Source organism: Strongylocentrotus purpuratus, unplaced genomic scaffold (assembly GCF_000002235.5).
Source record: "Strongylocentrotus purpuratus isolate Spur 01 unplaced genomic scaffold, Spur_5.0 spur5_scaffold_13, whole genome shotgun sequence".
Lineage (NCBI taxonomy): Eukaryota > Metazoa > Echinodermata > Echinoidea > Camarodonta > Strongylocentrotidae > Strongylocentrotus > Strongylocentrotus purpuratus.
Genome location: NW_022145598.1, coordinates 20,525,944 through 20,598,032, shown reverse-complemented (window position 1 = coordinate 20,598,032; position 72,089 = coordinate 20,525,944). Strand labels below are relative to the sequence as shown.

At 38.0% G+C, this 72,089-nt stretch overlaps 1 protein-coding gene across 1 annotated transcript; it reads left to right on the top strand.

Moving 5' to 3' along the window:
* The first annotated feature begins 49,905 nt into the window (after positions 1-49,905).
* Positions 49,906-69,073, top strand: LOC581339 (steroid 17-alpha-hydroxylase/17,20 lyase). Its single transcript, XM_781345.5, has 5 exons — positions 49,906-51,008; positions 64,174-64,461; positions 65,074-65,240; positions 65,738-65,841; positions 66,408-69,073. The coding sequence occupies exons 1-5, from the start codon at positions 50,328-50,330 to the stop codon at positions 66,647-66,649; spliced, it is 1,482 nt and encodes a 493-aa protein (XP_786438.2). The 5' UTR covers positions 49,906-50,327; the 3' UTR covers positions 66,650-69,073.
* The last annotated feature ends 3,016 nt before the right edge of the window (positions 69,074-72,089 follow it).

Genomic DNA, 72,089 nt, shown 5'->3' with positions numbered 1-72,089 from the left:
AATCAATTTGAATTCCTTTCTATTCAATTCAGTTTTAAAAAAACCATTACGCACATAAATCAAATATATTACATGTTTGGAGTTGAATTACCGCTCCCGATTAAAACGATGAGACATTTTTAAAAACAAAACGTAACAAAACAAAACAAAATAAAATTGCTGCCGAAACCCGGGACAGTTCAGAACTCATGCGAGTTCTCCGGGTGGTTTCGAACCAGGGACCTTTAGATCTTCAGTCTAACGCTCTCCCAACTGAGCTATTTCGGCTGCTTATGCAACATGTAACCAATATACTAATAACCGACGTACCTATGAACTATTTGTTTGTTTTTAAGCTTTTAATCCGAATCTTCTGAAGATATCATAGAAGAATATTCACTGCTAACTGTTGTTCCCTAGAGTGAGGGTCTTTTAACAACAAAGTCAATAGTGGTAATATGAAAAGGGATTCATTAAAGTTTTCTTTCAAAGGCAGGGTATTCCCATTTAGAGCCCCGGGAGTGTCCGCTTTACTAGCTATGTATAGGCTCTTTACTAGGCAATATAAAGTACAGAGTTAGAGGCGGATCCAAGACTGGTCTAGCTGGCAGGAGGTGGGAGTGCGAGGGGCGAAGTCCGAAAATCCGTAGTGTATTTGGTCTAAAGTGCTAAATTTAAACTCCGATATCATAATGCCTTATAGGAATTTGCCTGGGAGGGGGCGTGTCCCCCCCCCCCTCCCCCCCCCCCCCCCCCCCCCGTCAGATCCACCCCAAGAAGCCAATAACCCTTGCAAGGCCAATCGATATATGAATTTTGAGAGGAAAAGGGACAAATATAAGAAAACATTTCGTTAACGATTTTACAATTACATTTCTAATTATGGAATAGCTGAGGCGAAAGTACGGAAATCGTATCAAAAGAAAGTAATGAAAGACTAAAGGAAAATCTATATTTTGGGTTCAGGTATGTTGTTGTTTTGGGAATGAAATATTGTATTATTATTATTACGTCAACTTACGTAGTATAAAGGCTCAAGAAAGTACCTCTTCTAACGTAAGGTTTTGTTTTTGTTTTAAATGCCCATGTTTGGAAGGCGCGACCTTTCGACTACCTGCACACGGGTAAGGTTCACGCCGTAACTGGGTGAAATTAAGCGTTCGCAAAACAGAAAAAAACACTGCTCATCTTTGTCATTTTCCATGTCGTGCGAGTTAATTAAGCATAGATTATTGCGCCAGATGATATTAACAATCGCACTCTAGATTGATCGCGGCACGTCCTTTGAGTGCCGTGTGTACTAAACACGCATTGACGCCGTGTTCACACACACTGAGACCGTGTTCACACGAGATGATTGATGATCGTAACTGTGGATTTCATTTTAAGAGCTAAGAAAGTATCAAATATTAAACCTCTTAAACACAAATATTAGTATATTTAAATTTTATCAAATCAGCCTTTCCCACAAGCAGCCGAAATAGCTCAGTTGGGAGAGCGTTAGACTGAAGATCTAAAGGTCCCTGGTTCGAAACCACCCGGAGGACTTGCATGAGTTCTGAACTGTCCCGGGTTTCGGCAGCTATGTTTTTCTTTTGTTTATACTCTCTCCTCCTTCTTCTTCTTCATCTTTCTTGCTTTTGTTATCCTTTTCCCTGGCTATTACCTACTCTTTTCTTCTACCTTACTTAGTCTATCTATACATCCGTTAGTCTATTCTCTACTCGTATATTTTCCTAGCGATTTAGTTTTAAAACTCTCTCTCCCTTTCTCTCTCTCTCTCTCTCCTTCTCTCATTCATTATCAGCGACGACCATGTTAAATCAAAACTCCGTATGTACTTTCAAAATCCCGATTGTTCATCCTCCCGCTATAATCTCCAGACTTATAACTCCAGGTGGAAACACAGTATCCAAATTAGCGATGTCGTGCATTTCAAAGTCAATTTCCCTTTTCACCATTGATTTAAATCTTGCCCCCATTTTCGGTATAAACGACATAATAGTAATAATTACACAACAAATTTCTTAGTTCCTAATAAAATCTACTTTCCCTCCGTACACGAATGCTTTTTTCTTTTCTTTAAAAATATCATAAATCCACTGGCTGAAACATCATCCCCATTCATCTAATGATGATACAGTATTTGTATGGACTTCATGGGCAATACATTAACACTTTCCTTCCGTCTAACTAATAGAAATGAAACTTTGAACTTCAAAGATTGACCTTAAACACCTTTTAAGACATAGAAACTAGTGAATATTGGTTTTAAAAACAATTAAACCATTTTCTTCCTGTTCGTTCCAAATAACATGGTGAAATATTCAATGTTGGCAGAAATGACCAATATACATGTATGAAGTTTTTCTGGTTTGATTAGAATGACAGTGCTATCACAAAAATGTACTCATTTATTTATTAATTCATTTGTCATATATTTCTTTATTCAGTTAAGTAATCGATTATGATTGTACACTATTAAGCTGTAGCAGAAATCATTAATACATTGACAACGGCTTATTATGTTATATCATAATCTTCTTGGAAAGTAATGGATAGTCAAACTTATGCCCACAACCACCCTCGCACCCCTCCCCCTTCCCCTTCCCCATTCCCCCTTCCCCCATGATCTGTCTCTGTAGAGATAGATCTCTATCGTTAGAAGTTATCAATTCATAAAATCTAATTTGTATTGATATTTCTTTTCAAAGCAAAATGAGAACATCCCCTTCTGTAAGCAACCCTTACCTTAACTCATTTTCCTATTCATAATCAGGAACGATCTAGATCTCTTGACTTTCGCAAAAGTGTCCATTGGGAATCACATATCAAAATTACTCATACGAAAACCGGCGCTCCCCGGGGAAATAAACAAAATTAACAACGATCAGAAACTGCGTCAGACGAATACTCTTTCCGAAAACATTTGCCTTATCCAGCAGAAGGAAATTGGGAATTTTTCGGAGCCCTTCTCTTTAATTTCCGAAATTAATATCTTTGGAGCAGTTGTGAGGTTAAAATTAAGCGCGAAACGTGAGCGATTGTAAGAGTGCGTGTTTGATCGGTTGAGAGCGGGAGGTGGAATTGTGGAGGCTGTTTCAGAGAAGGAAGTTTGAAAGGTATTTGATATTTGTGAAAGTCGCTCGTTCAACATACTTCTCTATTTACGGGAATAGTCGCTAGATTGCAAGGTATGATTATAAACATGTATGTATTCCAGGAATAAAATAAACCAACCTACAGCTATTTTTAACCATTGTCAGCAAACATTGCAATATGATGTTCTTGGCAGTGTTTTTTTTTTCTTCTCTCTTTATAAATCTTGGGATAAAATTATATTCAGTGCTTTTGAATGTCGGCGAATTTGTCAGCAAAAAGTGTGTGAACCCCCCCCCCCCCCACCCCCGATTAATTATGTTCTTGCAATACCCACGAGTATACAACATGTTTGTCGGCAAATATTTCATATGACTTAGTAATGTACTTTAAATTACTTTAATTACTTACAACCATGTGCCTGATATCTTATAGGTGTATTCTGACCTTATATATGTATTGTGTACCAATGTAGGCCTATGTATTTTGTCCTAATGTATTGTTGTTCGTGTCTGATGATAATCTGACTTTGTGCATTTGTATCAACCAACTTGAAATTTGAAACTTAAAACTGATATGGTCTCTCCCCCCCCCCCCCCCCCCCTCTCTAAATTGTGTTATCGCGATCCCACATATTGTAAAATAGGCATATCTATAATGGAAAATGCAAACGTAATAATCAAATGAAATGAAGGTGTATGGAGAGACACGTTAAACATGTTAATTTGTTTTTCCCCTAAAGATAGATTGTACAGTGTAACAAAATAAAATATAGCCTAGGCCTAATCCTCAGAATCATTAATTTCCTCCGAAATTACGAATTTATTGTAATAATTTTATTATGGGCAAAGTGTATTTGTAAAGTTTCCAGAAAAATGAATTATGTATGAAGAAATAAAAAGTAATATCTTGGTTTACCTTTCTGTTGTATATGAAATCAATATGAATTGATTTGAATTGGACACAAAACATTTTGACAAACCAAGTTCATGGATGATCGTAATGACGTCATTCGCTGGGTAGGCCTAATGGGCATGTGGGGACAATGTTCGGATATATTGTCATGGGTAAGGGAAGGTTAGAAAACAAAACTGCCTCGGGTGCTGACGGGATGTCCGGTCTGATGTGCCCCAGTTATAAACGCCTTTCATCGCCATGTTTTAATCTCTGTATCACGATGAGTAATAAACGTCTTCTACCCGTTATGTTTCCTATTTGTTTACCCACTCATCATAGTTTTACCTTCTCTCTCTCTCTCTCTCTCTCTCTCTCTCTCTCTCTCCCCCCTCTCTCTCTCTCTCTCTGTCTCTCTCTCTCTCTCTCTCTGTGTGTGTGTGTCTCTCTCTCTTCCTCTTCTATTCATTCTCTCTCGGTCTCTTTGTCTCTGTCTCTGTTTGTCTCTCTCTCTCTCTCTCTCTCTTTCTTTAACACTCTCCCTCTCTCCCTTTCTCTCCTTTTTTCTTCATTTCTCTCCCTTTCTCTCTCCCTTTCTCTCTCCCTTTCTCTCTCTCTCTCTCTTTTTATCTTCGTCCCGCTCTATCTCATTCTTCCATTCTCTCTCTCTCTCTCTCTCTGTGCCTGTCTCTCTTTCTCTCTGTCTGTATCTCTCTCTCTCTCTCTCTCTCTCTCTCTCTCTCTGTCTCTCTCTTTCTTCATTCTCCATTCTCCCTCTCTCCCTCTATATATATTATTTGTCTAAAGTAATAGACGCCGATTTCCGATTCCTGCCAATCTTGGAATATAGCTTTTTATACCTTTATTGATCATTAAACCAATACAAATAATCAGTGATATCAGGGGCACCCTTAATTGTAATCAACAACTTCATTTGAATCAACAACCAAACAAAACTTTGATAATATTTGCTTTTAGTGCATATTCCATGTGAAGAAAATGGAGCAGGAATCAAAATGGTACGGGAAGGAAAGGTAGTGAGGAAAATGAATGAATTAGAGAGAGAGAGAGAGAGAGAGAGAGAGAGAGGATCAAACAAGATGTCAACGGGTGAGCAGGATCAGGAGAAGGGTAAAGAGCGAGAGAGGTAGAGAGTGGGATAGAGAGGGAGAGAGAGAGAGAGAGGGAGAGAGAGGGGGAGAGAGAGGAAGATAGATAACGGAAAGAGAGAAAAGGTATTAACATGATTACGTTTTTCGAAAGAAAGGAGAGAGAGGGAGACAGAATGAAAGAGTAGAGAGAGAGAGAGAAAGGAGAAGATGGACAAGAGATTGAGAGATATTGACATGATTATGTTGTTCAAAAGAAGGAAGAGAGAGAGAGGGAGAAAGAAAGAAAGAAAGAGTAGAGAGAGAGGGGGCGAGAGAAGATAGATGACGGAAAGAGAGAAAGGGATAAGTTGGTCAATGACCTTTTCGACTGAGTCCTGTAACCCGATGCGAGAGTGATATTGCCTGTGTACACAGTGTAATGCCCACCCGCGGGCCCTGGCACACGACTCAACCACAAACGGGTGCGGAGAGATGAAATATGGCTAGCCAACATGGCCATAATTATTATTCAACTTGGGATGTGGATTTTCCGAAAATAGTTCATGTTTTCTTTCGCAAGATGTATTTATACACTCTTCTTTTTCTACCCCTTACACGACAGTCTATCTCTCTCTTTATCTCTCTCTGCCTGTCTGTCTCTCTCTCTCTCTCTCTCTCTCCCTCTCTCTTTCTCTCTCTCCCTCCCACCGCCCCCCTCTCTCTATATTATGTTTCTCTGACATTCTTTGGACATCTGTCGATTCCTATTTCTTTCTACTCTGTCTCTCTCATTCTCTCCCAATATCGCTCTCTTCTTCTCTTCCTTTCTTCCTTTCTTTTTCTAATGATAGGCCTAATAGTTTTCTACATATATAAAGGTAATGAGATAATAATGGTTGCACAGCTTAAATCAAAGATTCCCATTAATGTCCTCCCTTTTGGGGGAATGTTTGCAAAGGTTAAACAAAAATGGGGGGGGGGTATAATTATGTACGTATATATCTGTCTCTTTATGTCTCTATCTAAAATTGCCTCCCACAATGTATGTATTCCAACACTTCATCGTGATCATTTCCATCATCATCAGCAGCAAGCAGTATTATTGCTACCGTGGTCTTCGCCCCCCCCCTTTTTTTTTTTGATGATCATACCGATGGCCACATGCCTCTGAAATAATCATACACGTATCATTGCCAAGAATCTGTTTTGATAGTAAGCCGAGATAAATGGATTTATCTCTATATAATTACGTATTTCATGCCTCTTTAATATCTAACTTTCCCACAAGCTTTTGGTTTGGCCATCTTCGAAGGAAGACATATACAAGAATAATCATGGCCCGTCTGGCTGTCCATAGTATGTTATTGACGTCCCCGTCAAGAAGTGCAGCCGTCCATCGAACCGACGCGGCTCCATGCTCGCTGATCTCTCGGCGTAGCGAAGGCCTAAGGGACCGCTCCAGTTTTCTGGACGATTGACAGATGGGAAGGTCAACAGCCGCATTTATCAACGACATTCGACAGTCGAAATTATTTCTAGAGCTTGGCCACGTTTGGACGACTATTTTCCTGTATGTGTAAGAAGAGATGAAGAAAACTAATGGGAAGTAGTAGGCTAATTGGGGACCTTGTTCCCTACCCGCGCATCCCGAATGAAAATAGATTTGGTTTGTTTGTTTGTTTGTTTTACCTGACTGCTAAAAAAAGCATGTGTATACTTGCGAGGTTTGTTTTGAAAGTCTTGATCATAAATTACATGTAGGCCTATGTATATTTATTTTAACGAAATCGAAGTTTTTAGAAGTCTGTTTGTCTGTTTTTTGCTTGTTTCTCCTAACAGGCAGCCGGCAGCATCCTGAAGCCTCGTATATAGACTGTAAGTGCTATTCTAACAACGTATATTCTTTCTTTGCCATATTGCAACCGATCACTTTAGTTTTTTTATCCTGATTATTGCAATGTATTAAAGAGAAGGTTGAGTTATCGGAAGAGGTGAACTCCACATTGGGACACTACATGTACCTGACCATATACCTTGTATTTGCTCAAAGCCTGCTTTATTTCCGAGGGTTTTTTGTTTAAAGATAAACTTGAGTTCTGGTAAAAAAAAATAATTAATTCTCACAGAATCAAACGAAACTTACACTGAATGTTCAAGATTACCAAAAAATGACATGTGCCAAACAATTTTGGAAGAAAATGTATACTGGCTGAGTAATGAGCATAGAAAGACAAGGAATTCAAGGTAGTACTAGCCCCGACACCATGTGTGTTGTCCCATATAAAGCTTTCTGTGTACAGTGCTTGTTACTTTACCAAGACTCGGTCAAATTTATTATGATTTTGATGACTCCAGAACCTTGCAGTGCACACCAATACTTACATGCTACATGATCAACTATTTCTGATCCTTTCCACACCTTTTCTTTCACAATGCAATCGCATTACCAGTACTAAAGTTTATCTTTAAATACGATTGACAGCAAACACGGCATTGCAGAAGTTTACGAAAGGTCAGACGAGGACTCCCAAAATAGTTTTGCCATTTTGTTTCCAAGTTTTGGTTGCAATACGGGAGTATGGCATTTCCCCTCCAGAGAATATCCTCAATATTTCTTGCGGGCTGTTTGTTATTTGTATTCTTTTTTTTTTTTGGTTAAATATAACTCGCGCCAATAATGATATTATTACGTTTTCCCAGATTAAAACAACGGCGCTATACAGGGGATACAGCCTCCAAGTCGTTTAAATTGCCTAATTTCTGGGCGTAGGCTGTTTTCAGCTAATAGTTCGTCTCGCCAAATTCATTCTCCATCTTGAAAAGAGAGCATGTCTTCAAACGATTGAAGACATGCTCTCGTTTTCAAGAGGGTCATGTGAAAGTTACCCGACAATAATAATATTGTATCATAATTTTAAGCGGCAACTATCCTATATTTCTAAGCCTTGGTGCTGAGGCTTCCCCCTCTCCCAAAATTTCAAAACGTAACAAATATTAGGCTTATAGATGCAATAGTTATTGGCACTTTTTGAGCACCTCATAGTAGGATTGTGAAGCGGCCTGTTTCTAGTTTTCATGATGGCAAAATTACATTTCCACTGTTACAAAGTGTCAAACGAATTGGTTCGCTCTCTTCGCTCTCTTTCAAACTTTAGAAACTGGTAGTTTTAGCTTGGGGCAAGCAGCCCCCCCCCCTCCCCCCTTCCCCAACACACACCCACACACACACCCTCACACAAACGCACCTTTCCCTACAAGTTATAATGACAATGCCCGTATGCAATTGCACACGTTTGAAGAACCGGTTCCATCTCTCTATTGGCCTTGCACTTTTCGTTGCTGTAGAATCTGAGTCCTACAAAGGAGTTACCAGCACTCCGTGGTCCTACACTACAGGGTCATAATGGAGAATGCATGATATGATATGAGATGATTGTTTTCATATGGGTTCAAGTTTGTTTGGAGTACCTGGGTGGCCGTGCACTTCACCTCCAAACCTTGGATATGATGACCATGGCGTGTTGGAGAGCGCGGTCAAATCGAATGCAGATTGACGTCTTAATGACCATAGCATGCGGCATCTGTCATTTTTGGCTTTGGGTGACAACGACATTTACATTTTCTAATGCACCTCACATCGGTAATATTGTTAAGGAAAGAAAAGGTAGAACGTATGATTACAAAGATAATAATCAGTAACCAAAGTAGACTATTAACGTTCTCACCTTGTGAAGATTTACATTGGCCATCTATTATTCTATTTATATCCTACAATTTTTATTGTTAAAGGGACTTAATTGGTAACACTACTTTGGACAAAAAGACTCACCCACAAGCAGCCGAAATAGCTCAGTTGGGAGAGCGTTAGACTGAAGATCTAAAGGTCCCTGGTTCGAAACCACCCGGAGAACTCGCATGAGTTCTGAACTGTCCCGGGTTTCGGCAGCTATATTTTTGTCATTATGTTTGTAGACTTTGTAATCACATTACAAAAAGCCCTTTCTTTCTTACTCATCCCCAACTATTTCTATTTTTTTAAATCATGCCATTTCTTTCAGCCACTTCATCATGTCATATCTTTAAATCTCATTATTTATTAATTGTATGTCATACATACATACATGTACGCTGATTCGGTTGCTTCGTTTTATTTAGGTAATTTCGATATATTAGTTTTCATCTTTAGAATATGAAATGTTCCTTACATGTTTTGCGCATTACGAGAGCTTTTGCATGTTAGAGGGTTAGTACAGTAGAAGGAATATAATAAGTAACAATTCATACAAAAATTACGGCATTTTTCATCAACCTTCAAAAATGTTACCGAGTCACTTTAAGTTATAAGACAGTTATGTTTAATATTTTCAGAAATTAGTTATCTAAAATTACGTATTTGTCATCTGTATTTGTGTTATTAGTTACCACCGCAGATCTAGGCTATCGTTTTGCAGAAAATGCCAAATACAAATGAGAGTGTATGCCTAGATCGCCGTTCGACCCCCCCCCCCTCTCCCCCCCCCCCCCTCCGAACACACACACACACACACACATTAAACACACCTTTGGAACAACAAAACTTTTTTACCTTTACCTCAAAATTACAAACAAACGCCGGAATACATGCGTTATTGAACATTAAGATTAATCTGTAAGTGGAACATTATCATTATTTGCAAATGGTGATAACACTGAACCGAAAATCTAGCGGCTTGCACATTTATTGTACATGGATGACCGGATTTTCCCTTCTATCACTGTACCATACTCATTTTGCGCTTTTATCTTGTTGATAGAAGTCGATTGATGAGAGGAAACAAAAGTTTCAAAACGTCGTTAGCTCGCTTACCGCACCAATAAGAATAATTTCCACCATATTACGATTTTTTTTTTTTTTCTTGATTTTGCACCGTTAATGTTAACCAAAATCTGGCAATGACGTGAATCGCGTGTAACAGGTAATCCAACCACATAACATGAACACGTATCTAGGGATATTTAGAGAAGGGGAAATTCCTATTTGACAAAAGTATTAGTTGAACAACTGTGAAGTACCTCGGAAAATATGTGATGTAGATCTGTTTATGACACCCCTCCCCCACCCCCCCCCCTCTCTCTCTCTCTCTCTCTCTCTCTCTCTCTCTCTCTCTCTCTCTCTCTCTCTCTCATGCTCACAGACAGCGTTGAACATTATGTGGAAATATACCTACTAAGTACTGTCACTTCATCTTGCTCTGTTTGTAACCAAGCTGTTTGTTTTGTATGTGTTTAAAATGTTAGCAGTTCATTGTTGAACCAGGGATGTGACAGTTACTCCCTGGTTGAACAACTTTCAAACAACTCTGAGAAGGAGCGTCGCTAGATATTAAGGGGGCGGGATAGGGGGAGGGGCTCCATATTTGCCGAATCTCGTCCAACAACAAAAAATGAAAATAATTGTTTAGGTCGAAAGAAAGAGGAGAGGAGAGCCCTCTATATAACAACTTTATGTATGTAATCATATTGTGTATGTTCTTAGCTTTAGGCATGCGAACAAACTCCGTAATAATCATGCACATACGTATTCTATTTGCAGTACATTCATGCTATTCTAACTCTACGTGTTGGTCAATTAGACACGGAATGACCTTTGAAAGCGAGGTCAAAATGGTTCATCGGCTGAATGTGGCGGAAATAAATGTCAAACTGTATATTAAAGTTAGCGAACGTGTGACGTGATTTTTGATGTTGTTTAATGTATTTTCATCTTTCCTTGACTTACTTCGAATGAACTCTTCTGACTTCGTCAAAAGTCGATCTTGATCTACACTCTGCTACGTTATTTTTGAAGAAGGCAAGGAGGGGATTGGTCCCGGCCCCCCCCCCCCCCCCCACTCAGTGTTATTTAGGGTACGCATATGCTCGTACCCTCTTTTTGAAAGCACCCCCTATCTGAGGACTGCCAACATTTCCGAACCCCCCTTTCGCGGGCTTTTCGCGGGCTTTTCGCGGGCTTTTCCTGCCTTGGAGACCCCCCTAAATCAGGAAAATGCTCGATGTACCCCCTAAATTCGGAATAATTTCTCAGGAGTCCAAAGAGATGAGAGAAAAAAAGAAAAACACCCCCTTTTTAAAGAAATCTCCGGGTGTAAAGTCAAATACACCCCTTTTTTTACAATTCTCGGACCGGACTTTGTCGCACGAAAAGTACCCCTTTACCGGACATTTTGGCAACACGCATGCGGTCATTCCGACCTCTGAGTGGGGGGGCCGGGGATTGGTTTACCCCAACCTGACAAATTTCCAGGTACTAAAAATAAGACAAATATAGTGTAATAGTAAAGTAAATAATCGTCGCATCGTTCCTTGACCACGTAAACCAATAAATGTAAATTTGATGGTTACAACTCTATCTCTTTCTCTCTCTCTCTCTCTCTCTCTCTCTTTATCTAGCTTTCTCTCTCTTTCTCTCTCTCGCTTTCTCTAACTTTCTCGATATCTCTCTCTCTCTCTCTCCCCCCTCCCTCTCCCTCTCTCTCTCTCTCACTCTCACTCTCCCTCTCTCTCTCTCCCTCTGTCTTTCCTTTCTTTCATACTTCACTTTATTTCTAACAAATATTGTCATATCACACACTTTCTTTTTCTGCAATAGTTTTTTTTATATTGATTCCAAACAATGCAAATCAATCTTAGAAATAAAATACAGTTGTTTTTCATCTTGACATGAAATTTTTACTTCTGAATGAGAAACGCCTATAAACTAAAACAACAACAACAACAACCCCAGACACACACCCGCCCACAGACACACGCACAATCACCTACCACACCACTCCAAACGTTTCTCTTCCCCGAATTCTGGTCCCTTATCTCCCTCTCCCGCGTCTCTTTACCCTCCTTTTAATCCAAAATCTCAGCCTCCCGTTGATTAAACCACCCCTCCATCTCTTCCCAAAATAATTAAAGCTCATCTGCCATACTTTACAGGAGGGATTAGACCGCTCTGCAAGGTCACTGGACAGGTGGTTATCTCATCAACTCAGCTCTCAGTTAACATAAGAAAAAGAGGATCATGGGGGACCAATGGTCACCGATTATGCTTTGTTTGTTATATAGAGGGCGCAAGTAGCTACCAGTAGTGCAGTGGGCCTTTAAGTGACCTAAATCTGTACTGCTTTCTCTTCTCACCCCATCCACAAACCATTAGTGCCTCTGTAGTCAAACTTCTGACAGTATAGTGACCTTACGCGGTCACCTGTTTTTAATGACATATTCCTCTTCCGTCGATGTCCCTGCTAATTTGGCGGGAAACCCGTGAAGGCTCATTTCGACTTGAGTCGTCTGCCCACGGTCCGCGCCCAGTAATTTGTGATAGGGGGGTCGAGACACCCTCGTTTCCCTTTCGGTTAAAGATAAACTCCAGTACTGGTAAAAAAAATGAAATTAATTATCACAGAATCAAACGAAACTTACACTGAATGTTCAAGATTACAAATAAATGACATGTGCCAAACAATTTTGGAAGAAAATGTATACTGGCTGAGTAATGAGCATAGAAAGACAAGGAAACCAAGGTAGTACCATCCCCGACACCAAGTGTGTTGTCCCATATATAGCTTTCTATGTGAGTGTTTGTTACTTTACCAAGACTCGGTCAAATTTATTATGATTTTGATGACTCCAGAACCTTGCAGTGCACACCAATACTTACATGCTCCATGATCAACTGTTTCTGATCCTTTCACACCTTTTCTTTCACAATGCAATCGCATTACCAGTACTAAAGTTTATCTTTAATTGCGAGTGATAAGGAGTTGTACAACTGGGATGTGTTAGAGGACGACCCCGTCCATCCTGAAGACCTGGGAGGCGTTTCACAAAGCCTTTTTCAAAGAAAAATCAGTGGCAAGTCTGCTGATAACCAATCAGAAGCAAGGATTACTCTAGCTTATAACAAAAACTGTAATTTGTCACTGATGACAAGTTTTGTGAAACACCCCCCCCCCCTTACAATCTTTGCAAATGCTTTGATTTTCCACCAACCATACCGCTATTGTTTAAAGCGCTTATTTTTAACTTATCGATCTTACATATACAAAGACCTGTTTCTTAATTATGGTACAATATGAAACTTACTTTCTTCTCGAATCGACTAAAATAATAATATTCATGATCTCAAAGTATTATCAAACGTCTCTTTAGTACGTCCAACATCTCAACTTTCTTCATCTTCGACATTGTCCTTTTTATTAATACCCAATACTTTTCTCTCTTTTTTTTTCTTTCTTTTTCTTTATTAGGTTTTTGTCTTTCTTATTTTATTTCATTTCTATCCTGAAGTCTTGATGTCGGTTGTTGTTGTTTCTTGTTTGGTGAGTATCCCAGTCAACGCAAATGTTAATCTATTGTACTGTGATTGATTTTGTCTTTTTTTGCTATAGGCCTATATGTTTTGGTTTCGTGTAAATTGATGTGTTGTGTGTGTTGTTTGTGTTGTGTGTGTTGTGTTTTTGTATGTTTGTTTGTTTCTTTGAATGATGGTTGTTATTATTCATTTGTTATTACTACAAAAACGCTTTATTGAAATGCTTTCATATAAATTAAAATCCGCCTAAGCTTTCTCTGAAAATCCTGCCAAATTTTCACACCTCGACTCCCTTTAAATAAAATAGGATATCAGTTTATATAAACAAGCTTTAGCAAAGTACACACACCCTCTGAATATTTCCGTATTTTTTTTAAATCCCCTTTTTGTCTAGTTTCCTTTGTTTTTCTATCTAATAATTGAATAATGATACCGAGGAAGAAGTGCCTTGTGTTATGAGCTCATCCGCTTTCGCTTCATTCGATCCTTTTCTTCCTAAACGAATTATTTTCACCAAAAAAAGAAGACAAAAATATGTTGCAGCCCCGTCAAATACGAATATGTAAATTGTCTTTGAGTTAGGGAGTGTACGTTGTTGTGTCTTTTTCATGAAAGAGTATATTCATGATCTTTTTGTCATTATTAGTTTTAACATGTCTTCTTTAAAATGACAGTGTGGAGAGGCGGAACCAGAATTTGCCAAAAGTATGGGGCACGTTCACGAAAGAAAAAGTATCACGGGGGAAAAGTCATCAACTTTTATGGACCTTTTGGGGTCTAAAAACTATGGTGGCCCTGAAGGGACATCGCGAATAGACTAAATCGTGAAAAATATGCGATAAAATTCACGATATCGTCAATTTTATCGCATATTTTTCACGAAGAAATTCACGAAATTGACGATATCGTGAACTTTATCGTGAACTTTTCACGATGAAATTGACGATATCGTGAATTTTATCGTGAAAAGTTCACGATATAAAGTTCACGATATCGTCAATTTTATCGTGTACTCTATCGTGTACTCTATCGTGTACTCTCCTGACGGGCGCTTCGTAAACAAAACCAGCCCTAGCTGGGGGAGACAGAGAGAAGGAAAAAAGGGAAAGGGAAAGAGAAGATAAAAGGAAAGAAAGAATAATAAGAAGAAAAGAGGGAAACGGGGGGGGGGGGAGCGAAGGGCTCTTGCCTCCTCCTCACTCCCCCCCCCCCCCCCTCCCCGCCAAAAAATAAATCAGAGAGAGAGAGAGAAGGGAAAGGGAAAGGGAAAGAGAAGATAAAAGGAAAGAAAGAAGAGGAAGAAGAAGAAAAGAGGAAAACGGGGGAAGGGCGAAGGACTCTTGCCCCCCTTCCCCCCCCCCCCCCGCCAAAAAATAAATCAGAGAGAGAGAGAGAAGGGAAAGGGAAAGGGAAAGAGAAGATAAAAGGAAAGAAAGAAGAGGAAGAAGAAAAAAGAGGGAAACGGGGGCAAAGGGCTTTTGCCTCGTCCCCCGCCCCTCGCCAAAAAATAAATAAGAGAGAGAGAGAGAAGGAAAGGGAAAGAGAAGAAAGAAAGAGAAAAACGAAAAAGAGGGAGAATAGGAAAGAAAGGAAAAGAAAGAAAAGAAAGGAGGCAAGAGCCCTTCGCCCCTGTTTCCCTCTTTTCTTATTCTTTTTCCTCTTCTTTCTTTCCTTTTATATTTTCTTTCCCTTTCCCTTTCCCTTCTCTCTATCTCTCTCTCTCTCTCCTATTTATTTGTTGGCGCGGGAGGGGGGAGGAGGCAAGAGCCCCTCTTTTCTTCTTATTCTTCTTCCTTTCCTTTTTTATTCTCTTTCCCTTTCCCTTCTCTCTCTCTCTCTCTTATTTATTTTTTGGACGGGGGGATGCAAGAGCCCTTCGCCCCCGTTTCCCTCTTTTCTTCTTCTTCTTCCTCTTCTTTCTTTTCTGTTATCTTCTCTTTCCCTTTCCCTTTCCCTTCTCTCTCTATCTCTTATTTATTTTTTTGGCGGGGGGTGGGGAGGGAGGAGGCAAGAGCCCTTCGCCCTTCCCCCGTTTCCCTCTTTCCTTCTTATTCCTCTTCTTTCTTTCCTTTTATATTTTCTTCCCTTTCCCTTCTCTCTCTTATTTATTTTTGGCGGGGGGGGGGAAGGGGAGGCAAGAGCCCTTCGCCCTTCCCCTGTTTCCCTCTTATTCCTCTTCTTTCTTTCCCTTTCCCTTCTCTCTCTCTCTCTCTCTCTCTTATTTATTTTTTTGGCGGGGGGGGGGGAGGGGGGAGGTAAGAGCCTTTCGCCCTTCCCCCGTTTCCCTCTTTCCTTCTTCCTCTTCTTTCTTTCCTTTTATATTTTCTTTCCCTTTCCCTTTCCCTTCTCTCTCCTTATTTATTTTTTGGCGGGGGGGGGGAGTGAGGAGGAGGCAATAGCCCTTCGCCCCCCCCCCCGTTTCCCTCTTTTCTTCTTATTATTCTTTCTTTCCTTTTATCTTCTCTTTCCCTTTCCCTTTTTTCCTTCTCTCTGTCTCCCCCAGCTAGGGCTGGTTTTGTTTACGAAGCGCCCGTCAGGAGAGTACACGATAGAGTACACGATAGAGTACACGATAAAATTGACGATATCGTGAACTTTATATCGTGAACTTTTCACGATAAAATTCACGATATCGTCAATTTCATCGTGAAAAGTTCACGATAAAGTTCACGATATCGTCAATTTCGTGAATTTCTTCGTGAAAAATATGCGATAAAATTGACGATATCGTGAATTTTATCGCATATTTTTCACGATTTAGTCTATTCGCGATGTCCCTTCAGGGCCACCATAAAAAACAGGAAAAATACGAAAACATATTCTCACAGAAACAAGGACTGACTACACGTAAATAATCTCAGTCAAACTATTTTGGGAGAAGCTTGATGATAAGTTTGAGCAAGTAAAGAGAAAAAGGATAAAAATTGAGCTATAATAGGTTGTTTATTATTTTTGTTGGTCCAAATTATTTATCTGCTGCAAATGATAAGTCATTGAAAACACATGTAATAATAATAATAATAATAATAAAGACATTTATAACGTGTGACATATCTACCCAGAGGGTGCTCAATGCGATTACAATGAGCTACATAATATACTTAGATACAATTATACTTACATTACATTATACATGGTAAAAAAAGATGATATTAGTTTAAGTTGGCCATTAGATAAGTTTTCAGACTGGCCTTGAAATGATCTAGGAGATTTATGTATAGGAGTGCAGTTTATCGAATAATTATGTATTGTCACAGCTCATAAGATATATAATTTATTGTCCAAAATCGGAAAATGTCGACTTCCACTGATCAAGACAGATGATACTTTATAAACATACTCATTTAGTTTTAGTTTCAGTTTCAGTTTAATTTATTGGTCATGTGCACAAACAAAAGTAGGCCTATACTCCTACAATTGGCATACGAACAAATATCTGGCTGCTTTCATAAAAAAGTAAATATCTATACTTTTTTTTGTTTTTATAATTTTGTTTTATTCCTCCAAATGTAATACAAACAAAAACAACATACAATTGAATATTTAAAAAATAAATATATATATATATATATATTATATATATATATTTTTTTTTTTTTTTTTTTTTTTTTTTTATTTAAAAAAATTAAAAATTAAAAAACTATGATTTTTTTTTTTTTTTTTTAAATAAATCGTTTTCAATATTAATTGCTTATACATGAACATAATTACACACAAAAACTAATTTGCAGTATATATATAACTGAGCAAGAAAGTAAACTTAAAGTACATGAACATAATTTATAAGTCAATTGTGTATGTAATTCACTCTATATATACAAAACTTTGACAAATCTGGAGGTTATTTACACACCAACAACGCACACACACACGCACACATGTGTGTATACATATATTTATATAACACATAAATAATTCTGTCGTGTTTATACTCTATTATAATTAACCATTAAGAATTACAAGAACCCAATTTCCCTTCTAGTGAAATACACTTCTATCGCCCTTACTCAAGGATTATTTCGCATAATTTCCTATTCTTGGAAAGAAAACCCCATCCTTATTCCTCACCCACGGTTACCCTTACCATTGCGCGTTTTCACGTTCACCCGCGCACGTAAGCAATTGGCATGGATGATCATTTAAATCCAATTACTATTATTTTGAAACGTGCGCCAATATATATATTTGTGGAGCTCTTTTAATCGGAATGGCGCAATAGATTTGCGGCGGTGATTTAAAGATGAACTGACCGAAAACACCACTCGATTTATATCTCATTGGATCCGTGAATGAGAGATAGGAAAAAGGGAGAGAGAGAGAGAGAGAGAGAGAAGGAAGGATACAGGAAGAGGGAGAACCAAAAAGAAAGAGAGAGAGGGAGAGAGAGAGATAGAGAGAGAACGAAAGCAAAATAACAAAATAGTGCAGTCCACTTTCTGATCAAAATCATCCAAATTTATAATGGAAATTCATTATCAAAAAGTAATTTTCACTTCAGTCTGTGCCAAGATTCAACTACACCACTTTTTGATAATCGTCTTGTGTATTGCAGTGAAATTGAACATGACATGTTACTCAAATAATAATGCAATACGTGTTATTTGTACGCCTGCCAATTCATTTACATGATATAGGGGGTTGAGCACAACTTGCCCAATGTTCCTTCTCTGTTAACGTGCTGCATAATTTAAATACAGCTGCCTCCAACAACTTGTATGTGTTAAGAATTCTTGGGAAAGATATTCCCAGGAGATTTTAGAAAATGGGGGGAAATATTACGTAACGGCGGCGTCGACTTTAAGTGGTGGGGAAGGTCGGGACAAAAATATTTACCGCTTTATTTTCAGGGAATTTCCTTTTCTAATAAAATGAAAAAAGTGTAATGCACTGGGGAGTTATTGATAGAAGGTTATCACGCGGTGTTAGTAAAGTTCTCGTAAACATACTATCAAAATTTAATCACAACAAAAATTGTTTCGCCCCACAGATTTTACCCTCTTTTAAGCGGGACTGCACTACTTGTAGCTACTTGCGCACTCTCTACAGTTAATGCCTTAGCGGTACCCGTTGATCCCCATGGTCCCCTTTTTCTTATGTTAATTGAGAGCTGATTTGATGCCAGTGACCACGCAGAGAGGTCTTATCCCTCCTGGCCAAACTAGTGCAGATAGGCTTTGAAGCCTTAGTTTTACCCATAGGTTTTTAAGTTACTCTTGCCGTCCCTGTGATACGAAGCCCTGTTGTTTACCCCTAGACGGAGTCGGGGTTTGTGTCCGTATGAATATAGGCTACGGACGAATCCATTTAACTATTTTAACACCTCCCCTAGATGATGGGGCATGCATAATAGATAGGCCATTGTCTTAGCACTGGTATTATTACTGGGCAATTCTTATATGTGTGTATGCATTGTATCTCCCCCCCCCCCCCCCCCTTCCCCAGTCTCTTTCCCCTTATCTCTCTCTCTCTCTCTCTTTCTTCTCTTTCTCTCTCTCTCTCTCTCTCTTCCTCTCTCTCTCTCTCTTTCTCTCCATTTCTTTCTTTTCTCTCTCTTATTCTCTCTCTCTCCCTCCTTCCTTCTCCCTCGCTCTCTCTCTCTCTCTCTCTTTCTATCTCTCTCTCTCTCTCTCTGTCTCTCTCACTCTATCTCTCGCTCTCTTATACTCTCTGTATCCCTTTCTCTTTCGCTCTCTCGCTGATACCCCAATATCATTAATGTCCCACCTATTTAAGTGACTCCTTGCTTCGTCTTCCTCTCTTGCTGTCTCTTCCGCTTTATCAATTAACCCTTTCATCTTATCTATTTTTTGTTCGTCTCCTCACCCCCCCCCCCCCTCCTGCATGAAATAACACACTAATTTACACTCATTCACAGTGTGAAACACAGTGTAAATCACACTGTGTTTCTTATTGTGAATTACAGTGTGCTCCACCATGTTAAATTGGGGCGTTTTCACAGCGTGGTTGCGACGTTCCACAGCGTGGTTCACAGTGTGGATAACCGGAGATTCACGATGTGAAGCACATTGTGGAACAATGTGACCACACTGTGAGAAAGCCTCGATTTAACGCTGTGAAGCACACTGTGGTTCATTGTTCCACAGCGTGGTTCACAGTGTGGATAACCACAGATTCACAGTGTGGATAACCGGATATTCACACTGTGAAACATACACCACATTGCAAAACGCCCACCACACTGTAAAAATTGTCACTGTGTGGACTTTCACATTGTGACACGCCCCACCCCCCCCCCACTCCCCTCTCTCTCTCTCTCTCTCTCTCTCTCTCTCCCTCTCTCTATCTCTCTCTCTTCAGCTCGATGGACTTCTTCTCGACCTGTCTATGACGATGGCACGTGACACAAGGTTGATAGCTGCTACATATCCTTGTCCACTTTCAATAATAACAGTCCCATACGCGGCATGCCGATGTCGATATGCTACGGCAACAAAAAATGAAATGGAAGCTCTTATTACCAATCATTTAAAAGCTATGTTTTAACTAATGTGTGATGATACAAATTTTGCCGGGAAACCGCCTACTAGTTGATATATGGTAAATTATCATATCTATCCGGCCTGGATAGATATCGCATAGTCCCATATACATCTTTCTGTGTACTTTACCAAGACTGGGCCAACTTTCTTATGATTTTGATGAATCGAGAACTTTTCAGTACACACCAATACTTATAAAGATGATCAATCTTTTCTGATCGATTCCACAACGTTCAAGTCTTCCACAATGCAATCGCACGACCAGAACTGGATGGCCAGATGAAATGATTATTTGACCATCAGAAAGAGGGAACTAGTCTCTAACGGTAAAAATACATAATATAATATAAACCAGTATTCTGAAAATGATTTTAACTGCAGTTATAAAGTAAAGCTCCTGTTTAAGACGGAAGTAAAACAAACGCAGCGAATATCCTATCATATTTTGACGATATATCCATCTCTAAAACCCCGACCAACGGCTATGTTAGTGTCGCCGTAAAGGCATCGTTTAATAAACAAGGTGAAATCTGAGATGCATGGCCCTACATGTTATCAATGTCTGTGATGTGGTGTAATATTGAAGCCCTAACAAAATTGCGCTTCAAAATGATCATGAAGTGCCTCAAAAAGTAAACATCTTTGAGTGACCGGTTTTACCATACTCATTTTCCCCAGTAGACTATAGTGTTATAAAAACGGTTAGGAAAACGAAAAATTAAATTTCGATTTTCAACCATAAATATCTTGATAATCAGATCGGCTTGTTCCTGACTGACCTTAAGGTTTATAATTATCATTGCAGCCTGAGCTAAATCCAAGATTTTGTTTCAGAATCTGAGACAAAGTTACCAAATTGCTTTAATGACGTTGACGATGTTGTGACGTCACATCGACATTGCACGACGTGACACTTTCAGATTCCTGTACGCGGCCTCAATTGTTCTTTATTCATGATTTTGGATGACGGTGGAAATGGCGATATAGGTGTTGGAATGGCGTGAATATTTGCAGCTCCTGTGTCATTCATGCCATTATTTGGCTTGACTCCTGTAATCTATTTCGATGTAGACCGAACGCGCACCTCGGCTGAATATAGGCCTGACCCCGTTCATCTTCTATTCTCGGTTTCCTCAATTTCATTCATGGGGTCACACCAACGAGAGAAAAAGATCCAATGCTAATGAAAAATTGGATCAATAAGGAGATCTCAAACGATAAACTGGGACGATAGGGATATTCCGTAGTGAGAATTTCACAGAAGCAGGGCGTACATTAAACAAAAAAATATATCAAAATAACGTCAGAATAAATCCATACTTAAAGGGAAAGTCCACCCCCAAAATAAGTTTGTTTCGATAGAGGCAGAATAATAAGAAAATCAGGTGAGTGAAAGTTTGAGCAAATTCTGAATGAAAATAAGAAAGTTATGAATTATTGAAGTTGTGATCATCAAATAGAAATTGGCAACTCTGTGACTTATTATACGAGCTCTCCTTCATTTGCTTTGTGCATAATATTCCATAAAATCATGTTTTCTTCGTTATTGATGACGGAATATATATTTGTTCCTTGCAGGGGGAGTATAGAAACATATTTGCAATTATTATATTTAGGGTGCATGTATGGTTGAAATTTTTCTTGAGGGAAAATGAAAATTTTAGATTTTTTTAGTACTGAGCAAATGGAAGTTGAGCTCGCATGATACGTCATAGAGTTGCCAATTTGTGTTTGATTGATCACAACTTCAAAAATCCTAACTTCCTTATTTTTAATCGGAATTTGCTCAAACTTTCACTGACTTGTTTCTCTCATTTTTCTACTCCTATTAAAACTAACTTAATTTCAGGGTGGACTTCCCCTTTAATCGAAATACATTGTTAAAACTAACCCATAAATATGACCCAATTTGTATTAATAGTTTGACGATCAACTTGTAGGCCTATAAGTGATTTAAAAAATCTTCCTATTATGCCTTCGTGATTGCTTCATTTTCACACCTCTCTCTCTCTCTCTCTCTCTCTCTCTCTCTCGTTCATAATTTGTTATTTATTTTTAATTCTGTCTCCCTCTCCCTTATCTCTCTCTCTCTCTCTCTCTCGTTCATAATTTGTTATTTATTTTCAATTATGTCTCCCTCTCCCTTATCTCTCTCTCTCTCTCTCTCTATCTCCCTTTGTAATTGCCAGTGACATCGACAGAAGTGGGTATCGTGAGCTAACCACGTGACCTAACAATCTACGTCACCGCATGACCTCTAATTCATGCATAATAGTATTGAGCGAAAGGTGTTACTCCGAGCTTTCAATTCAATACATTTAAAGTACAAATACCTCCAATATGCCGCCATGGTTACTCAGTGACCCCCTTATGTACTTTATCTTCTCTGCAGTGTACATTAATAGCTTTAATTTTTACACGTCTACACATGCACCCTGCTAAGAGAGTACTGTGCTTGTAAAAAAAAATATAAAAGAAAAGGCCTGCGATGCGGTACTTCGTATGTCTCTATATTGAGATGGTATTATCTCTTGCATTAAATGATGATAAAAAAATGCAATTTTTCGATGACTAATATAATGCATTAACTGCAGACAGGCCGGGGAAGGGTGTGTATAGCGCGCCATGGAAGAATTGGGAAATGGGTAGACTCCTGGTAGGTTAGGATAAAACATGAAGAAGGAAATCTTTCCGGCGTAGCCTTGTGAGAGAGTCTCGGCTCGCCCGTAAGCAGCGGGGGCTTGCCGGGCGAGTGGCTGACTCAGCCCCATGAAATCAAAGAGCGCGTTACGCGCCTGGCTTAACAGATCCCCTCTCTACCGTGCACTGGCGCCACAACCAACCCGCCAGCCTTCCGATGGTACATCGCTCTCTCCATCCACCCTTTTTCACTCATCATCAGCATTTCATAGGAATATGATAAAGATGGGTTGTCCTCATTTTTTTTCTCTTTTTTTTTTGTCCGCTGGTAAATAAGTAATGGAGGCGCCAGTGATATGCTCAATTTCTCCACCAGATTCTAAAATACCACGAAACAATATGCTGAATATTGATTTCTCTATACTTAGATTGGTACATTAATTTTACTACCGTGCTTTGAATGCATACCACAGCATTTCACTATGCCAGTATGTTGATATTATGCATAAAGGAAAAGCAAGGGTTTGTGTTTTCATGGTTTCATCCGTTCAAAACCACATGCGATACCACTTTTTCAGTTAAAACCTGATAAAGTGCAATAATACAGAAAATATTTCCGTGTCATTTGATTAAAGAATTGTTTTGCTTTTTCTATCATTTTGATTTGCATCAGGGTCAAATTTGGAGCAATTATGGCATTTATATTTGTCATAGGCCTATGCAAAAAAAAATATATATATATAATTATGTATCATATTCAACCGCGTGTCAGTCAGATGAATTATGCAATCTGTGTGTTTTGTATTGTTTAGAATGCGAAGAAAAAAAAATCGTTTTCTGTTTTTGTCTTTGTTTTAAGGACAGACATTGAACAAAAATGTCAGGATATATAATATCTTTTCTCTCTAGTTTACAATGAATGTGAATAATCATGATTCAGGTTTCTTACTTTTCGTCATTAGAATCATCAAATGACTGGCTCCTATAGCTATATGACGAGCGCTCAGTGAAATTGATTACTTTACTTTACCTGAAGACCATACGAAAATTCCATCAGAATGAATTTTCCTTATTTGTTATAGTAAACTTTCGAATTCGTTCATTCTTTCATTTGTCCCACAAGGCTAAAAACCGGTTTGTTTCTTTTCAATAAGAAAAGCAAAATTTTAATTTTAATGACAATTGTATATAGGTTTTAAATTCTGGAATATGTTGTTAAACGCTTTATACATATATATTTCAGCCTTTATTTGCCCCCACGAGGCCAACAATTCAAGTTAAAGCCCGTGTTTCTACATTCTTGTTATTACTTTTATTTTCCTAAGGGCAAAAATTTAATGGCAGCTTTTGTATTGTAATAATTCCTCTTGAAAAGTTCTTTAATTTCAAATAATAATAACTAAAACTAGCTTTAGCTTCATAAGGCGCAATAGAATGTTATGTGTATTCCCGTTGCTTGCAAAAACCTCACAATACAAAATGAGGTTTGTGCCAATTTAAAACCTATTTACAATCCATCCGACGATCTCTACAAAATGTAATCTCAGTAATTTTGTTAGACTGTTAGATTAAATTATAATAATATGCTTACTGTTTCAAATGATATTATAGCCTACAATCCCGACAATATTGGATATCAGAACACCCACCTGTATTAAACGAGTAATTGTGATAGTTAATGTATTTAGACCTACTGTTAATTTTGTAATGATATTTTTTTTAAGTCGCAACATAATAACTAATGTCAACCAATACCAACTGACTACTGTTAGGCGTGATTGAATCGATATTCTTCACATCTATTGTTTTAGCCGTTTAATAAAAATATCATTCAATTCATATATTCTGCATTAAATTTGCAATATATTGGCCGTTTTCCCCCTAGGACAAGTATTGAAGCAAGGCTACGGTTAAATCATTATGTACGCCAGTAGTGGCGCACTTCTCGTACAGAGCAAAGGTTATCCATACACACTAATTACACGCTCACATTGCTTTCAATGCAAGCACCACAACAATAGACCAATGAACTTTTTGTTGCAACGAGTGTGCATCTGACACAGTAGCAATGTTGAGCGGTGAGACCTTTTTAGTACTTTTAACGACGCCAAAAATAGCTCTCTCTCTCTCTCTCTCTCTCTCTCTCTCTCTCTCTCTCTTCATTTAGTTTTCAGTATATTTTAATCATTATTATCATCATTGTTATTATTTTTATTATTTTATATGCATGTATATAATTATATATATATATATATACTGTATAAATTATCATGCAATGAGGGGACTTTTTCCTATGTACGTATGTCTGTCTCTCTGTCTCTCTCTTTCTATTCTCCTTCTTCCTATCTTTGTCTCATTCTTTCTTTCTCCAAGACCCCGCCCCCGTCTCCCCCTTCTCTCTATCTCTCTCTCTCTCTCTCTCTCTCTCTCTTTCTATCTCTCTCTCTCTCTCTCCCTCTCCCTCTCCCTTTATCTATATATCTCTCTATCTATGTGTGCATCTGTGTCTCTGTCTGTGTATCTATGTCTCTCTCTCTATCCCTCCCTCTCTCTCTCTCTCTCTCTCTCTCTCTGTCTGTGTGTGTGTCTCTCTCTCTCTCTCTTTTCCTTTTTTCTATCACCTTCACCCGTTTTCAAGCGGTCCCATCTGAAACGTTAACAAAGTTATTCCGTAAGCGAACTTTAAAGTCACAACGAAAAAATTATCTTTATTATTTTGTTTCAACTTCAGTGTCTCAAATTCAAAGAAAAATTGTGAAACTTTGTAACACGAATTATCCCGAAAAGTATGAAATCGATATGTGTATGGAACATGGATTAAATGATAACAGAATATTAAAAAATATTCTAAAAGCGTAATCAAGTTTTTAATGATTATATACATTTCATTCTTCGGCTTCTATATAATCTTGCGCGAGAACTTCACTAGTGATTTCAATCAAGTTTCAAATATCGTGCATTTATATCTTTGTTTTCCCGCCCCTCCTTAAAAGTACAGGTGGCCTCGAACTTACGATCTTTTGTCAAAACCATATCAGAAAATGAAATAACAATCTTTCTAATTTTAGCTCATAGTTTGAACCCAAGCCACTTGAAAGTATTCGTTATATAGTACACACGTTGTAAAGTGCATATTGACACATTAGCCTTATAATTCATATAGTTTTCGATAATGACATACTTGAACCATAAAATCTGAATTATCTTTTATATTTACACTTTTGAAAACTCAACTAACGTGATAAGAATTGAGTGGAAAGTACTTTGACGCAACCATAACTTCATATGCCCTAATAAATGTTAACTGTAATTATAGTTTGCCAATAAGTCACGCACACGAAAAAAGTACAGAGATCTTTGGGGCACAAACAAACTTATGTCAGAAGTGTCATTTCTCGCGGCGCTGGGTATGAACTGGTCGTGTTTTATAGTACCCAGGAACTCTGTGCCCGATTGAAAATCAAATATAAACACAGCAGGGCTATATTTCGGTACGTTTAAAAGCTGCTCAGAGAATTTAAAGGCTGCATTTCCAAAATGATTTATTAGCTACAAAAAACAAAGTTACTTTTGTAATCTACAGGAAAACAACATTTAATATGAATTTTATTTACAAAAAGAACATTTCAATGTGTTATTGCCGTCTTTGAACGCGAACTTTTGTTGTTGTTTGGATTTTGAAATATGAGACTAGGCCTAATTGAATTTTAAGGGAATTGTGCATAAGTATCATGTCATTTAGAAGATTTTTGTACAAGACAATTTCAGAGATGTCTATAAAGATTAAAAATGTTATTATGTTTGTCTAGACATAAGTACCAAAGTTGTTAATATTGAGATTTCGTGTCTGTACATCTTCGTCATTAGAACATTGGGTCATATCCCTCACTTGAGGCAGTAAAAACACATCAATATGGTTTTGACACTGAAGATTTTGTCCTGTAGTAGGTTCTCCAGTGCATTATAAAGATGTTGGGCTAAAAGAAAGACCCAACATGAGGGTATTTTACTTGCAAATGTACCATCACCTTATTTATGTTGATTTAGTACCGTTTCAATAAATGTTTGCTACATAACGACCACATTTGTCTACAAAGTGAGAAAAAGTGAACATATATTGTGAATGTAATTTCCCAAAAGTTACTCGGAAAAATAATTACTCTCATGTTTCGGATTATTTTTACCCAATATTTTGTACCGCGAGTAAATCTTGGCTTTAAAGGTAAAGACCAGTTATGGTCATGCGATTGCATTGTGAAAGAAACGTTGTGGAATCGATCAGAAAAGGTTGATCATCTAGCATCTAGCATCTGCAAGGTTCTGGAATCATCAACATGATAAGTAATTTGGCCCATTCTTCGTAAAGTTACCAGCACTATACACAGAAAGATGTATATGGGACTACCCTATATCTCTCACAGACCATGAGAGAAACAAATTTACCAAATATATGAATTAGTAGGCGGTTTCCCGGCAAATTTGTTATCATCATGTATTAGTCAAAACATATTCTTTCACATGATTGGTAATGAGAGCTTCCATTTCATTTTTTGAAATTGGGGCGTTTCCAATACTGGTCTTTACCTTTAATATTCGAACCTTGCTTAGCGTCTTGCTTAGCGTCTTTAACAAGTAGACGGGTTGAACCGAACTAGTGATTACGTAGACACTTCTAAATAAGGAATGGAAAACGGCAATAAAGTATATAGTCAGGAACTTTTTCAACGAAAGCGTTGAAGCAACATGAAAAGGGTGTTTTCCACCGCTGTGAGCTGAATCCGACCCCTGGTTTGCACTTTTGAAAAACTAGAGAGAGAGAGAGAGAGAGAGAGAGAGAGGGATATAGGAAGATCATCAGAGATCAGAAGAAAGAAATATGGACAGAGATAGACATAGTGGAAAAACAGGGGAAAGATCGAGGCAGAGAGAAGATAATAATACAGAGAGAGAGAGAGAAGGGAAAGAGAAGCTAAAGAAAGAGATTTTTAAAAAAGGGGGAGGGGGAAAGAAAACAGTGATAGAATATTAGAATGGGAGGGAGGACAGAAGAAACAAAGAGAGAGAGGGGGAAAGAAAGAGAGAAAGAAAGACAAAGATCGGGAAATACAGAGACATAGAGATAGAGAAAAAGAAAGACAGAGAGAAAGAGAGAGAGAGAGAGAGAGAGAGAGAGAAAGAGAGAGAGAGAGAGAGAGAGAGAGAGAGAAAGAGAGAGAGAGATGTGTAACTTGCCAAACATGTTCAGTGCATAAGAAGACGTCTGAGTAGAAAGTTCAAGCGCAACAGCAAACGTCAGTGCGTGGGACCGAGTAAATTGAAGACGCGTCGTATCACTTTAATTCAATTGCATGTCTTTTTCATTCACTAAAAATGCCTTCTTTTTTCACAAGAAAAGACGACTTGCAAGCATCTGAAAAGTTCAAGACAAACTCTAAACTGGTTTTGTGGATAAATATAGACGCGACAGAAAAAAGTACGCTGACATTTCAACTATCGTCAACATGGTCAAGAAAAACTTGTTTTGTGTGTGTTCGATTTCGTATACAGGATGGGATCAGGGAAACTCATGCCAAAGATGCGTGGGTTTTCATTACAGGAACTTCAGATCAAATTTGGAAATAAGAACCATCAAGACTAGGGCAGCCTCCTCCTTGAATAGCTTAATATGAAAATGGGCCCTGGACCTGGCAACAACATGCTCATAAGCAGTTTAAATGTCAAAAAAGGTTCCTCTTATTATAGTTGTGTTGTTTATATCTGGTGTATGGCTGTGCATGTGCGTGTGTGTGCGTGCATGTGCGTGATCGGGTATTTAATGTTGAACGAAAAACAATTTCATTTTTCATAAGCATATTCTTTAACCTAGTCCCAAATAATACCATTTCCACATAGTTAGAAACTTATCAGTGCACGATTTTCAAATACAATTACGTCAAAGGTTACTTGATAAGGAAACGTTGATATTTTACTAAAATTTCGTTGCATAATATATGACAGTCAAACTAATGGGATTATAATTTATCTAGAACATGAACAAATAAAATAATTAATCTCACCTATACAACTAATCTCTCGCACACCATGATACGCCTTATAGAGACAGATTGAATAGAGAGATTTGGAAACGAGGTCATCTCCGCAACAACAAAAAAATGCTACTATGTGTGTTTTTCATATTGGTTTTAGAGCATAATTATAAACACTATAAAACCGATTAAAATAATACATATTACAATAATGAAACGAATTTGATATATAAATATTAATTTATTTACTTCTGATATTTATCCCGGGTAGCACACTTTTACCAATGATGGTGGTCTTTCTTGTGGCAGAGTTTTATCATATTTCAGTTATTTTGTAAAATTCAGTAACAATTTTCATAATAAATTTCTTATGGAAGTGTTCTATACTTCGGTGCATTACAATTTTTCAATTTCGTACTAAATTGTGAATTGATATATAGTTTCGAATGTTACTTTGTCTATAAACCTTCAAAGTATATCTTTGTAACAATTTACTTTGCTTCACTTATGAAAAAACATGTATATATTTATGTATTTATATGCATGGGAAGTATTATAATGGTGTACTTTGACAGAGCAGATGCAAGGGATCATTCAAAATTAATTAATAAATCTATATCATTTTTTTTATTGGTTTTTTACTTACAAAAAATAACAGAATATTGTAAGCTTGACAATGATAATCTGTAAATAAATGGTTACATACAATATCATTCTGGATTTGAGAAACAAGGAAGAAATACATACACATGTGGAAAGTAATGGAAAATGCAAAAGATATGCCAATGTTTTAGAGAAGGCATATTATGGCAAATAAAATTGCCATTACTTTTCGTTTCATTTGATTCATTTTCATTAAAAAATATATAAAAAAAAACAAGAATACATCATGAAATATGCAGGGCATAGTTGGTAACAACAACAAAAATAAAGAACTTTCAATAAATAAATATATTCTTCTTCTTCTTCCTTTTGAGTACAGACCTCTTTATACAGAGTATTATCGTACTATACTGGGGGGGGGGGGGGTGTGCAGGTGGACCACTACACCGGGGTTTCCCCCTACTCTTATACGAATAGTGCAGTGGGTTCTTAACGTGCAAAGGTCGTGACTCTTCTCTACACGGGGCCTCCATTTAACGTCCTATCCGAGGGACGGAGTGTTTTCCACTTGACATAACGTGCGTCTATGAACAAGGGAAGGGACACGTTAACACACAACGCAGGCTTCAGTCATCCGCTTGGGTGGGAGTCGGGATCTTTGGTTCGACAGACGGACGCTTTACGCCAACTCGCCTTGGGTCATAAAGAACCAAATAAAATACGTAAATCTTTTCATAAACGGTATAAGAAAGTGCATATTTCGATACTGTTTTCTTTTACTAAACACCTGAACAAAACAAGGCAACACAATAAGAAATAAATGTTCAGAAATGCAGAGGATATTGAACTGAATTTTAAACAATTATTCTGAAATATACAAATAACATAAATATACATAATTCATATAACATACTTATAACATAAATGAATATGAAAATAAAAATAAAACAGCAAAAGATATTACCAGACCTTCCGGGATGTAGACATAGTCAGTGATAGTAGGAGAGCTATGTTCTTGTTATTTTCATCGTGGTGATGTTGTCGAGGCGATGTGTGTTTTGCTGGGGTCTATACCATGAGTGTCGACGCCGCTGAGTCAGGCGAGGGCGTCACAGGGAGTGTGGACACTGACGCCATCCTGGGGCGCAAAGACAAAAGCCCCTCATCACGACGATTGTTGGGGCACCTTCTCTCTCTTTCTTCCAACCCCTTCCATTCTCTCACCCCCGAGACCAAAGACAGAAGCTGTTATGTATTTCTTCCTTCTCCCCCTTTTCAGTCTCAGATTTTTATTTCTTTTTTTTTCTCGCCTGCTGTAACCAACATACAGCTGCCTGTGCAGCTTGTACCCAGTCGTAATGCCATAGCTTCTTTGTCTAAAGTAACAAGGAGCAAAAAGAAAGAAAGAATTATGTTTTTCCTTCTTTCCATTCTCTACATCTCCCCACGACCCCAATACATGTCCACCACTATGCATTGTGTTCATTCTTTGCCCCCATGCGCAGCCCAGATTTCTATGCCACATGGGGGTGACGAATGTTTCTAGTCATTTTAGAAGACGATAATTCGGATATTTTTCACTTACTGTTACAAGTCTGATCTTAGACACCGGTATTTGCAAGATATTCTAAATCGTAAAGGAACATTTGAAAATAAAAAGAACGAGATACTGCTGAAAAATCGACAAGGACATTAGGAAATTGCTTTAATTTAAGGAACCGTTCATTCATTAATCGGAGTTGATTTCCCTCTTCATCTGTATCAGTGTTTTATCTCAGCTGAAATGAAGCGTTAGGAGGTGGTTTCACGTTTTCTTTGACTAGGATTCGCAAGATTTCAAGGTAAGTAATAACATTTTTTGCGAATAGAAATGACACCACAAACTGCGCAGATATCACACGAAATTACAGTATTTCTGATAGTATATAATTATTCCCCAACTTAATAGCGGCATAGTTACGAGAAGATGGTCATAATAAGTCGATACCTTGATCAGTTCCTGCAAAATTATTTAAGATCCAATCGCAAACACATAATATCAATGTCAACTTATAAGCGAACATATCCATTCTAAAAGACTGCTCAGAGCGCTCTATAAATTACGAGATGCATTTTCATAAGACGTATTTAACTTACAAAGATATCAAGTTCTAATCCCAAAAATGTATATGGAATATTTATTGATAACCTATGTTATTACACTTGGGTCAATTCCCAATCATGCCAAAAGAGATGTGAAAAACGAAGGTCTTATGAAATTAACAAGAAAATCTGTTTTGTTTTGTTTTATTCTGACTATTTATATCAGCATGTATTTCGTAAGTAAATAGTGTTTTTTCATTATACTTAGATAAAACAACCACCACTATTAAACATTAAAAACACTGTTTTGTTTTATGCTTTCAGAAAGGGAATATAAATTACATTGCTACTACTTTTACAGCTATTTTTGAGATCTCCCTGATGACTACTATGATTCAATATTGCAAGAATAGAAACATAAGACCCATTAAGTTTTTTTTTAATAGAAAAGAACACTTTCGTTGTTTAAATACTAACGAGGAATGCGGAATTTTATAGATAATCATGAGTTAAAGGCCATCTGTACTGGTTTGGCCAGGAGGGATTAGACCACACAGCGTGGTCACTGACAGGTGGCTATCTCATCAACTCAGCTCTCAATTAACATAAGAAAAAGAGGATCATGGGGAACCAACGGTCACCGATTGGGCATTGTATTTTATATATAGGGAGCAAGTAGATACAAGTAGTACAGTGGGGCAAGTACAGTAACAGATACGGATACTGGCGCTATCCAAGAAGCCCTCATCATCACCGTCATCATCATCATTAGTCAAATCTTCCCCAGACGCCACCTCCCTATATAAGGGTCACCTATCTGTAGTGGCCATCTTCACTGCTTCCTGATAATTTACAAATACGCGCCGCAAAACCTGAAGAGGGTTTTGTCCAGGTTTCTCCTGGGAAATTTGGGGTGACTTTTATTAGTTGGATTATATATTCTTCCTTCGTAGGTATGTTGGGTGATCAATAACTAATATTCTGATATATGTCCGACGAAAGTACATTAAACTGTATTTTATTTCTTGAAATATATATTGACATCGTGAATCCATCTTTACCTTTTGAAATATGGAGTTGGAGTCATGGCGTCTCGCCACCTATAAAAGCTCAAACGGTTAGATTTTCTGATAACCCACCCTACATTATATTTCATAACCATTCATCGAAAGACTCTATTGTATAGTTAGCGTGACTATAAATAAAAACTGTCTCTACTAAAGACTCTGGACATAAAAACGCAACAAAGGACGGTAAACAACAAAGCATCTTTTTCTTTTTATATATGCAAAATGACAAGCATTAATCATATACGTGCCTTCTGTAGTGTTAGAATTGCACGTCATGTTTACCTTATAAAATCACTGCGTTGTGGCATTGTGCAACAAGACAGCGCATTAACGAGTTAGTAGACCAAATATTGGCGTATAAGAGTCCGTCATAAAAGTGCATTTTCAGTTGACGTGCACTTTTAGATTAGTTCCACTGTTTGTTTGTTTCAAAGTTAAAGAGGACGGAGTCAAAAGAAGCAGACGTGAGCTATATATCTCTGGCAGCATCTCCAGCTCGAAGTCAGGTTTGTTTACCGATGGTGGAGGCTACATAAAGCAAACAAACATGAGATGAGAAGAAATAAAAATAGAAAAGGAAGGAAAAAAAAGTAACTTGAACCATCTTGTTGTACTTTATCGAGACGACATGAATATGAGTTATAAACAGAATAAAAGTATAATGAACTATATCACAGATAGAGTGGGAGAGGGGGGGTGGTTGCATGAGGTATGAGAATCGCGTGAGAACAAAGTACACGCAAATAAAGAAATAAATACAATAAAATAAAATAAAAGTACTCAATAGGGTCATGTGATAAGAGTGCAAAAATATAAAATAATTAAATCTTACTGAATAATATGTGTGACAAAAAATGGGTCATTTATTTTAAAGAAGAAAACGAAAAGGAGACAACTATATGGGGGCTCATAAAAATGCAGCACAAAGGTTATTGTCTCACCAGAGAATAAATTGTTTACTTTGAATCGAAGAGTGTCGTCTGCCGGCGACAACTTCAAATCCTTCACAAAAAGTGCAGCAGGTTCTTGTCTCCCTACTTTCCATGAACTTGCAAAAGTACTTCTCGCTTTCTGCTAGCACCTCCCTATTATGCAAATGAGGAGGCGCCTCCTTGTCACATCACGTAGTTTTTGGTTTCCCGCGTAAAAGTATGAGCAACCTACAACGGCACAAAATGGCGCGCTTAATGACAAAGTAAAAAGAGCGGCAAAATAGTACACCTGTCCTAAAAAACTAATGACAAATTTGCGTTACCCATCTGACAAGTTCGATTAAAGATATAGAAAAAATAGACAACTAAAAATGAAGGATTATTGTACTTTAAAAAAAATCAGATCCATGGTGTAGATAATCATTTCATACATTGACATAATATCTTCACCCCGCAAAAACAGAGATTTGTTAATGTTCTTGCTATTTGGCGATTTACCGTTCAAAATTGAATCTACGTCTTCTAGTGCTATCGATCGCAGTGGTCAGTGCTCACAGTGGTCATCGGTTTTTTGTAATTTATTTTCACAAGTCTTGGCTCTACTAGACATTGTAATCTCTGAACCATCGCGAAATTGCTAGAATGCTACAGCAACGGGTGACATTATTGCTTGGTCTTTGCCAGTGTTTGATGACTGATTTGAAGTCGTTTGCCGGTGTTTACGAAAATCTAAAAGTAAAGGAACTCATAAAATATTTCAAAAAATTATTATGACGAGCTTGGAGACCTGACATTGTCATTTTCTGAGTGATTTGAATGCATAACCCGAGTTTTCGAGCAACGTGAAGAATGGTTACCGCGCCAATGCAGTATGCGACTAAGCAGATTTCTAAATGAAACTGTCATATAACATATATTTTATGATTAATAAATTGCTTTTACGAATTATATATATTTAATGAAGCAATATTTTCAGCGGAAGATCTAAGTCTACAGACATTGAAACCCAGTGTGTCAAATTAGACTGTAACGAAAATACCTTAAAACAATCACGCTGAGACATTGCCAGATTCAACGAAGGCATGAGCAAAAACAGGAGACCATCGCCGCCAGAGCGCAAAAACAGAGATTTGTTAATGTTCTTGTTATTTGGCGATTTACCGTTCAAAATTGAATCTACGTCTTCTAGTGCTATCGATCGCAGTGGTCAGTGCTCACAGTGGTCATCGGTTTTTTGTAATTTATTTTTCACAAGTCTTGGCTCTACTAGACATTGTAATCTCTGAACCATCGCGAAATTGCTAGAATGCTACAGCAACGGGTGACATTATTGCTTGGTCTTTGCCAGTGTTTGATGACTGATTTGAAGTCGTTTGCCGGTGTTTACGAAAATCAAAAAGTAAAGGAACTCATAAAATATTTCAAAAAATAATCATGACGAGCTTTGAGACCTGACATTGTCATTTTCTGAGTGATTTGAATGCATAACCCGAGTTTTCGAGCAACGTGAAGAATGGTTACCGCGGCAATGCAGTATGCGACTAAGCAGATTTCTAAATGAAACTGTCATATAACATATATTTTATGATTAATAAATTGCTTATTCGAATTATATATATTTAATGAAGCAATAGTTTCAGCGGAAGATCTAAGTCTACAGACATTGAAACCCAGTGTGTCAAATTAGACTGTAAAGAAAACACCTTAAAACAATCACGCTGAGACATTGCCAGATTCAACGAAGGCATGAGCAAAAACAGGAGACCATCGCCGCCAGAGCGTGGGGCAGGTGAAATTCCAGCGCCTGAGGCGGGCGAGAACATCATCGCCAGTGGGCAAGAGCGGGACTCCGATGATTTGTTCCCCCGGCCGATCCCGGCGATGATTGGAGAGACACTCGAACAGGTTCACCTGGTTCCGCACGTTCGTCAGGATTACGGTCTTATGATGTGGGCTATTCTCCATCTCCTTTCTCCGACGTCGAATTCGTCGTCGTCCTCATCGTCGTCGTCGTCAGATTCATCAACGAGAACTCACATCAGTTCATCTCATCTTCCGGCTTCAACAAACCTCCATCTTCATTGTGTTGAGATGGATACAGAAATTACACGGAAAAGACGACGCATTTAGATAAATAGAATACATCGTTTAATCAATAATTACTTATCTTTCATTTTTAATATTAAAATATAATTTTGTGCTAGTGTGCGATGTAGAAAAAATAATTTAAGCTTCCAGGTCTTAGAAAATTCATAAAACAAACAATTTTAACAACTCTATTTTTATTTGTAATATTATGGTTCACTATACTGAGAAATGTGTCCGTCCAGATAAAATGAAATGATAAGACGAGTATTGAATTCAAAAGATCTATTTGAATCATTATTTTGTAGCTATATATTATCCATTTTCAAATCTCGTTGATAAGGACTTAAAAAGAGGTGTTGTGGTCGAGTGGATACGTCGCCGGACTGTCGATCACAAGGTTCGCGGTTCGAGTCCCGCCGCCGCACTAATGTCCTTTGGCAAGACATTGATCTACATTTGCCACACTCCACCCAGGTGAAGTAAATGGGTACCTGGTAGGAATTTATTCCTTGAAATGCTAGAGCGCCGTATGGCAGCCGTGCTAAAGCCAGGGTAATAATCGGGAGCGCCAGGAGGGTCAAATCTGACTGACATGAGCGCTATACAAGAACCCACTATTATTATTATTATTAAATAAATTACCCATTTTTAGCATTGTCATTGATATTTTCTATTCGAGCTACTAAGATTCAAATTAAAAATAAGATTGGCATACTTTTTATAATCGTTTTTTCCTTCGATGTTTTTATCATCTGTTTTACTTTCTCTCTCTCTCTCTCTCTCTCTCTCTCTCTCTCTCTTTGTTGTTGTGTGTAATGACGCTTTATTGACGATTCAGCGATAATTGAACAGATAATGATCACGTTTTAATAGTGCAAGTAGAAAGTATGACAAAAAATGAAAAGACATTAGTTAGAAAATTAGCACAAGGCTTGATCAAGTTATCGGCCACGCGGGGCAAATAAAACATATAGTTATTTACGGATTCTATCAAATTATTCATTTTAAAAAAGGTCCCATCTTCTTTTTCATTCTCCTATCAAACGTCGACTATTGCATATATTATATAACAATGTTTCAAGCGCATTGTGGCTTGCAGGTTGTTAATAATTATTATAAATTCACTTTCTGGCATTATCACAATAATATACGAAAGTCGCAAACGGTAAACATGATTAATGTCATACAACGAGTTATGCAAAACAATGTACTGTTTTGCAGAGAGATTTGATATGTTATTTGTAACTTGTCGACAATGTACAAAACAGCAATCTCCTTCCATTACACAAACGTAATGTTAAGATTTTTCCTTTTGATAAGAAGATATTTGCATTATTATGCTTGGTTATCATGGAATCAACGAGGGTTGTGTCATTGTTTATTTAGGTGGATGGTTGGTTGTTGTTTTTGTTATATTATTTTTGCTATCCATGTCATTCTTAATCATTCTTTCGCAATTTCATATGAAATATGAAATATATCATATGAAATATGAAAAAATAAAATATGAAATATGAAAATTCAATTTCAAATTTATCTTTCACCAATAAAATATAATTTCTTTTACCGGCAAACCTCTGATACAGAATAGCATTTGGCCTATTACAAAGAATCTTGATTGAAATATATATAAGTCGTGTGAGCCTAGTGTGGAATTGTATGTTTAGTTGTATGTTGGGGCCTATCGTAATGGCTTTGATTATAATACCCCCCCCCCCCTCTTTGTGGTTAATTAAAAGGGACTTGGTAACATTGTTCAGATGAGCAATAGTGGTGCTAAGGTAATGACTTCAATGCTAGATGTACAGTTAAAGATAATCTGAAAATTTGAGTGAAAACGGAGTCCGTTTTCCCAATTTCATAATTTAATAATGGTCCGACCATTATTAAATTATTGAATTGGGAAAAACAAATCTGATCGATTCCTTAATTCTCCCAACTATATTATTCCAATTAAATATTTTAGGTAAATGTAAATCGTCACAAAGCAATACAATGCCTCTACATACTACTCCAGACATTTAAGTGTTGACAGATTTTTAATAGCCTGTTTTATGTCTTTTTTATATGGAAAAACGGTTGGGGAAATTCAAAAGTGGTTGGAAGAATTTACTGGTTCAGATGAGAGATAGTGGTGCTGAACAATGTTACCAATTTACTAAATCACTGTTAGAGGTTGTTGCACAGTGACTCCTTCAAAGAAAATCGTTATCTTTGTGGTTTGAGAATTTTTTCAGGATTGTTTGCATGTCAGAGGGTTTGTAAAGTAGAACGAATAAAATAAGTAACATTTTATTAAAAAGATTAAGCAATTGTTCATCAACCTTTAATAATTTTACCGAGTCACTATTGAAAACTTATTATTGTTATTAAATGAGAAGAAAATAACTTATAAAGTACACACTTGTGAGGGATATTCTTTTTGACGGGAAGAGTAGAAAAAGTAGAAATGATCACGTAATGCAAGTAATTTAATATAATATCACATCAATCGTGTCATTTCAATAACAGTGATTGCGACATAGTTATTGTTCTTTTTTCCCAACCGCCATACATATCTAACGTGCTGTAAAATGAAACAAGAAGTACGTTTTTCGATTTTTTTTTCTTCCCTCCTTCCTTTTCTCTGTTTATTTTTATCTAACATTAACCACAATTTATTCGTTCTATTCACTAAAGGATGGAATGTAGCATATTCACCATTTTAATATTTCTTTTTTCATATTTTCCGCTTAATGGATACTGTGATAAATGGCAATAAATTCTAAAAAAATTATCCGCATTCAACATTCAGGTTCACACAATTGCTGATGTACGTATTATTATGCAGAACCTATATGAAAAAAACATAAATTAAATCAAATCAATCAAATAAAGTAAGTAGAAATCAAGAGTCAATTTATAATAATCTAATATTATACGCAACTCATCTTGACTCCGCCGAAAGTTACAATGTCGAAATTGCATGCATACTCTATGGTAGTGCTTATGGTATCAGTTTTTCATCACCAACCTATATCAACCAAATAGAAAGCATCCATATATTCATCCACAGATATCGCTCCATCTCACATTATAAATCATACTAAGATAACAGCAATATTTGAAGGAGTGCGCCCTACAGACAGTGATCAATACCTCGGCGCCGCCGCTCCTAGCGGCCTGGTTAGCACTCGGCATGACCAAGAAATAATATTATTTTACATGCTGGCCAACTCGCTTTGCATTTTCGCATCGATTTCAAGCTGCACGTCTTTAATTTGGACACCGAACGGACATGCATGCAATTTCTTCATCTTTGTGATGCTTGCTTTCTTTAATTTATAGATTGATTACGGGTTTGAATAAAGCGAGTTTGTTGACTAAGGAGAAATTGTATACATTGCTGAAGGCACGAGAATATCGCCCTTTCTTATCAGTCGACTTGATATAACTCTTTCTGCGTATAGTATTACATAATTTATACAGTGCTTGCTTTAAGATAGAAGCTTGAATATATTTTATCCTCGGGGAGAAATAGTATTTATTTTTCGACCGTGTATCTTGTATCTCCTAACTTGATCTATTACCGTGAAATGTATACAAGAAATTTGCAGTAGCTAGCCTCTGGGGATGTTTTGCTTTTTCAGAAAATCTTCTTTATCAAATTTCTAGTCGATAATTGATTATGTTTTTACACTTTGCCGTTGTTTTTGTATTTGTATTTATGTCTTGATGTTCTGCAGTCAAGCAGTATAAATGCTTTATTGGGGGAAAGTTCATTCGCGGCCAACCGGCCGAAAATGTACATGTATATAATACCCAAAAAACTTGTAAAATGAATTTGTACAAGAACGCGTTTTTAAAAGAGGAAAAGGAATTAAAATTATAGAATAATATATCGTATAGTCTTAAATAGGTTCTACATAGAATTAGATATCAATCCATTTGGAAATATCAGTTGGTATATTTCTTTTCAGATTTTGTTATTAATGCATAATTTATATTATTTATCAAACAGAGAATTAAATACATTAATATACGTCATTATACCATGTCTGTGATTCCTTGTAATTTTATTACATCTTAGTTTCATTATATAGCTTGGAATCATTTTTATATCATTAAAATTTAAGTTGATTATGGTAGAAATATATACAAAGAACACTTAACTTCAGTTCCAACGGAGAAGTATTTAGTCTAAGCAACTTCTATAATAAATATAGAAATGTTTATGAAACATTTCAACTCCAAAATTGACCGCTATTTTATTTATTAATGAAAATCGTTGATACACCCATTAAGACATTAACAAAATGAAATTACCAAAATCGCTTCATAAATTGTATAGTGAATTATCATATTAGAAATTGTAACTTTAAAGACATAATTACTATTGCAACGATATGTGAATAAGCAATACAATGCTTAAGTAGCTACGACCAATTTTGATGAATGATAACAATGCATGTCGCCCCTCCAACACATTTTGTTGTTTGCGATGAAACAAAAAAAGGCTTTTGATAACATAGATTATGCTGTGTATGTCACGACATTAACGCACCATGTTGCCCAACCCGAACATAAAAAGAAGGAATAATTGAGAAAATTTTGAAGGGCAAGTACGTTCTCACGGGAAAATTTAAAATTTCAAGCTCTACAAATTTCATGAAGTGCATATAAAGATGTTTTCAGAGAAGACAGTCTGTGTTTGTTTTCTTGTTTTATGTCTTAGCAACCGGCGCCATCGTGTAACTCATATATTACAATAAATAAAATAACATATTGTATTTGAACAGAGTCTCGGTTTGGCCGCTTTTTATATATTGTGTACTTTGTCAAGGTAAAACAGAAAAATCATATTTTTGAATTTTTTATGCTTTTTTATCTGGGGTGGCTGCTTTTTAAATACTGTGTACTTTTTCAAGGTAAAACAGAAAAATCATATTTTTGTATTTTGTATGCTTTTTTATCTGGGATGGCTGCTTTTTATATACTGTGCACTTTTTCAAGGTAAAAGAAATCATATTTTTATATTTTATATGCCTTTTTATCAAAAAGATATTTTTAAAAAACATTCAGAATAGCAGCCATGAGGCGGAAATTAATTGAATGGCTTAAATTTGAATTGTTAAGCATTTCTTGATATTTGTATGGACCCCAAAGAGTGCAAAATCATTTAGCCTGACACGAATCTTTGTCTTGAAGTATGGAAAGGGGAAACCTTGGAACGCGGGGTGCGAAGTTTGTATAGGGCAAGAGGTGATGTCGCCGATTTTATTTTAATTTTTGATTTAGTTTTTTGTTTTTTGTTGTATGTGTGTGTGTGTGGTCGTGAAATGCAGACAAAACCTGTAATAAACTTGTTAATATTATTTCACGAGGGGGCTGCCCCTTCCTCGTCGTTTAAAGAAAAAGAGGAAAATTATAGGAACCGTTCTTTCTAATTTCCCCCTAATTTGATTCCACGACCCCCCCCCCCCCCTCCACCCCTCCTTGCAGGAAACTTAATCCGGAATCTGGACGCGGGCATGTTACTTCTCCCCCCCCCCCCCCCCCCCCACCCCCACAAATACAAATAGATCACTGCAACCAAAACCAAAATGATTAGAGGGCTGGCAACATGTTGACACGCACGTTATGAAGTTGTCCCATTCTGAAAACAATATTTTTCAACTTTGGGAGTAACACCTAGATGGAAGGGGCTACCCGTCAAAATTCGATAAGCTCACGGCCCAAATAAGTGCACTCACTCCTTCTCGCGCATATCAACTATTGATCAATGGAATTATTATATCAAAGAGATAGATGGAATATTATGTATATACGTCACCGCGTGGCTGTGGTACACAGGTATTTGATGGATGTCTATATATATCAATTATGTGATAAATAGAGTTCAAGCTTTTGCACGAAAGGTCGTATGGTATTGAAAAGTGAATGTTAAACAGAGTGGAGATTGGGAGACAGTGGTGCTTGTGGGTATGTTGGGCGTAGCCATTTTATTTGGGACCGTAATTCAAACGAAATTTTACTTAAATATCTCAATATAATTTACAAGCAATTTCATGCCCTTAGCTCCTTTGTAATTAAGTCGATAATGTAATATTTCTTCATGGCATCCTTACACTGTAATATGCAAATTAAACTTACTTCAGGTTGGAATTCAGTCCATCTTATTCTCCGTAAAACATATATACATAATTATAATGAAAGTTGTAAAATTCCCATGAATGGTAACGGATTATCATAAATTATGTTATAATTATGAACAGAGATATTTAATCGTCAATAGAAAAAAATAAATGTGAGTACATTCAAGTAGAAGCAACGTTATTCCAACTACCACTTCCTCGGAAACCCTTGCCCTGCCCCGCCCAACAAAATACCTATAGGTAATAATAACCAGCGAATGTGATGAACAGCCTCCGAAACTTGTTAAGGTATTGACTACCGAGATCCGTTTTTTCCATAAAGGTGGTGTGATAGGTAAAAATCCAAAGCGTTATTGCCCTTTTTTGTCCATGTCCATGGCACTTTCCCCTGTACCCCACCCCCATCTACGCTATTAAATGGAGAAAGTGATTGACGATTATTTTTTTGTATTTAGGAGCACCTGGCGGGGAGGGGGTGATTGGTGTAACGGACAGGCAGAAAATTTATAATTAGTTTTACGGTGTCGTCAAAAAATCCAGACCCCCTTTCTGACAGAAAACGCTATTGAAATGCTTTGTTATTTTCAAAAAGTTATGTATTTTTAGTGATTGATTTCATTTTACAGAATCAAGTAGGTTATTATTGACACAGGAGTAAACTTAATAAGGAGATATATTGACTTATTAAGTGACGAATAGAAAAGTAAAACATATTCGAGATGAAATGGAAAGGACGGCTATCATGACAATGATAAGACAATGACAATGACAATGAGGATACTATTGACAATGACAATGGCAGTTAAGAAGAAAATGATTTATTTGCAATAAAAACGACATCCTAATCATTTCTTATATGAATATTGGAGATTAAAAAAATTACTTGGTGCGACACAGAGAGAAATGGACAGAGGCAACGTGTTCAATAGGAAAAGAGCACGGGGGTAGTGGGAGGAAGGGGTAAAGAAGGAGGAGGGGAGGTAGGGCATGGGGATGACAAGACTGGAAGCAACACGTGTATCAATAGCGAAATTAAATTAAGAAAACAGAAATATCTAAATGGGGACGAACTGGCAAAAACGGAGCACGAGGGGAAGGGTACGAATATAAAAGGTGTCGCGGTGAACAAAAAGATGATCGTTTCTCGTCACACCCAACCGGTTCCACTATGTCTGCCTGGTACCAACTCCAGCCTGTACCTTGGGCGTGATCATCTACTATCTCTCGTTGGTTCATGGACGGGCCATTCCATTATAACACCACCTTCTTAACGCAGCCATCCTATTGTTTTCCGAAGCCCAATCAATACTGCACTTTTTTATCGATGGCATGAAGTTCACACGCAAAAGCAAATATTGGAACGAATCTATTTCATATTACATACACCGTTATATTTATCATGTTTGTATAGGCAGTGGTCGATTTAATTATTATTTTTTGAAGTGATGGACAGAATAAAAGTGAAAATAAAAGTTCATGAACTCGTATAGTGTTAGGAGAAAAATAAATGATGAAAAAAGTGCAACCAAATGGTCATAAAGGTGGCCGAGTTGGGAAAACAAGGGCGTGGCTGATATTGATTTCGGCAATAAAAATGTAGGGCAGATTGCTGAATCGCCTATTTTCAATTTCATTCGGTGAAATATATCGGCATAAAAAGTATAGTTTCTCCCCCTTCTCCTTCCCCAGCCCCCCCCCCCCCACCCCCATTATTGCCCTTCTCCTTCTACTTCTCCTCCTCCTCATTCCTATATCCTTCATTCGACTCTCCCTCCTTATCGGTTTTTTTGTCATATCCTCTTCTTCTCTCCTTATACATGCATCACTTTTTGTATCTGTCTTCCCTACCTAATTCCCTTCTCCTCCACTTCCGTTGTCGCCCTCCTCCTCTCATCCTGCTCCCAATCATCCTCATCATCCTCATCATCACCTCCCTCCTCCTCTGTATTCCTCTTCTTCTTCTAACATTCTCCTCTTCTCTGTTACACTCATCCGCCCCTTTCTCAAGTTCACCTTGTTCTTTCGTACTGTACTTTTTTCTCTCATTCAAACGATCTTATTTGTCCTTGACCTCCGTATAAACTTCTCTCTCTCTCCATCTCTCTCTCTCTCCATCTCTCTCTCTCCCTCTCTCTCTCTCTCTCTCTCTCCCTCAATCTCTATCTCTTTCTCTCCCTCTCTCCCTCTCTTCCTCTCTCTCTCTCTCCCTCTCTCTCTCTCTCTCTCTCTCTCTCTCTCTCTCTCTCTCTCTCTCTCTTCGACCAATTTTCGATACCGCCGTCCACTTTTCCTTTTTAGTCCAGTTGCAGCTGTTTGTACTTTCATTTTTCTTTTTGGTAAATGTGTAAATAATAAAAGCTGATGAAGCTAATGATTATATGAAATTTAGAGTAAAATCAATTTTCAAAAATATATGGGAGAAAAATCGCCAGAGTAGGATAGAGAAGAAGAACATGCAGAAGAGATGATAATTATCATAATAATTAAAGAAAATAATTCCTGATATAATTGACAAACTTAAACAAGAAAATGTATATAATTCTCGCTTAATTGCAAAATAAATCCCGCTCCTGTTAGTCCATATTTTAAAAAAAAAATTGTGATTGTTGTTGCTGTTGTTAGGGGCTTTTTCTTCTCTTTTTAGGGTTGTTATATTTCAGGTTGTCGATCAGCTCTCGTTCTATAGAGTAGATATTTCCTGAAGCCGAATGAATTCTTATCAATTCTTGTATTGAATTTGTAAGATGTTGTGGTACATCATTCTAAATCTTATGATGTTCCACATTTACCCTTCAATTGGCAGAGTTTCCGTCCTCTCTGCAGGCGTAACTGGTTATTGTTTTGTGCTGTTCGAATGGGCGTGCAGGAAAGGGGCAGTACCCCCCCCCCCTCCCCTCTCCCCCCCCCCCAAAAAAAAAAAAAAAATTAAAAAATGGGAATTTCTAATACTCATTACTCGGGTGACCAGATCCTCGTATTTGGACAGCGACTGGGTTCTCTATTCCTTTTTATATCTTGCCCAATAATAGTTATAATTATATATTTATGGTGGGTTCTTGTATAGCGATAATGTAGTGTCAGATTTAACAAGATATTTTCGAGAAATAAATTATAACGAAATGCTGTACACAAAAAAATTGCTACATTTTATAGCGGCTGGTAACATAAAAGAAATCTCAAAATATTCACTCTCTCGCTAAATTGTTGGGTCTGGAAGTTAATACAAGACATGACCACCTCCCCCCCCCCCCCCCCCCAAAAAAAAAAAATAATAATAATAATAATAATAATAAATAAAAAATAAATAAATAAATAAATAAATAAATAATAAAAAAAAATAATAATAGTAATAAATAAATTAATTAATTAATTAAATCAAAAAAAATAAAACAGTAGGCCTACGAATTTTCAGATTTTGTGACGTCTCCTACAGGTGAAAATTATTGACCAGCAGAATATTCAGTGTCGCTAGCCTTTCACCTTAACTAGGTCAAAGATTGAAATAAAAACCCTGATGGCTTTAGTGATAACCGAGCTCGCATCGGCTGTCTTTCAATGTACTCGTGTTTGGTATGATGAAATCGTTTTAAAAAAGGGCCAACGCAGTCAAAAGAAGGTTTTACCTTTTATTACAGATTCCAAAATGTTTTTAGAAAAAGTCTTTCTGCAGAAATGAGAATAAAAACTGTTTCCCAGATATTTCAAAGATCCATACCTATACACATCATTCAAGGAAGGAATGAACATGTTGTTCTTCGTAATATGTCAAATTCGAAGTACTGACCTTTACGTTTTTGACACGATATATATATTAATTTTAACGATGACATCTAGTGGTCAAGACAGCCTTCATATCGGACATTCCAGCAGATCAGCCAAAGTTATTCGTCAAATCAGGAAAAATATAATGCATGTTCCCCTTTACATAGAAAAGAAAACATTTTCTGGGCTTGTATAGAGTAAAAGCTAGTCGGAAAGTTATATAATATAAGCATCATTATCACCGTCATCGTCTTTTTTTTTTTACATATGCTTTCAATTATTTGTCCATTCTTCTTAATACATTTGCTCATCTATTTTATAAGAACTATTGTGGGACTGTCATATTTTCAAGCATTTTACTTACAATAGCAGTCCTTCATCTGCATATAATGTTATAAAGTTAGATGAAATATGATGATTCGACAATGTATCTTTCTTTTATATAACAATTCGTCCCTATTTTCACGAAGTGACGGTAGTGAGGAAAATCGTAACGCAAAGTGAATGCAATTTTTTTTCAGTACCGTCACTTCGTGAAAACAGCGACGAATTGTTATGTATATTTGCTTTATTTATGACTCATTGACAGATAATAATTCTTAGTATCTTATGTTTGTTATGTTACCGAAAAATGTTAATATCTAAATGGAATCAGAAGGAAATAGATAAAGATCAGAAGTGTCCGTAGTGCCAAAGCAGGGCTTGTCACAGGACGCAACAACAATTTCACAGCTATAAAAGACTTTGCTTGAAATTAATACCATCCCTTTCTAAGGACAACCGATGAATACGGAGAAAACGCATTATAAATCTTGTAATGATTGCTGACTGTACGATATTATGAGAGGTTACCGTAGTTCTTCCGAGAACTCTTCAATATTATGAATGTGACCGGAGTCATAAGAATTATAAAGTACCCTTTGAAAAACACATTTTGAGTTTTTTTCTAGAGGTCAATAGACACGATTGGAAGCAAGAATAAAAGGCATGCAGGCTAGTGACAGTGGTATGTAGTTATCTTTCATTTCCGGGGTCAGTATCTTCACGGGGAAAGAATGGAATGGGCCAGTTTCGCAATGTAACCAAATGTATGCATAGGCCTATATGCATTTGTGAAGCGCCTCGATACAAAATATTTAATTCACCTGTTACGAGTAAATGTATCTCAATAGTTGTTGCTAGGTAGGACAAACATTACGGCTTGCCCTGCCTAACCAATGTACTGATTTGCAATTTGCATTCTGACTGTTGAAATACAATTATTCGTAGAGGTGAATGAAATAAATCGTAACGAACTTTGCAAAGATTTATGCATTAGATTGGATTACGAAAATTGCCTATTTATATCATTCTCCTTGGAAATGACCCCCCCCCCCCCATAAACAGTGTTAATTTCCTCGACTTTAGGAATGGCATGGTTATCATCTACTGTTCACCCCCCCCCCCCTCCCCCCTCTCCTTTTCGTTGTTCTCTTTTCTTTTACTTTGCTTTGATTTCGTCATTTGAATTGGGGGGGGGGGGTAACCCGAAGTGCCCCCATGCTAACGCCACTGGCGCATGTCATCCATTACCACCTTAAGATCAAGGGCACCCCCCCCCCTTTCTCTCTCTCTCTCTCTCTCTCTCTCTCTCTCTCTGAACAGTGTATAACTTTCCTAAACTCACACTCATTTCCACTTAATTTTCTTGTGTGTTTTTTTTTGTTTGTTGAGGGGGGAAGGGGCGAAACTCCCTGTGACCATTCCAAAGCCACCAGGGGGCGCTTTACCCATTCACACCTCAGATCAAGGCCATACCTGTAATACAAGTATCATCCAGCCGCTCGTGACACACCTGCCCTAAGATAAATCTGCCGGATTATTTTCTCTAGGCTGGATCAGACGTCGTCGTATACATGCCTCTAAATTTTTCGCGGGGAATCCACAATTTGTTTTGTTTTGTTTTAACCTCTTTCGTTTCTGACCTCTCCCCCCCCCCCCGCACTCCACCAATAAAATTAGGTCATTTCTCCTACTTTGAGAACAGGGGCTATTTTGAAGCACCTTAAACTTTTACAAATTTTCCGACAAGCACAGGAGAGGTATCCCAAGGATTATTAAATTTATCACCCCAAAAAAGGCATTTGCTTTCCTACAAAGACCGTGTCAGGGCTTGAACTCACGACTCATATATCAAATCATGTCTTTAGACTACTTGACAACAACAACTCTGCTGTTTCTGATCAATTTAAAGATTAAAAACAAATTTCATGTTTTAGTACTCGAGCGATTGCCATCGTCGCGCCACCTAAAAAATACCCCCCCCCCCTTAAAAAATAGAACATGAAAATATTGAAACGCTATATAAACGATTCTTGCACCAGGAGTAAACTTCTTTCATGGTTCGACAACTAAAAGCAAAATGTCGTAAGATCAATGATGACATTTTATTCTGTATCTGATATCAACCGAATTTGATTATTACCTTTTTAGTTCCCTCTTTGTGTGATTTATATTCCTTTATTGTTTTCTTGCTTTTAACTATGCAATCATTACGTGATATCCTTGGTAGCCTGAAGACGAAATATGTCGACTTCGTCTACTCTTGGAGCAAATTCCAGAATCCACCTTTAACCCAATAACAAGAAGTTATTCACCTTTCTCCATATGTGCCCGCGTACAGTGCCCTAGATTTTGGGGGTATAAGCCCGTCGGCTGGGGGTTAGTCCGATATGCAAGGTCTCGTGTTGGGCTTTATCCGTTAAACACCTCGACCTTAACACGGGGTCGAGCTGCGCGCGCTCGTCAAGGCGAAGCAAAATCCGAATCGTCCTCAAATTCACCTTCAAATCAAGATTTTGGCAGGACTCCATTTCGAAGTTATAAGGAGATGCTGAAACTGGCTTTCCCACATCTCTCCAGGCGGATGTCTATAAAAATGTATGACATTCATTTCAAAGATATTTACTTGAAACGTTTTGTTAAAGGGAAAGTCCACCCCCAAAATAAGTTTGTTTCGATAGAGGCAGAATAATAAGAAAATCAGGTGAGTGAAAGTTTGAGCAAATTCTGAATGAAAATAAGAAAGTTATGAATTATTGAAGTTGTGATCAATCAAATACAAATTGGCAACTCTGTGACTTATTATACGAGCTCTCCTTCATTTGCTTTGTGCATAATATTCCATAAAATCACGTTTTCTTCGTTATTGATGACGGAATATATATTTGTTCCTTGCAGGGGGAGTATAGAAACATATTTGCAATTATTATATTTAGGGTGCATGTATGGTTGAAATTTTTCTTGAGGGAAAATGAAAATTTTAGATTTTTTTAGTACTGAGCAAATGGAAGTTGAGCTCGCATGATACGTCATAGAGTTGCCAATTTGTGTTTGATTGATCACAACTTCAAAAATCCTAACTTCCTTATTTTTAATCGGAATTTGCTCAAACTTTCACTGACTTGTTTCTCTCATTTTTCTACTCCTATTATAACTAACTTAATTTCAGGGTGGACTTCCCCTTAATCAGAAAAATAAAATAACATCCATTTTGTTGCAACAGTAGGTTAGTACTAAAAGAGGGGGCACATGCACATCTTCATCCAATTGAATGGAGAAAAAGAAAGGAAACTAACAAGAAGAAAGAGAGAAAATTGAAGTGAGCGTGGAAATTGCAACTGAAAAGTGAGTTGTACCCCTTCTTACACCCTCCCATTTTTCCCACGCCTTTTGATTTCTAATTATTACTACTACTATTTTTTGTTCACATTTTGTCCACCTAACACCCCTCATCCTAAAAGTGGCCCCTTATCGGCTGGAAGCTTGACCAATGTTGATAGACATTTGCCGACCAGACCAGAAAGATTGTGGAATGGCGGTGTATTTTGCTTTATGAATTTTGTATAGGCTACCTTAATCCAAAAGTGCATTTTTTTTACAGTAAGGATTGTGGATTTCTTTTACAAACCCGAATACAGTTTTGAATAATAAATTTACTGAACGTTTTTAATTTTAGCTGCAGTTGGAGTTTTTCTTATTCAGTTGCTCACTTCGTAACACTTTGGAACTTGCACGTTGCGGTAAAAATTTCCAGCGTATCTCTTTTCTTATCGTCGGAGATATCCGTGTTTCTTCTCTGTCTTAGGGGGCGTCTTTCTTCTTCAGACGCTGGGCTGTCGCACGACCGTAGCTTATTATTATCAACATCATACACAGGGGCGAACCAGCTAGAGTACAGTCTAGAGGTGACTGTACTATTACTCGAACGAGCCTTGAGCGACCTCCGTTGATATTTATGTCATGCCAATACTCGAACTTTCTTTATTTGTTGATTTTCTTTTCTTTTTTTCTTGCCCTCCAAATAATCACCCGGCACCATGTCAATGCACTGATATATTCCAGGTTTGTTCAGAGTGCGTGTTGACTTAATTTCTTTAGGAGGAAAATAAAGAAGAAAATACGGGAGACAGGTAGAGAAAGAGAACACTCGTATGATGAGTAGGTGTTCATTGAACTTAACTAGTCGAGCAAGGACGGGTGCTGATTGGTCGATGGGCGTGTGCTTATTAGCATAAGTACGAAGTTTCGCAGCCAATCAGAAGGCGGGATTCTCCGAATGGGAAAGCTACGTTTGACAGACTATGGGATAATTAAGCAAACGATTCTGCGCGAAGGTATAAAATAGCTAACGTGATAATGGGTGATGACATATCAACGGCCCTCTATACCCCGTCTTCGATTATTACATGTGTGTGGTTTTAGGTTATTTTGAGGGTAACTGCTAGCGAGCTGGCGTGCGCTTACTTCGTATTACCTGTCAGGCGATCGCTGAGCTTCAATCAGCTGGCTGTGTTGCATGCTCGAATCGTCGCGTGCGCCCGAGTCTGTGTTCGGCGTTTGACATCGCAGGCGATCAGCTGCAATATCAACGGAGAGAGAAGGATAGAAGATTCATTCGTAGCTCAAGCTCAAAGAGAGAAAACATCTCGTCTCGCTGGCGGATTTCTCTTCTAGTCACAGTGACTGTTCTTTACAAGACACCCGTTTGGATTTTTCGTGAATTGAATTCTTTTTAATTTGTATGGGACCTCGAGCTAGGTGAATCATGGTGGCTATCGAGTTAGTGATTCTTGTTCTTGTTTTGTGGATGGTTAAGAGTTTTGTCTCCAAGAGATATGGCAAGCAATATCGCTTACCACCCGGACCTCCTGCCCTACCAATCATCGGCAACTTGCCGGTATTCATGACGGGGAAAGCCCCGTATCGCGTCATGAAGAACCTCGCGGACAAATACGGGAGCGTCTTCTCCCTCAAGATCGGCACAACTCCATTCGTCGTGCTCAATGACGTCGACTCGATCAGGGAAGCCCTCCACCATCGCTCCGTCGACTACGCCGGACGCCCCTGCCTCTACTCCGTTAGCCTCATGAGTCGAAACAACTGCGATATCGTTTTCGGCGACTACACCCCCGGCTGGAGGTTGCACCGCCGCGCCACGGCGGCGGCCCTGCACAAGAATATCCGCGGCGTGGGCTGCGAGGCAATGGGAATTAAAATCACTCGCGAGGCGGAATATTTCACCCAACTTCTCATGAAGAAAGCCGGACCTGTCGTCGACATCGAGAACGAGCTCAACCTCGCTATCATCAACATCATCTCACAGCTCACATTCGCTACGAGATATACCTTGGACGATCCCGAGTATCAAGCCCTGGTTGACAGCAATCAAAAATTCTCAAGCCTCTTGAAACCAGGAGATCCCATCGATGTGTTCCCAGCACTAAAGGTGAGAGGCAATACAATTGTAATATTTAATTGTTTTTATCTAGGCCAACATAATATCTGACACTTTCTGATATATGTTAAGATTTCATCTGACTGCCCCTGTTTCAAATTTTTTTTCTCACTTAAATTCATAATTGTAATCTATCAAGATCCTGCACCTATTAAATCCTCACTTAAGTACAATTTTGCCTGTACCAAATACAAATATTATTTAATGGTGACCCCCCCCCCCCCCAGATAAAAATATTTTGTTGATTATTGACACCATCATGACCGTAATCCCTAAAGTGTGTAGTATTGTTGCAAGTTTAATTGAAAACAATGTGGATATACTTTGTTTATTCCAAAATGATGGAAGGAAAAACAAGTATACTAATATCAAGGAAAATGTTGAGGCATGTAAAAATATAATTTTATGTACTAAAAAAAATATATCAAAGCCTAACGAGGAGTATGACATTTCAATGTAAAGGGCGAAATTAAAAATTGGAGTAAAGCTATGAAATGAATATTTTGAAAGAAACAACAGGGGAAATAAAGAAGAGCAAAATTTGTTCCGGTAGCGCTCTTCGTTTGCAAAGCTGAGCATAATAATAATGTGGACTGAGAAATTGAGAATGAACGCACACGGAAAGACGTAGGGCAAGGTTTATACTAAATATAGCTCCACAATCCAATATTGACATAGGGCAACACGCGCGGGCAATAGTTGAACTATGTAGTCGGGTATAACACTTCGAATATGATACTCTACTGAATGTAATATGACGATATTGCTTTGAAGCGATAAAAATATTATTTTGACCCAACGTTGCTGATGAGTGCGGAAGTTTATGCTTACGCGTTGTGGATTTATTGATTGTGAGTGAGATAGGATGGAAGAAAATGGCAATAAGATGTATTTTCAGGGAAACATTAGTTTAAATTGTCGTTTGTAGATAGCTCGTATACAATATAACCTGTGTATAAAAGTATGGAAGGGATAGCTTCTAAAATAGTACAATTTCGGGGTAATGGCAGTCGGCAGGAATGCGGTGAATTTAGGTGGCTACAATCCCAAACTTATACCTTACAACAACAGCTACTCTTGTGAAAATAAACTAACATTGGAGTAAGTCTGCATCTAGCTGAGATTTAGCAGCCTACTCCAAATTTAGCCCCATTTTTGTGAGATTGTCCGCGTTCTTTAGGCGCGAGATGCTATATGAATGCAATTTATATTGACCTACAAGACGGTTCGGCAAAAAAGGTGCCCTGCCCGTTATGAGGAAACGAGATGACTTGAAAAGCCTGCATAGAATTAAGAGAGTGTTAAAATATTGACTTACGTGTGTGGTTAAATACTCTAAAAAAATCGACTCACAATACTCAGGGATAGAAAATTGAAGGGACCTTTTACAACAGCATTCAACGTGTTGAACAATATTTTCGACACCTAGGATTGTAGATCGCCTGCAACTGCAAGCGGTGCACATATGTTTTATGCACACTGTTGCATTGGGCTGTGCGCTGTATTTTAGATGTAACTATGCATCAGGGCGTCGTTGAATGACCCATATCTGCAAGGCAGTGAAAACCTTTAGCTGTATTTTTTTCAAATATTCTCTAGTTTAATTGAAAAACATTTGGCTTTAAGCTTCAAACAACCATAACCAACGGCTACAAAGCCACTTGTTCTTGGTAATTATTACACTTTGAAATGGGAAAATGACAAGGCGCAAATAGGACGAGTTGTGGATGGTTATTGCAATGTAAACAAACTATGTTGAGGAGGAGGAGATTTAATGTAAGGAGGATGATGATGGCGATGATGATGATGATGGGAGAAAAAATGTGGATGGTAGTTGGTAATGAGGGAAAGACGTACCACTCTTCACAAAGGCGTGGTGTTTAAAATACACAGGATTGTTATGGGGGCCGATTCAAAAGACCGAGCGAGGATGCACAATGCCGCTTGGAGATTTGATACAGCGTAGTATAGATGCCTTCCCGACATATGCCATACCGTTGACCTACAATTCTTGACTGGTATACAAGGTGTTTGGAAGACGTCTTAGCACAGCTTGAGTCAGTTGATGAATGATGCGATGCGAGTAACTGGATGACGGCCAACACAAGTACTAGCAGTAGCCTCACGTACGCAGCTCCCAGTCAAGTCATTGTCATGGCAACGGGACAGCATCAGTCTTCTCCTCCGCGCATCTCTATCTCATTCACAATTATTTGCATCCTGTGGTCATGTTGTTGTTTGTTGTGGGTTTTTTGCCCACTGGTATCGAACATGATTGCGATTCATCTATCATGTCAATCATTCATGTTATCTCCTCTTCGCTTCATTTATCAATGTTATCCCGAGTCTTGTCTTCTGAGACAGTTTGTGTTAACGTTCGTAAACACTACCTTCATCTCCTCTCTCCATCTCTCTCTCTCTCTCTCTCTCTCTCTACTTCTCTCTCTCTCTCTCTCTCTCTTTAATTAAATCTCTTTTTCAATCCCTCTCACATCAAATATCATATCACGTATCATCATTTCTTATAGTAATTACTAGCATTCTTTGATTTTCCTTCTTCCTTTTCCTCTGCTTTTTCCTTCCTTCCCTGCCACCTCCTCTCTTCTCTCTCTCTCTCTCTCTCTCCCTCTCTGTTGGCATACGACTGAAGTGCAACACCGCAATGAACATTGCTCACTGTATATCTAATGAGGATGTATTTATAGTGAGGATGCTCGCAAATAGAGAGAGAGAGGGGTGGTGAGAAGGATGGCGTTAATATACTTGATAGAGAGAGAGGGAGAGAGATAGAGAGTCAGAGGGATACAGACAGAGTGAGAGATAGAGAATGATAATAGAGACAGAGAGATGCACAGAGAAAGAGAGAGATGCACACAGAGAGAAATCAATAAACTGTATATACGGCAGCGGTATACCCGTTTGAAGCTCGAGCAATAATGCGTAGATTGCTTTGCTCCCCTGTCTTGTACTTTGCGGATACCATAGATAAACCAAGTGATCGCAAAATGATGAGCATAGATTGTACATGGAGTTCTATTTACATTGGATCATATGCAAGTGCGCAACTACTGTATTGGTTTCGTCTATCTATGTTTGCTTCATTTTTTTTGGATAAAATACAGAAATACCGAATATACCAAGATCGTTCCGTATCATTAACATGATTGAAGGGTATATATTTAAGGGTTATAAACAAGCATAGCGGTGTGGTTTTTTTTTCTTTTTTCTACAGCGCTTACACATCTGCTAAATAGCTATCTAAGTATTCAAAATGGCATTTGTGTATACTGTCAGAATTTTGTATAGGGTCTCAAAAAGTAAATGAAAACAAAATAGAACTCTGATCTCGAAAAGCCATCTAAAATATTGTTCATATTTGCGAAAATGACGAAAGACCCAAGATGATACATAGCATTGGTTAATTGGGATTTCAACGTCTTTTCTTTCTTGTTTATTGTGTTTTGAGTTTAGGGGGTAGTTTTCTTGTCTTCTGCGTATTTAGGAATTCGGGGACCTTCACAGTCTTGACAATCCACAATACTTGCTTTATTCAAGAGTACTGAAATTCGAACTTGTTTTTCGTTCAAGTGAATTATCCCTTTACTATTTATTAGGATATATGCATGTGAACATCAAGGTAGTTTTCTCTCTCCCTCTCTCTCTCTCTCTCTCTCTCCCTTCATCCCTTGAGTTACCCACGCGATGCTGTAAACGAATACGGTTTGCAATGAACCGAATCGACACACGTTAGCGAATGCAATTCTGCAGCCAACCGGAATCCGGGTTCACAAATAAAATAGATTGTAGTCTGTCAATTCAAACTGCTCTGGTGTCAGTTTTATTGAATATTTAACCAAAACCATCTGAAAAAACTGAAAACGAAAGTATCTAGCAGACTTTCTAAATCAAAACTCATCTCTTTTCAAATAGAGGGCTATCGAAATGCAAAAAAAAAAATGTGTTTTAGTTTTGGATGAATAACAAAACGCCTACGTTTTCTAGCTGTGTGATGGATTGAGTGACACTCAAAACTATTTCCTTAATATAAAGCAGTGTTCTCTCAAATAAAATATAGAATTCTAAACAAGTCGTAACATTCAGTACAGCATTTCAAAGATTGAGAAAGAGCGTCTGGTTGCCGATAGTGTGTGTGTATTTGTTTTCCGACCGTAGAGGGTGCATGTGCAGTATCACCATCGGTACACGCACAACAGAACTCACGCGTGCATTAGTTCTTTTGGAGGTGGAAATCACAACTTCGTGATTAACTAGATTAATGATTTCCTCATCACAACACCTATTCTGATTTGTTGCCAATTTGTTGACATCGCAATAAAAAAGAACGAAATCCGTGCCAAAATAACTCGTCATCGTTTTCATTGACGATATTCATTTCGAAACAAAAAGGGGTCTGCAAAGTTGAGAAGGTAATGAACGGATTCGCCAATTATCCATGACATGTTTATTCATAATGCAATTAACGGGTTAGTGTCATTTTGTGAAGAGTTTGGCGATTTCAAATATAGTGGCTGTTAGTGAAAAACGATGCATTTCGTTATTGCAATATCATCAAGCAGTCTGCTATTGAAGACTAAAAGGATTCGAGTTATTGAATGATATTTGGTCATGTTTTTCGATGCGCAATAGTGAATGTACCATTCTTATTTGATTAACGGGCACGCAATATAAACCTAGCAAAACCACGAGCATCGCTTGGAACAAACCAAATATGATTTGTTTATTGACAGAGCTAGCTCTACTGAAAAACGGGCCAAACCATTAACGTTTGAAATAAAGTACGACTTGTTTGTTGAAGAATAGAAGGTAAAGCTCCAAAAGAAAATGCATAAAATTGCAAAGCTTATTTGCAAGGTAAATGATTGATGTTAGTCAATAGAACATTGACATTTGGATAATGACACGAAATGATTTGATGTTATCATTATAATGTGTGTGTTATTTCTCACAAAACAACTGTTGATGTATCAGTTTCGTGGTGGCGATGTTAAATATAGACTAGATCTTAAATAGATCGTGCTGAATTTAAACTGAGCGCATAAATCATATGTGTGGGGTTGTTCGAGAAACGACATGAAGTGATTGGGATCCAAGCTGTTTACAATGATTATATTATATCATTTTTTCTTTTAATATCTTATCCGAAATTGTTGGTCATCATCCATTTCAGTCAATGCAAATCCAATGAACTGTGGAAGAGAAAATAACCTATTCGTCTTGTTCTAATACATCATTTGAAGGGACATGACCGTATCAATTAAGATATAGGACTTGTTGTTATTATAATTATCGAAAATATGTCCATTTGTCTAAAGTTTGAACGTTTATCTTTGAAGTTTACAATATACATTCATTGGCAGTAAGTTCTAACTATTATCAGACGAACCAGTGTCAATTCCTGTTAGAAACAGAGAGGTCTACTTCCAGAGATACCGGTATTTCTGCAGGCATTCTGCTCTCCTCCGATTTACGTCGAAAATCTTGACGGGGTGACAGACCGGACAGTCAAATCAGGGTTGAAAGTTATCTGCCTCGAAATTATCCATAAACGGGCAGGAATTATCCCAGAATAAACGGGTCACACGCCCTTGTGTAGTACGAATTGAAACTACTCGCTGATCTAAAAGGGGGCACGATCGAAGCACGAAAATACGACAGATTTGCGAAAAGTAGGTCTTGGGATTTCTCGAGCAAGAAATAAAAGAAGAAGGAGGGTAAGAGAAAGAAAGAACTGTTGCTAGAAGGGACAGGTGGCAGCTCAAAAACAAGAGGAATTTGACCTACTGACCTTTCACATTGCCTTGGAAGTCATTGCCCTTTCTGCTCGAGATTCGAAGCGGATTTTTCGCATAAATTTTTCCTGAAGTGATGCCTGTTGTTGATGGCCTGTTGATGCTGCTGTCCGTTTTTGTGTACGCAGAGAAAGAGGATTGTACTCTGCGATGGACTGCGTTATGGGGCAGTTCATATTCGAAAATTGACTCAAAAGATCCGTATAGCTTGGTACGGCTTTCTGCCGCATTGCGATTGAAGATGTGTTCATTCACTTTTAAAGCTTTAGAGTGTCACAAATGGCTCCTCATATAAGAGGTTATGGGAACTTGGGGGCAATTATCTGACACTCCAAAGTCGGGGATTTATTATTTTCCATTCACTGAAATATTTCGGGATCGAAGTGTATACGGCGCGCGCTACTCACAATAATAGGTATGGCTAGTACCAAACACACGTTATGATATTAATGAGACTTTGGAATTCATCAAAAGTAGGAGTTGATTCTCGGATGCCGGATATAATTAACAAATCATCTCAAATCAACGAAAGAGTATATGTAGCAATACGAGACGGCTCTTTTAGTCGTGGCAACGTTCGCGTTTCAGGAGGGTAGGTGCCATCCTAGCTCGTACCCTTCATTAATAGGCTACAAAATGACCGTTTAATCAGTTCAACCTTTTCTCGACGAGTTATTTTATGTTTTTCATATTGACTAGACAGTCGAGCACACTGTTTAAACAAACGTTGTTCTTGACAACCCTAAAACTTGCACAAGGCTTGCCTGACATATCCCCAAGTAATGTGTGCAGACTGGATTCCAAGTATTGTAGTTCATTCCTTAATAACAGGTTAATGTCCCGTCACTAGGTCCCCAGGAAAGAAACATACATACATTTGAATATGTTAATAAACCGGTCTAAACATAAATCGTGGCAGATTCGCTAGACATGAAGTCAATGATATACTGTTGATTTAAAAAAAAAGATGACAAATATAAAATAAATATTTATATTGATCTTACATCCATTGGAAATTCACTGAGAACTGTGTAAGTCATTTTGTAAAGTGGTTGTCTTCAACTGATACAGGTTTCTGAAGCAAGAAAATTATTTTTGTAGCAAAGGGAAATCGTCATTCATAATAACGTACAAGACTCAAGAGCGGATCACGGGCGATTTTTTTTCCAGTTCATGAATTTGGGGCACTGCTTGCTCTCATCTTAATATCATATTCAATGAAATATGGTTCATAGTAGAAAAAAAAATAAAAAGGATACAAACATCCAAAAGGTCGAGAAAAAATGGAGAAGCGAGAAAGGGATTGAGCTAGATTAAGAAAGAGTATCTTTACCTCCTGTTGGGGTGACGGGGTGAGGCGGGGTTAACTAGACGGCTGGGGCCCCGTGCCGAGCACGCGACGGGACCCATCCGACAATCATGACGAAGCTAGCCTAATTATGGCGACGTAACTATGACGTGAGGTCAGCAAGCTGGAGGGAAAAATGTTATCTTTCGTCCAAAATAGATACTTTGGGGTTATAACGAGAGGGGCACGTACTTCCAGGGAAATTCGAACGGGTATAGGCCTATATGTACTATATATGGTGATGGTATTTATGCTGTAAGGATGTGGTCACTTATGACCTATATTATGGTCTACTCTACAGCAAAGAGAGATAATGGTTATGTAGTGATCATTAAAAACCAATATTGTGACAGGTGAAAAAGTTCCCATGGTCATGAACGATGTGAAAATCTAATGGTAATGTTTAGTGAAATAGTTAACAATGAATTTTTAAACATTTACATGTAGTGTCAATGAACCGGATCTTCTTTTTTACCCTTATTTTGATAGGCTAAATGTATTTGAATACAAACAAAATTTGAAGAATTGTGTGAGCCTACTTGCAAAATTGATTTTACATTTTCATAACTACATTTTGTTTGATTATTCTAACCTGAGCTTTTGCTATCTTAATCCAAAACTCCCAAATTACATAGTTGAACCTTATAATTTCACTGTACAATATTTTAGACAAAATACTATGTGAAAAAAATAATGTTTCAGCAAAACTAGCAATAAGTTAATTTTTAATTGAAATTGCTTTGTCGAATTGTGAAATGCTCATGTCGTGAATGAACTGAGTACTAAAGAATATCTGATTTTTTACTTCTTTATGTAGTCCTATTACTTTAATAGGCCTTGTGCACTTTTTTCTCTCTTTTTTATGAATGTGTCATAATACCTGCGTTATGGATCACTCGTCGTTTCACTCTTTCATCTTCCCGATCTCTCTCACCCATCTTCCTCGCCATAGACAACAAAGGCTTAACCCCACAACCACAACCCATCCCCGGGGAACCAGCCCGTCAGATCCCTTTCAAAATTATACCCTTCTCCCTTCCCTCCCCACGCACTGCACGCCACCTAAACGGCCCCCATCGATAACATCCCAGCGAGGAGCTGCCGCGTTCCCAAGCCAGGAGTTCCCCGTGCGGCGATCTGTCAACGCAGCTTCCCCATGACATCCCGAAGCTTATTTTCTTTCTGAAACTGGCCTTCTTCTCCCTCCTGGCGTTCAAACCTCTTTTTCTTGTCCTCTTGTTCTTTCTTTCGAAGGTGTGAACTCGAAGCAGACGATGATAGAATGACGGAAATATCGTTTGGCGGAGGTTTGGCGCGCTTTGGGGATAGGGAAAAGGAGGGAGTATTATAATATACAAAAAAAATGGAGACACCTAAGCAAATAAGGGATTAAACTGACTTAGCGTTGCAGCAATATACAAATATGAGGACGTCACAACATGAGTCAATTCTTGCCCTTTTTCGATCCTGCCATTGAGGGTTGGGAGCATCACCCTTTCCTCTGCAACTGAAAAATAATCTAGATTATACGTCTCTTGATATTTTATGAACATTTTTACAAAGATTTAAGAACCACTAGAAACATTCGTACTGCGTTATTATAGGCCTATTGATCCTGCAGTATTACTTTCCGATAAGTCGAAGAAATTTTGTCATTTGCTGTCCCATACGCTAGTAATATATAAATAAAATCAAGCAAAATTAAAACCACAAGTGTCATTTTCTTGTTATTGAGTAAGATTCCAACTCTATAGTATGTATGTTAACATATGTTAATAGAATCAAGTAGTCCCATACAAAAACCAAAGGCACTGTTGATGATATCGTAGCATTTTAAACAACATCCCAGGACAGAATACATTGGGCTTTAGTAAATAGTCGGCCCAGAACGTAAAATATTATAATTTTAAGGACAAAATAATGGGGAAAATAGAGAGTGACCGTCATGACCACTCTCGGACCATTTTGAGAAAATTAACGAATATAACCTCTCTAATTCAGGCAAAAGACCACAAATAAAAATCCGAATCTCGGAAATCAGCGAACAGGGCAGGTGTAACTGGGAAAAAAACTAGACTTTTTTCATGTGGCGAAAACAACTGCTCCATGGGTTCTTTTTATGAGCCGCCAGCGGGGTTTCCGTGACTAAAGGTCGGGGAAACTTCCCGGTCCCTATACCGTGGTCTCTCGAGTCGTGAGGCCCGCTCGAATCATGTTTTGTCATTTTTTCCCCGCTCTCTCATACAATCTAGTCTATCCCCATACTAAACAGAATTTTGATAACCAGAATCATTCGCAAAGATGGTGAAAATACGTAATTCTCGATTATTCAGTTCTCTTAAAATGCTAAATTCAAAGCGAGAATAATTTGAATTGCTTTGATTTGATTTGATGTTTATTTGTTTCATATACATCAAAATATTTGAATTTAGAATCTCATGATAAACTATAAAGATGTATCATGACGAGGTGTATGCAGAAAAGGGGTCGCCTAAAGCATAAGCTGGAAGTGAAGTCCTTTTGGGAGTGAAAATAAGAATACATTCAATACCGAAGCGATCTTATTGATTTAGTTCTATTTCACAGTGAAAATTAAGGGTTTAAAATTTCTGGCCAGTATTTCCACGTTGACTCGGCAAAATTATCAACGAACGTCTGACGGGAAACTACGTGTGTGTGAGTGAGTGGGTACCGTGTGAGTGTGCACATTATTTTCGCTGGCTCGCGTCTATTATTTCTGCCCGCCGTCGTCGTGTTATTGGTAACTATTAAAGTTATGATTTGCGGACTATCAAATACCGCAAACTGAGTAACGGTGCATTGAACTTTATGCGAACTGACATTTGAAAAACAAACAAATCGATTGGAGGCAGAGCGAGGGCTGGTTTAGAACATAATACCAGCTTGCTACTGTACTTTTTTTCCGGCAAAGAATAGGGGGGAATCATTCATCCAAAATTTACTGGAGTTAATCTCCATTCATGTCACAAAGAAAGTCGATACAATCATTTTTTGATAATCTTTGACACCCGAGTCTTGTGGGAATTTGCAGTGTGTAAAACAAATAAGTCACCGTGTGTTAAAAACACGTATGAAATCCTTCAGTTATTAAAAAAGCAATGAAAGCACTTCGCAATCCAATTTTAAGACATGTTCTATTTATAATTTCGACTTCGTAAAAGCTGTATTGCAACTATATTCTGCACGCTTTATTTCACGAATGCAGTGTTAACGGTTTACATGATCTTTTTCGTGTATTATATAGTTAATATTCCCTCATTGTTGAGTTTAGAAATGTATTTCACAGTCATAAGGGTTATGTCTCGTGCAAAATGAAAATCGTTTAGGTTCCAAGCGATCGACTAGCACTGATCAACTGTCGACCGTTTCAGTGTGACAGTAACATCATGTAGTTGTATATTGCTTATATTTTTGTTCTAAATGTTGAATATTTCAATGATGCTTTTGCTATAAGAGTTTTCGTAACTTGTCAGCTGACATCATTATTACGTTATCCGGACATGTATGGCATATAGAATAAGGTACTGAAATTGCCCTGTAGTTAAATTTTCGAATTGCATTATAGGATCAGAGAATTCTCGGTGTGGAACGAGAAGAAAACTTGAAGAGCGCGAAATCTTTCGTGCAGGAACGAGAGGGAGAGGGGGGCCGGGGGCAAAGGGGGGGGGGGGAGAGGACACAAATTAGATACGTGGAAGGAACATGCAGATACTGGAGTCTCCGCCGTAAATCAAAGACATATTCCAAGAAGGTATCCCACAGTAGGGGTCTTTCCGCTTAGGGCCATGAACAATTTCCATAACTTTGATGGACGGCTGAAGCCCACTGGTATAGCCCCGCGATATCAGCTGTGACTGTGAGCCAAGTCGTGTATGGAAACCCGTCTCGAGACTCCACTCCAGACGCTCGAGTTAATTTGCTGGACTATGCTGGTCAAGTTTTGAAAACCTGAAGATAAAGATGAGTTCTGGCCATGCGATTGCATTTTGAAAGAACTGTTTTATAGCCGATCGCGATAGTTGATTATGAAGTACTGCGAGGTTTTGGAATCATTAAAACGATAGGAAAGAGACTCACACTCGCTGAAGGTTGCATGTATTGTACGCAGAGACAATACACAAGTATGACATGAAATTGTGGTCCAAACACTTCAACTTTTTCTTGTCATATGAGGGAGGAAATCGGCGAGCCAGCCTTTTCGGAGGACATGAAAGAAGCTAATAACGTCTTTCCTATAACTCGACCATTTCTCTAACAGTCCAGTGATCATCTTTAGTAGTAGTAAATGATAGATTTGCGGAATGATTATTTCGTCACATGAGGCTTTAATTGAAAACCAGATATACCATTTATGCTTTTTTCACTTTTTAAAAATGTGGAAGGTCTGTAAGAGGAGTGAATCAAATATAAACTACGGTGTCTTGATCGAAGACTGGGCTGGCACCGAACTGTCGCTCTGCTCAATTTTTGCCCTTGTGATGTTTTTCAAAAGTAGTTCCCCCAAAAAGTACACAGAATACGAGAGAAGAATAATGAGCCCGTGAATCGGGCTATACTCCAATTAGCCTGTCATTGTTTTTGACTTACAAGCGGTTAAAGGACTCTTGCTCGTAATACATGCACTTGAAAATATTGAAAACGTAATTGGTTGAATTCTTGTTGCAAATATGCTTTGGTATTATAATGTCCACCCGTTTATTTGTTTGTCATGCTCGAATTGCTTGTAATTGTAAAGGAACATTTTTGAGGTTAAAACAAAGGCATGGCCTGCAGTCTTATCACGTTATTATGATTGTTGTGCTGAACGTGTAGAGTAACGTTTAATTTGTAAAATAAGATTGCATTGTTCCACCGCCGTTCCAATCATTTGTTTTATTGCAAGTTTGTTACTGCAGTTGAACGACTACCAACCTTGTAAATATTCATCAAGCATACCAATGACAATAATAATGGTGTTGTGAATTTAAAATTTAACTTTCAAAGATCAATCATTTGAATCTCGATGCGCTTTAACGAATATGGGCCTACAGTTTTACGTTTGAAACAAAAAAAAATTGTTGAATAAACATCTCCGCATGATTTCACATTATTGATATCTGTAATAAGTATATGATGCAATGTAAACTTCAATAGCAGGCTTTTATTGGGAAGACAATTAATAAGTGTAATTAACGCGTTGAAAGTGAACACTCTTTTTTGAAGCTCGTAAGATGAAAAAGTAGTGCAAAATAAAAAAAAAAGTAATACAGTATTAACTGTCTTTCTTGTTTCTCTGTTGGACAGCCATTGATGAATTGATGTCGTACGTAATTAATTGTTATTACTCCACTGTAATATTTTTTTAAAGAAAGGATGACAAAATTATGACTCTGTCGTGAATTATAGCAGACGAACTGCGACTTGGCTCGCGTTCTGATCTGTACTTTACACGGGGTTGTTCTAAAAAAAAAAAGTGAGACTGATTTTGGCGCGAACTTGCCAAAGTAATTCGATTGTCTCAATGAGCTGTCAAAACGTATGCTTGTCAAATTGGGTTTGTGATTTGCCAGAGAGAACAATGATCTGCGGCCACATTAAGAATGTGATATAGCAATTATTCAACCAAGTTTACGCGATTCGTGATTATTAAAGGGTCTTTGCTGAGACAGACTTTGCACTGATATCTAATGCCATGAAGACAAAGGGTGTCAGCTTCGTCAAATGGTTCAATTCTGCTCCAAAAACAATGTCACTTGACAATGTCATTTTGACGTTCCAATGGCAAGAACTTCAAATACATTTAGAGAAAAAAAAACATGTTTGACATAGTACAGCCGGGAACAATTGGTCCCAGGACCAAATCGTCAACTGGTGGTGGTCAACTCACCTATACCCTTGTACCCCCCCCCCCCTCCGCCCTCTTATTATCATGTTTGAACCATTAATTCGCCATTATATTCATGAAATATATATTTTCTCCCTTTTTTTTCAATCACAGATCTTCCCGAGCAAAAAGCTTCGTCTCGTCCAGGAGCTGATCGGCAGCCGCGACGCCATTCTGCAGAAGAAATACGATGAACATCTCGCAACCTTTGACCCAAAGAGCATCCGGGACATCACGGATACTCTGATCGCCACCATGAAGGAATCCAAGGATCAGAACGGAAATGACGTATTCTGTGCCGATCACGTGGTTATGGCCACGTGGGATATGTTCCTGGGAGGTTACGAAGCGACTTACAAGACGATCAAGTGGGCCATTGCCTTCCTCATCCATCACCCCGAGGTAAGATTAAAGCCCCACTGTACTACTTGTAGCTCCTCGCTCCCTCTATATAGAAAACTTCCCCAATCGGTGCCTGTTGGTCCCCCATGATCCTCTTTTTCTCATGTTAATTGAGAGCTGAGTTGATGAGATAGTCAACTGTCAGTGACCGCCCTGGGTTATCTAATCCTTCCTAGCCAAACTAGTACAGCCGGCCTTTAAGAGACCGATTATCGGACAATAATCCCAGTTGTACTCGAGGCGTTACTTCGATTACGTTGGACTGCGTCGGCCCACTGGCGCTGTCTTTGACCCACAATGCGAGAGTAACATCATGAGAAAGTGAATGGAATATGACGGATGTAAAACTTGCTTTGAGCTACTGGCGTAATTCTTCTTGAATTGTTGGGAGTTCCTCGGCAGTAGCTCCTGTAATATTGTCCACTTTGGACACGATAGAATGTGTAGTACAGTATATCATCCCCTCTATATTCTGCAGAAGTTGGCCCGATAGTAGGCCGAAATATCCGTCCTAAGTCGGAGAAAGATCTTACGGGCAAATGTACTGTATATTGGCAAACTACACCCTGTACTCGACATCAATGACACTATTCCTTCTTTTTCTTGCAACAGGTCCAAGCCAAAATTCAGTCTGAAATGACAGCAGGATTTGGGGACAGGATGCCGACGTGGGAGGACCGTGCCAAGCTGCCATACCTGGAGGCTACCGTCTTGGAGACCCTTCGTCAAAGCTCCATGTCATCCATGAACGGACCTAGACGGACAACGTGTGATACACAGTAAGTTCATGCATTGATGAACACCATCGGCCTATCCTGATGGCCTAACGATAGATCCTTACACATCAATAGATGACATTTTTGTTGTGAACACTTTAATATTGAATCGTTTTTTCAGATTTACAAACGACCAATCATGCCAATTTTCGATGTTCCAAGATCCTTAAGTGGTTTTGTTTCTTATTGTTCTTTTGATATGAGTGGAACAATACAAGGGGACAATATACTTATAAATTCATTTTCGCTGAAAGAAATAGAATTATTATTATTGTTGGAAATGACATAGGATGAAGCTTGAGAAGGAAATGCTATAGGTTTAAATCCATAGCACCTTTCCGTTCTTGTAGGCATGTCCATTGGATACTCGTGGTTGTTCTTATAATATCTGCCATAGCCCCTTGGCAGAAGAATTATTGCTTTAGGCTCTTGTAGACACGTTTATACTTACCACCATCTTCCGATTTTCTCCTTCCGTGTCACCTTCTTGTCCGTTGCAGGGTCAAAGGTTACGACGTTGCCAAAGACACAACGGTATTCTGCAATCTCTGGTGGGTTCACCACGATCCAAAGAACTGGAAAGACCCGATGAGCTTTAGACCAGGTACTTACCACTTCACTTTCTTCCTTCATGTTGGAGACCTGACACATTGCTCCAGCGATATTTCAGTCTTTATTTTGCCGAAGATATAGGGGTAGGGTTATGGTTATGCTGTGGGTTTATGCCAAGCTTAAGAATTTGATTATTACTAGTGTTAAGTCCAGGGACTGAAATCTATATAAAAAAAAAATGGTTAGCGTTAGAAACTGACTGCAAAGTAGTTGTTGCTGGAGCTTGACTGTTACCAATTTGTTTATCAGCGTTCTGATGGACCTTGTTTAGTTGGACTCAATCAGTAGGCTCTTGGTGACTTTGGACAACCTAGCCCATGTCCTTCGCACAGGAAGGTAGAAATTGTACGTCAATTCATCCTTTAAAATAACTATTAGCGATTGATAGAAAAGCCATGCTGTCACTATAGATGTCTCAAATTTAATGTGACTTGGAAGATAGTCTTTGTATAAAAATTATTTAGGTTGATGTTCCACCTTTGTGAACATGATGAAAGGATTCATTTGCATAAGCTTATGGTCTTGATGTCTAACTTATCATTATTTTCGTTCTTACAGAGCATTTCCTGACCGAAGATGGCAAGGTATCCGTTCCACGCGCCTTCCTCGCCTTCTCGCTGGGCAGCCGGGCCTGCATCGGTAGTCAGCTCGCTCTCATGCAACTTATACTTCTTCTCGGGGGCCTCCTACAAAGGTTCAACCTGCGGCAAGCAGTCGGGGAGCCTCTGCCGGACCTCGAACCTGGCTCCGAGCTTGTCAGAACAGTCGGTGATTACACGATGTGCCTAGAGGTTCGGTAAAACCCGGGTAAACATCCAGAAACTAAGACATTCACAGAGAAGTTATGATGATAATTGGACTCACCGCCATGTTGCCGTTTCTGACCAGAGATCGAGCGCCGGTGAAGTTCCGTAGAGGTTCGGCTTCTCCAAACAGAACATGTTTTAATCGCAAGAGAAAACAGCAAACAATTTTATCGAAGGACTTTATGAGATTTATGTCATATTATATACCTCATCCATGATTGGATAGCACCGAACCAGGTCAAAGGGGAACGGAAATGCAGACAGTGAGCATGCGCAGTCTATTTCGCAGATATATCGTCGTGATCGTTTGAACGTATCGTATCGATGGATGTAACGTCTGGTGGAAAGAAAAAATGGAGTGAAATCCTCACGTGTGGAATGCATGTCTGGATTCTCATTCGCCTGTGATGTTTTGTCGTTTTTCAATGAAAATTCTCTAGCGTGTAAACTTAAGTCTTTCAAGATCTTGATTTTTATACCTTTGTTAATATGATCACTTTCGTCAACTGTGTCAAAATACAGGCCTTTTTTATTCTGTATCGAAAGACGAGAGTGGTATTTTTTCAAATGTTATTCATCCTCCAGTAAATGCTTTTCAAGATGACCGAACCGTGATGATGGTATTCAAATTGTGAATTCTAAAAATTGCCAAATGTGAACTCTAGTGCTTCAAATGAAAAGAACATTGATATGGGCGTAGTTTTAATAAGATAGACTGCTTCCCTAAACGTTTAATTCATATTATTATGGCGAAGTGTTTTCTCTTATTATTTTCTATTTATTGCTTTAACGAGTAGTTAATTAAACTTATACATTTATATAAATTGACTACTTAAGTTAATCCTCAAAACGGCAACGTATTATATGAGCATGAATTCCATACGATCTTTATGTAGATGTTAATGGTGGTCAGATATTTAGGGTTATATTGTAGATAAGAGATTTATCTTTCTTTCCTGTGTGAAAAGAATGCATCAGTATTCTTTGAATTGGCCACTCCTTGAACGAGGACCAAGACTTTGTGATACCAAAGATATGTAGGTTATATTCTTGATCAAAACTTTTATGTTAGTAGATAGCAGTTCTGTCTTTATTTCATCTTCTCTTTCTTTCCATCTTGATTTGCGTCGCCGCTGTCTAAAGCAAAATAATCATCTTGTGTTAGAACTATACCGTAAACTGTAACGTTTTGTTTATATTGGTTATATTCGGGGATTTTTGAAAGAATTTCTAAGCAATGACGGTTTACGTCATGAACCCACTCCTTTACTGTGCTGCATCAAAAATGAACTTGATTGCAATTTCGTATACGATCGAGAACTAACCAATCACGAGCAAGCATTTTTTAAAAGATGCACCCTGATTGGATGATTCCGTACTGGGTTCTGATTGTAGGAATTTGCAATCAATCGAAATTGAATGCAGCATTGTCAACATAAGTCATTTTGCTTCTCTTCCCATGACCGTATATTGCCTCTTTGTGTTTTCTCCAGATATTTTATCAATTTATGAGAATATTTAGTAGGAATGCACCTGCTTGTCAAAGAAGAAAAAACACTAAATTAATTCTTTATTATCGATTTAATGTGTTTGACTTAAAGAACCTTACGACGCTCTTCAGAACGTTGTATTGAGGAGATAAGCTATTATCAAAGAGTTACTACTAACTCCTTGGCTATATTGGACAAATTGCCTTGTGTAAGACGTTAGTATTTTCTGAAGACTTTGAAGATTAGTTAACAGCCTATAAATATAAATATGAAATATAGTTTATCGAATTATTTTGCTCTAACCATGACCTTCAAAATGTGCTAGAAATAAAGTTAATCATCAATAGGATAATCAGGATACACGTTTAGAAGGTTTGAATGAAGCTTGTTACAAAGTCAACAAAGACATTCTTTACCTATTCAACACTTTTGATCAGAGGTTTATCGAACGAACTTCTCTTTCCAACTTTGCTTGGGTGTTATATCTGTAAACGTCCACAAATAATTGTGTATTTTTTTTCCATCAAATACTCGCTTTAGTTCTTTCTGACTCTTTCCTTTTTAAACTTTGTTTTGTTTTCTCTTTTGAACTCTCAAAGACAGTAAAAATAAAATGTGCGAATGTGCCAATTATTCTTAAACTTGGAGAGGGAGATCACGAAGGGAAGTCCAAACAGCCCCAAAGTGGAGATCTCGATCCTCTTAAGGCAAAGACAAATTCTTTAAACGTGTCAAGATGTTAAATATGATTTTAATCGTTTCTGTATGAAGATGTATTCGATATTGAGAGATTGCGACTATTGCATGTGTATTCAGTGTACAAAATAAATATATGTGTATGTGAATTATAATGATATCTGTCATGAAATTTTGACCTGAATGTCACTATTTACTAAATAAACTTCCTAAAGGTTATAGATTATCAGCATTTTGTTTGACTCATTTTGCCTCTGTTACATCTATCCCAAGAATTGCCAAACATAAACGAAACAAATTAACAAATGATTATTTCAATTCATTTAGATTATTGATGGTAAAACAACCTTGATTCCTTAAAGTACCAAGAATTTCAGAATAGACTCCAACTGAAAAAAGACCAAATGTCTGACTTAATTTAGATGTCGCATATGATAATATTTATAAAGAATTACTTCTAGTATTGAGTGAATCAAGTAAATCAAACTTGCTATCTACATACATGAAAATAGGTGATGATGGTGGTGGCGGTGGTGAGGGTTGCGATGATGAAGATGGTGGTGATATAACGCCGATGGTGATGATCGTGATATAACTAGATGGTGGAAAGATGGTGATTGTGAAAATGACGAGGTTGATGATGATGATGATGGTGAAGATGATGATGATGATGATGATGATGACGATAGAATTTAACGATTCCTTTGCTGCCTCATACAAAATGAATAGAAAGATAACTCATTGCCTTTTTACAGTGTCACTTTTTGTCTAAACTTTACCCAAAATACTTATAAAAATACAAAGTATGACGTTCACCAAGAAACATAATATGATGGGGTATGGGAAGGGGGGGGCATTTTGGAGTTAAGGGCGTGGGTAGAGTTGGCAAAGGGGTACGTGCCCCCTTCCCTGTCCATCGAATTGCTGTAGTGAAGTAAAGAAATGAGAAAGGAGGGGGAACGGGAAAAGGAAAAGAGAACTTGAAAAGAAGATGATACAAGCCCCATCCCCCACCACCACCACCACCACCACCACCACCACCAGGAGCACACCCTCCCCTAAAGAATGGATATAAGACTAATCCCCCATAATGACAGTGCCCCTTAATACATGGAGACTCGCTACGCCAACTGGTTGGGATGACCCCTTGTCACTCGATGTCCATAACTCGGCATCGATGTCGAGTCGCAAACCTATCGACGAGTCCTATTAAAAGTGAAAAGTAATCTACACTAACTGGAATTTAGGTGAACTGTCTACAAAGGGTCAAACTAACAAAGTACAGACAGGGGTGAACAACCAATAATTGGAAGAGAAATGAGAGATGAGAACGAAGAGAGAGAGAGAGAGAGAGAGAGAGAGAGGGGGGGAGAGAGAGAAAGCAGGCATGTGTATACAAATGTAGAGAGACAGAGAGAGAAAGAGAGAGAGGGGGGAGGAAAAGACATATTTAAACATTTAAAAGTGTATGAAATAGGACGAGAGAGAGGGGGAGAGATGGGGGGGGCTGGATAAGCACGGTAATTGGGAATTGAAAGGGAGTGAGAAAGAGAGAGAGAGAGAGAGACAATGTAACATAACAAGAGATTGATATATAAACTGACAAATATGCGTTTATTGTGTTACACTTCAAAAGTAGAAGACAGAAAAAAATTGAAAAATTGAAACATGCTAAAAAGCCCTATTTCCCCCTATTTATAAAAACCTTCGCTCTTTACAGATGGTACTGCCCCCCCCCCACACACACACACACACCCGAAGAAAAAAAACATGTCGCTGCTATAAATCACGAATGGTGAAAACACCCTATTTTGATTCACGAGCAAACATCAACAACAACCGGTTCAATGATCTCGACAAAAAAAAATCCTTATCTCAGTCAGATAATAATCATAGACAACACGGAGCCCCCAAAAGCATCAAATTAAAACAAGATCTGACAACTTATGAGATGGAATCCAGAAAGAGAGAGTTCCTTGACACGGCCCTATTCCACAGGGTCTTCGACGTCACAAAGAAACGATTTACAAACAACCCCCCTTCTCAACAATTTTCACAACTGACTGGCGTCGACGCCAAAATAGAAAAAAAAAGTACGTTGGAACGTAAACTGTCCTAGTAAACTCGACCCGTAGTGACAATCGGCATGTCAAATTGCGATAATAATGGCCCACTAAAGATAACTCGGCCCGTTTCTGATAAACATTAACGACGCGTCGCAAAGTACATTTGAAATCAATACATGTTTTCGTTTTGACATAACAGAGTGCACGGATGATTGTTGGGTGGGTGAGATTGGTGGCGTTGCGAGGGGCCAGTCATTATGGGAGGGTGCCGGGGTGTTGGCAATTTCTTGGCAGCGTGGGGTGGGGTGCGCTTTCTCTTTCTCTATCTCTTTTTCTTCTTCTTCTTCTTTTGTTTTCTTCTTCTTCTTCTTCTTCTTCATTTTGTTGTGCTGCTTCTTCTTATTTTCTTCTTTCTTCTCTTTTCTCCAATTGGGTGGTGGTTCGGGGTGGGGCACGTACTCCCATTTCCCCCTTACCTACGCATTAGTTTGGTTGAGGTGATAAAAGTGACAAAGTTATGAAGAGTGATGGGGAGAAAAGGTCATCAAGCCATGTTGTTTTCTTTAGATAGCGGACAAAGACAATTATGACAGATAGATTATACCAATGTCATGAGCAAAGCAGGCTCAAAGAATATTCCAACTAACGAGACTACGGAGGCGAAAACACTTGCTCTTAGCGTCTGGCAGTAATCTCGTAAATAACGAAGTTTGCTTTCTAGCATGCGCTTTCTTTGATTTTATTTACGTTTTCATGATCGCAAAATATATTAACGTCAGTGTATATGGTTAACAAAATGTCATTTGTTTTAATTACTCATATGCTATTTTATAAATATATGTTTTTTAAGGAGACCCATTTTCCTCAATTAATTTACGGATTTCCATAGCAAGCGACGTTTCCCATTTCAATCTTCTTTCTTTATTTCTTTCTTTTTTCATCTTTCCAGCTTGACGTCTCCTACTACGTTCTTCAGTCATGTCCCTAATCTGGACTTACATCCTAACCTTGAAGTAACATTCTTTAAGATTTTATTCTCCTTTAATGGCGCCTCTTTGCCATCATCTTCGTTAAATTCAACATAGTTTCGTTTCATCAATACATCATTTATCTCCCTTCGTGGAAGGAGGAAGCAAACAATCCTTATTTGACGATTTAATGGGATACAGTTTTTGCGTTTAT

Coding starts and splice junctions, on each gene's coding strand:
- LOC581339 (XM_781345.5), top strand. CDS start 50,328: ATGGTGGCTATCGAGTTAGTGATTCTTGTTCTTGTTTTGTGGATGGTT. Junction 64,462..65,073: donor TCCTCATCCATCACCCCGAG/GTAAGATTAAAG, acceptor TTCTTGCAACAG/GTCCAAGCCAAAATTCAGTC. Junction 65,842..66,407: donor CCCGATGAGCTTTAGACCAG/GTACTTACCACT, acceptor TCGTTCTTACAG/AGCATTTCCTGACCGAAGAT.